At 44.3% G+C, this 72,089-nt stretch overlaps 2 protein-coding genes and 1 pseudogene across 3 annotated transcripts; 1 reads left to right on the top strand and 2 right to left on the bottom strand.

Moving 5' to 3' along the window:
• Window positions 1–23,339: 23,339 nt before the first annotated feature.
• On the bottom strand, window positions 23,340–41,639 carry LOC123399472 (annotated as a pseudogene).
• A 7,374-nt stretch (window positions 41,640–49,013) lies between these two features.
• Window positions 49,014–51,931, top strand: LOC123439712 (probable folate-biopterin transporter 7). The gene is made up of 2 exons (XM_045116402.1): window positions 49,014–49,558; window positions 50,512–51,931. Exons 1-2 carry the CDS (start codon window positions 49,282–49,284, stop codon window positions 51,549–51,551), a joined length of 1,317 nt encoding a protein of 438 aa, XP_044972337.1. The 5' UTR covers window positions 49,014–49,281; the 3' UTR covers window positions 51,552–51,931.
• Window positions 51,932–52,262: 331 nt separating this feature from the next.
• LOC123439722 (carbon catabolite repressor protein 4 homolog 4-like) lies at window positions 52,263–59,015 on the bottom strand. Of its 2 annotated transcripts, XM_045116411.1 has the most exons (10): window positions 58,768–58,957; window positions 58,611–58,690; window positions 58,438–58,487; window positions 58,257–58,306; window positions 55,184–55,253; window positions 54,813–54,934; window positions 54,462–54,571; window positions 53,972–54,122; window positions 53,675–53,822; window positions 52,263–52,810 (listed from the first exon to the last, which is right to left on the bottom strand). In XM_045116411.1, the coding sequence occupies exons 1-10, from the start codon at window positions 58,884–58,886 to the stop codon at window positions 52,520–52,522; spliced, it is 1,191 nt and encodes a 396-aa protein (XP_044972346.1). In that variant the 5' UTR covers window positions 58,887–58,957; the 3' UTR covers window positions 52,263–52,519. The 2 variants fall into 2 exon arrangements, with proteins under 2 accessions (XP_044972346.1, XP_044972353.1); XM_045116418.1 differs by lacking the exon at window positions 53,972–54,122 and having other exon boundaries at window positions 54,449–54,571; window positions 58,768–59,015.
• Window positions 59,016–72,089: the final 13,074 nt, after the last annotated feature.

Genomic DNA, 72,089 nt, shown 5'->3' with positions numbered 1-72,089 from the left:
ATCTTTTATGCCTTGAAGACAGAAGTCATGGGTTAGATAATGATGATGACCGTTTTGAGGCAGTTTAATCGGAGGTCTTTCATGGACATGAATCTATGAATGTTATTTAACTAGAGGTCCTTTCAAGGCCCTAGGAGTCGAGAACTGTACAATTGTCTTTTATATGTCAGATCCTACCGCGAGAGCATGTAAAGTGAGCTTGTATGTCCAAAGTAATAAAGATTACAAGTTTATCTATGTGATATTTTATGTGCTTTGTTTTAATTTGTATACACTCGTATACTGGCATGCCCGCACCTAAAATGCCAACGCAGATAGATTTAATATTTATCATGCGAAAACACACTCTTCTCATCCATTTGATAAAGTTTGAAATTATGATGAGATGCATATGCAAGCAATATGTGAATAGATTCAAGGCGAGCAATGAGAGTAAAGGTTTCATCATAGTCGATACCCTCAACTTGGGAGTAGCCTTGTGCTACCAATCTTGTCTTGTTGTGGATGACAACACCGTTTGCATCTTGCTTGTTCTTAAAGATCCATTTGGTCCCAATGACATTGCAGTTCTCCTTTGGTCTTGGAACCAAACGCCACACTTTGTTGCGCTTGAAGTTGTTGAGTTCATCATGCATGGCTTCAAGCCACTCCATGTCCTCGAGCGCTTCTTGTACCTTTATGGTTTCAATTCAAGAAACAAACGCATGATGTGCACATAAGTTTGTTAATTGATGAAGAGTGATTACCCCCCTCTTCAAGATACCATAGACATTTTCCAAGGCATGTTGTTTCTTTTGAAGCTTGGCAGCAATCTTGGTGGCTCGTCTTATTAGAATCTCCTCCATGGAAAGTTGGGGAGGAGCATTTTTGTGACCTTGACCGCCATCATGAGCTTGCTCTCGATCTTGAGCTTGGCCTTGATCTTGAGATTGGTATTGATCTTGAGCTTTCCCGGAGGTGTGAGTTTGATCTAGGACATCACTTGGTGAACCACCATCATGAGGTTGATCTTGCCCTTGATCTTGACTAGAAGGTTGAGGGCCTTCACTTTGTTCTTCGGGAGCATGTGGGTCTCGCGTCGGTGATGGTTCCACTTGCGTGGAACATTGTCCTTCTCCTTCAGCCACAAGGGGTTCCTCAATGGGTAGGAAGTCTCCCACACCCATTTTTCTTATGGATTGGGGAGGACTTTCATCACCTACATTACAAAGACCACTTTGCTCGAGTTGGAGCCATTATTTTCATCAAACTCCACGTTACACGTCTCCTCAATGAGTCCACTCAACTTGTTGAGGAGACGGTAAGCATGCTAGTTTATAGCATAACCAACAAATATGCCCTCTTGAGCTCTAGGTTCAAATTTAGACAAACGAGCACCTTTCTTGGCAATGAAACACTTACAACCAAACGCCCTGAAGTACTTGAGGTTGGGCTTGTTACCGACAAGAATTTCATAAGGAGTCTTGTTCAATCCTTTGCGAAGGTAGAGCCTATTAGATGTGTGACATGCAGTGTTGATGGCTTCATCCCAAAAGTTGTACGGATATTTCAATTCCGCCATCATTGTCCATGTCGCGTCCATCAATGTCTGGTTCTTCCTCTCTGCAACACCATTTTGTTGTGGCGTATATGGTGCAGAGTATTGGTGCTTGATCCTCTCATCACTGAGAAACTCATCCAAGGTGCAGTTCTTGAACTCGGTGCCATTGTCACTTCTAATCATCAATATCTTTTCCTCTTGTTGACGTTGAGCTTCATTAGCAAAGTGGATGACGGTTTGTTGGGTCTCACTCTTCCTCTTGAAGAAGTATACCCAAGTATATCTTAAGTAATCATCCACAATCACCGAACAATATTTTCTTCCCCCAAGACTATCGAAAGTTGGAGGACCAAAGAGATCCATGTGAAGGAGCTCCAAGGTCCTCTTAGAGTAGATAGTAGTTGTGGGTTGGTGAGTCATCTCATGTAGCTTTCCTTCAATGCACGCACTGAAAGCACGATCTTTGCCAAAACTTACATTTTTAGTCCAAGAACGTGATCCCCTTTGAGGAGACTTTGCAAAGATCCCATATTGACATGGCTAGTCGGCAATGCCAAAGCCATCCCACATCAACTTTATCCATTAGGCAAGTCGTGGTCTTAGTGGGTCGCTCCGAGAAGTTAACCACATAAAGACTGTTCTCGACATGCCCAACAAAAGCTACTTTAAGAGTCTTGCTCCACAAAAGGGCCACGGTGTCAACACCAAAGGAAGTACAAAAGCCCATGAGTGCAAGTTGATGAACGGAAAGTAAATTGTATGCAAGGGTCTCAACAAGCATGACATTCTCAATGGAAAGTTTCGACGAGATTACCACCTTGCCAAGACCCAATACCTTTGAAATCACATCATCACCAAAGGAGACTTGAGTGGCCATAGATGGGTCGGGATTAATGTCCACCACCAAGTCCTTGCTTCTAGTCATATGATTAGTTGCTCCACTATCAAGCAACCATGACACTCCTCCGGAAGCATACTCCTACACGATATCAATGCTTGAATTTAGGTACCCATTATTCAATGGGTCCTTTCAAGTTAGTAAAACGGATCTTAGGTACCCGAATAGACCATTCAATGTACTCATAAGAAGAACGATAAAAAATTAGCAAAGACATTTCCATCAATAGCATGACTTAAAACATAAGAGGGGTTAAATTCGCCGGCATTGTTGGATGAGATGGTTTTATCTTCTTGGCATTGCCACCCTTAAGCTTGTCCTTCTTCTTGTCATGAGTACCCTCCATGGCTTTAACAAAGGTTTCCTTGATCGGAGGAGATTGCTTGGTCTTGGCCTTCTTGTTCTTCTTGGACTTGGGTGCAAACCCAACTCCTTCCTTTGCAACCACTTCCTTTTGATTTCTCAAAAGTTTGTTAAGGTTCTTTTTGCCTTGGATGCATGTCACAAGGCCTTTCTCAAGTTGCTCTTTTAACTTGGCATTCTCCTCCACAAGATGCACATGCTCACAACAATGGTTAGTAACATGGGCATTATCAGTTAATACAAAAGGAGGACATGTGGCTATTTCCTTAGTAAATTTTACTTGCAGTTGAACATGAAACTCTTTTAGATAAGCATGAACACTCTTCAAGGCCTTGTGAGCCTTGTCAAGTGTGGAAAACTCTTAACTGAGTATATAATGGTCAACCCCAAGTGCAACCTTTTCGGATTGGAGCATACGAGTAAGAACAAGAACATGGTCGTGATCTTTTTGTAATTGAGCAAGGTCATTGTTGTGTGACTCCTCAAGAGTCAAACGAAGACCTCGCTCTTCCTCAAGAGAAATGGAAGATCTGCAATCTCATTGGCACAGCCACGACTATGTGCCTCCAATTGAGAGATGGTTTCCTCATGAATATCAATATGATCACTAGCCTCAACTAGTTGTTCCAAGAGAGCAACAAAATGCTTCTTGGTCTCACCCTTGATTTTTCTCATGAATTTATCAAAGGGATGTTCCTCAACTTTTACCTCCTCGTTTTCATATCCACTATCCATAGAAGATGGGGTAGTGGAAATGGTAGTTTTAATGTTGGAGGTTACCTTGTTGGATGCCTTGGCCATAGGGCACTTGACAATGTGTTTCTCGTTGGGGTTGTCTAAGAGGGACACCTTGTTTGGAGAACATGATGCAATGGCCACCGTGGCCATTGCCATTACTTCACCACTTGCATCATCATCATCATACTCATCGGAGAGGTACTCTTCTTGAGCCACTAACACCTTTTGGGGCATCTTCTTGGAGAAGTTGTTCTTGTTGGGGAAGGACTTGTCCTTGTCTTTGCGAATGAGATTAAAACCATTGTCTTCCCTCTTATCATACGGACAATTTCCCACAAGGTGACTCACATTACCGTAATTGTAGCACGTACGCAAACGTTGCTTGCCCTTGGACCCACTTGAGTTGTTCTTGGAGAAGTTGGGCCTTGAGTTTCTCTTGTTGCCCCAAAATTGCCTTGAAGCAAGATCCATGTGCTCGTGGTAAGCATATTTGGTGTCTTCTAGACAACCTTACTCTTCTTCTTCCGAAATACCCTTGGCCTTAAAATCTAGATTGAGAGAGCCTTTTCTTGACCGTTGGACACGAGGAAGAGTGTTGTCGGCGGTCTTGTTCAATATGTTCATGGCAATGAACTCATCCAACACATTGCTTGAGGACAAAGAGTGGAAGTCCAGTCTTCGACGGATGACGGAGGACATTGATGACCCACAAGTATAGGGGGTCAATCTAGTCCTTTCTATAAGTAAGAGTGTCGAACCCAATGAGGAGCAGAAGAAAATGACAAGCGGTTTTTAGAAAGGTATTCTCTAGAAGTGCTCTAAGTAACAATAGTAGATAATTTTGTAGAAATATAATTCATAACAAGTAACAAGTGGCAATAGTAACAAAGGTGTAGAAAGATATCTCAATCCTTTTATAGCAAAGGACAGGCCTGAAAGTACTCTTATATTAAGCAAGCGCTCCCGAGGACACATGGAAATTTCTGTCTAGTCATGTTCATCATGTTGAGTTGTTTTGTGTTCGCTACTTTGATAATTTGATATGTGGGTGGACCGATGCTAAGGTGTTGTTCTTACTTGAACTAACAACCTACTTATGATTACCACCTCTCACAAGCATCCTCAACTACGAAAGAAGAATTAAGATAAATCTAACCATAGCATGAAACATGTGGATCCAAATCAGCCCCTTATGAAGCAACACATAAACTGGGGTTTAAGCTTCTATCACTCTAGCAAACCATAGTCTACTTATTACTCCAAAATGACTTCCTTAGGCACATAGCATGGTGAAGTGCCATGTAGTCGACGTTCACATGACACTACTAAGGGACGTAACAACATACATATCATCAAAATATCGAATAAATACCAACTTGGGAAGATTACTTATAATAAGACTCCTCCCATGTCCTCAGAAACAATAGTAACTACTCACACTTCATCAACATGTTCAAGATCATAGGTGTAATAATAATGATTAAGGATCTGAACATAATACCTTCCACCAAGTAATATAACAAGCACCAACTACAAGAGGTAATCAACACAACTAGTGACTCGCAAGTACCAATCTGAGGTTTTGTGACAAAGATTCAATACAAGAGATGAACTAGGGATGGAGATGAGATGGTGTTGGTGAACATGTTGATGAAGATTGGTCCTCCCAAAAAGGAGGAAGTGTTGGTGATGATGTTGGCTTCGATCTCCCCCTCCCGGGAAGGAATTCCCCAAGCAGAATCTGACTATCGAAGGGCAAAAGGACCTCTGCTCAGGTTTCCGCCTTGAGATGGCGGCGATTCGTCCCGAAATATTCATTATGATTGTTTTATGGTAAATTACACCATATAGGAAAAGAGGTGCTTCGAGAGACCTGCAGGGGCCCCACAAGCTATCACGGCGTGCCCTGGGGGTGCCCTGTTGGCTTGTGGCCAGCAGGTGGCCCCCCTCTGGCATATTTTTGGCCCAAAAATTCTTCAATATTCCATAAGAAATCTCCGTGAAGTTTTAGGTCATTTGGAGTCTAGTGTTTTTTCTGCCTTTTTCTTGGTTTTCAGATCCAGAATACTAGTTTTGAGATATTTCCCTCTTCGTGATGTACCTTGCATATTCAGAGAGAAAGAGCATAAGAATCGCATGATAGTGGGGAATAATGGACAAGAATAACATGAATATCAATAAGAAATCATGATGCAAAATGGACGTATCAGACATGGCCTTGTTGAATGGCATGATGGCCTTGAGAAACTTCCGCTTAATCCTATTTTCATCCACATCCTCGCTTCCATGATCTTGAAGAGAAACGACAAGAGTTGTGCTCTCTGGTAAAGCTCACGAGGGTCCTTATCATCAAGCACTGCAAATTCATTCGCCTCATCAAGAATCACTTCAAAGTTGGACCATTGAATACTTGATCTACCTTTGTACATGAAAATAATGTGCCCCCAACAATCCTTAGCACGGGCAAAAGAACGGAAGTGAGCAAGATCTTCAATGGGGACAACTGCTTGAAGGATGAACAAGGTGGAGTGGTTGAGTTGATTGTCGACCTCTTCTCTTGGAGAGACGTTGTTTGGATCATGTGGGTAGTACCCTTCCTTAATGATTCTCCAAAGTTGCGTTGAGTTGTGATTCAAATGAGCCTTGATACGAAAAAAGAAATTAGCAAAGTCATTCTTAACTAGTTTAGGAGGAGTACCAAGGTTAATAATATGCGGTGGGTGAAACGGTCCTCCATAGACTACGGGAGGAGGAACCGAGGCATAGATATCTGTCATGCTTGTTCCTTGAGGCAACTTGTTCTTATCATGACTAGACCCCTCCTTATAGGAGTTGGTATTCGAGCCCGAGGTAGTGGGGTTAACCACTCCCAATGGATCGGTAGAGAGTTTGAGCCCATCAAGGAAATCTTGAAACATGGATTTTACCTCGACCACCACAGAGGATTTAAGCGAGGAAATTGCCTCATTTAAATCCTCTCGGGAGACAATGTTCACACCCTCGGCCTCGAGTAAGTCCGCAACCTGCTCACAACTTTATTCTTGTAGACTTGTGTTGGGCCTCCAAGTGCAGAGTTTTGTAGGACAGTAGCAATTTTCCCTCAAGTGGATGACCTCAGTTTATCAACCCGTGGGAGGCATAGAATGAAGATGGTCTCTCTCATACAACCCTATAACCAAATAATAAAAATTCTCTTGTGTCCCCAAGATACCCAATAGGATGGTAAATTGTATAGGTGCACTAGTTCGGCGAAGAGATGGTGATACAAGTGTAATATGGATGGCAGAACTATATTTTTATAATCTGAATAAATAAAAACAAAAAGGTACCAATTCATAAAATGTAGCACAAATGGTATTGCAAAGCTTGAAAATGAGTCCTAGGGTTCGTACTTTCGCTAGTGCAATCTCTCAACAATGCTAATATAATTGGATCACATAAAAATCCCTCAATGTGCGATAAAGTATCACTCCAAAGTTCCTATCTAGAGGAGAACATAAGAAGAAATTGTTTGTAGGGTACTGTTAGAGCATATTTCTATGTATGTGGTTTTGGTAATTGATGAAAATCCCTATGGACTAATGGTTGCCTTAAGTTATATTCGAAGGATTTGTCCATAGGCACTTCTTGAAGTCCATCTGTTGGTTTCAAGGAGTTTATATGATGAACAAGGTGCTATTCAAGGTATTATCCAAAGAATGGTCATAAAGGCACAAGGTTGATCAAGACTAAGACAAAGAGTAAATCAATATGATCAACACACAAAGCATACAAGATGTACCAAGAGGGATCAAGTGATCCCATGGTATGGTAAGCATTGTCCATAACACTTTTTTGTACTAACTCATGGTCTTCGTGAGAGTTCTATGTGGGGTTAGGTGTGTTTCCATGGGTTTGCATAAAGAGGAATATCTCATTCAACCTATGAAGGATAACATCAAATGGTGATCGTCATCAACATTGCAGTGTGCAAGTTAAACTGGAGCATCACGAAGAAATCATGCTTGAAGCTTGTCGTCATTGTGGTAGCAATGGACTTGCGAAGATGTGCTGAAGAGTGGCTCACGCTAGTCAGTATGGGGGAGAAATGAACTAATCTTCATCAAACCAACGCAATCAAGAAAGGTGGTCCATCTTGAGGAATCCAAGATCGTCATCACCTAGCTCAAGAGGACTAGGTGCAAGGTATAGGTTTGCCCTTGATAGGTTTTTCTATTTTAGGATAGATTGTCGTACTATTAAGGGGGGCTCTCAAGTGAGTAGCCTGATGGTATCGTTCATTGAGAGCTCAAACCATTTGCATCCTTGCATCACATTTGTTGGTTCTTGTTTGGTGTTTCTCCTTGTGAGTATTAGATCTTACGGTCATCTTCATGACAAGCTCGAGTTCATCGAAAACAGACTCCATATGCATCTTCTATGATGTTTTCGATGTTGGAAGTTTTTGCTGGTTCTTCATTCATAGAAGTCTCACATCTCTATATAATTGGCATTTTCATAACTGCATGTTCTTAAGATTTGGATAGCTCTTGTCGTCCTGAATCCAACAAGCTTGAGTTTGCTCAATTCGGAGCTCATTTGTGAAAGTTATGGCAGCTGTGGGAAGGTTCACTCTTCCAAGCAGTAGTACCACTCCTAGGAGCGGTACTACCTCTTATCACTGGTAGTACCGCTCGTGTCGGTGGTAGTACCGCCCATGTCGACGGTAGTACCGCTCAAAGCGTAGTGCTCTACTGGTGCCGCTAGCATGTACCGTTGGTCGGAAGTGCAAACACTTTTGTGGGCGGACTTTGCGGTAGTAGTGGGCAGTAGTACTGCCGCTTGTTACTACTGCCCCGAGCGATACTAGCAGCTCTGGCTCGGTCTCCCTTTGCCTGAGCGGTAATACCACTTATCATCGGTAGTACCGCTCCCAAGAGCGGTAGTACCGCTCTGGCTCGTGTTGAGGGGGTGGATAACGAGTAGATTCCTTCCCCCTATAAAAGGGGGTATTCTTCCCAAATGGCTATCTATCCGTTGAGCTCGTGTTCTTCCCCCATTGTTGACCTTCTTAGATCTTGCTAGCTCTCAATCCCTCCAATGATTCTTTCTAGTTATTGAGGGAAAAGAGAGAGGAGATCTAGATCCACATATCCACCAATAGGTTTAGGGTAAATGTGAGGGGAACCCCTTGGATCTTGATCTTGGAGTTCTTTGTGAGCTCCTTGTTCTTCCTCTCTTATTCCTCCATAGCTTTTGTTGTTGTGGAGGGATTTGAGTGTGAGGTACTTGACCACTTCATGTGCTCTTGCCATTGCATTAGTTGCATCGGTTTGAGTTCTCCACGGTGATACGTGGAAGTGAGAAGTTGAGAATCCTATTACCCTTGGGTGCTTGGTACACCTAGAGATTGTTCTTCGTGGATGCTTTGGCGTCCTAGAAGCTTGGTGGTGCCTTGGAGCTCAATCATTGTGGTGTAAAGCTCCGGGCAAGTGTCGGGGTATCCAATTAAGTTGTGGGGATTACCCCGAGCATTTGAGGTCATCACGGAGCCACAATCCATTGTGGTGAAGCTTCGTGGTGTTGTTGGGAGCCTCCAATTAAGTTGTGGAGATTGCTCCAACCTTGTTTGTACGGGTTCGGTGACCGCCCTCAAGGGTCCCTTAGTGGAATCACAACATCTTGCATTGTTCGAGGGCATGAGGAGATTACGGCGGCCTTAGTGGCATCTTAGGGAGCATTGTACCTCCACACCGCTCCAAACGAAGATTAGCATCTGCAAGGGTGTGAACTTCGGGATACATCGTCATCTCCACGTGCCTCGGTTATTTCTTACCCGAGCCCTTTACTCATGCACTTTACTTTGTGATAGCCATATTGTTTCTTGTTATATATATATTTCTATCACTTAGTTGTTTTTCTTGCTTAGCATAAGTTGTTGGTCCACATAGGCGAGCCTAGTTGTTTTAGATTTTTTGCTTGACAAATTAAAAGTTAGTTTTGTTCCACATTTTTTCAAGCCTAAACCATAATTATTTTAAAGTGCCTATTCACCGCCCCTCTAGGCGACATCCACGTCCTTTTAGGTACGGAACCACCTCAAAGTTATTCTTTCTGGACAATCTTTCTAAGAGTTCGTACTGAAATAACAAGTTATCCTTTCTGATCGATCTATCCAAGAGTTCGTACTAAAATCACACCATAAAAATTAAAATTCATAATACTCAATCCAACACAAAGAACCTCAAAGAGTGCCCCAAGATTTCTACACGAGAAACAAAGACAAGAACGTGCATCAACCCCTATGCATAGATTTCCCCAATGTCACCTTGGGAATTCGCGAGTTGAGTGCCAAAACATATATCAAGTGAATCAATATGATACTCCATTGTCACCACGTGTATTCAAAGCAAGATAAAAATCAAGTGCTCTCAAATCCATAAAAGTATTCAATCCGATAAAACGAAATCTCAAAGGGGAAACTCAATTCATCACAACAAGGTAGAGAGGGAGAAACACCATATGATCCAACTATATTAACAAAGCCCACGATACATCAAGATCATGCCATCTCAAGAACACGAGGGGGAGAGAGATTAAACACATAGCTAGTGATATAAATCCTCAGCCCCGAGGGTGGACTACTCCCTCCTCATCATGGTGGCTATAGGGGTGATGAACATGGCCTCCACTGATGATGTCCCCCTCTGACAGGGTGCCGGAACGGGCTCCCGTTTGGTTTTTTGTGGCTATAGAGGCTTGGAGTGGTGGACCTTCTGATCTAGGGTTATTTCTGGAGGTTTCTTGTAACGACTAAGATGCGGCCCTTTCCTATTTAGGGGGCGATGCCCCAAAAAGGAAAGAGGCGCATCTATGCATTTCGCAAGCGAGATGATCATAGCGAATACATAAATTAAGATTGACAAATAGGGCATACATTTGCCATCTCACATAGTATAATATCAGAGTTACATCCACACATTATTCAGACAAGATAGTCCCGCTACGGGCTACATAAAAACAAGGAAAAGACTATGATATCCCGCATGCTCGCCCACGATCACGACCACGGCCTCAGTCTTCCGGATAGTTCACGTACAGACGGTCATTCTCCTCATCGTACTGCCACGCCAGCTGCGTGCCATCTGTATCTCCTACGTCGGGCGTACTTGTACCTGTTGGGGTGGTTGTAGTAAACTGTGAGCCACGGGGACCCAGCAATCGATGACCTTGGTACCGAAACTAGTCAAGTTATTAGGTGAGGAAGGTTCAGTGTTTAGGTTGCAGCATCCTAAGCATTTATGGTGGCTAACTTACGAAGATCAGAGTTATAGATATGGTGGTCTACGCAAGCGGTCGAAGACTAGGTGATCACTAAGTGATCCTGAACATCTACTTACGTCAAACATAACCCCACCGCGTTCTCAATCGAAGAGAGGTCTTCGAAGGAGACAGTCACGGTTACGCACACTGTTGGCAGTTTTATTAGAGTTAATTCAAGTTATCTATAACCGGATGCTAACAAATTATCCATGTTTCCACATAACCGCGGGCACGGCTTTCCGAAAGATTAAACCCTCCAGGGGTGCTCCAACTAGTCCATCACAAACGGTCACGGGCCGCAAAGTAATCCTCTATCACGAATCTCGTGATCTCGTCGGATTCCTTAGAGGAAAACCTCAACTTTGAGGAGACCCAAAGTTTCACCGGGATTCCTATACGCAAGATATATTGCTAAGGTAAGACAAATCTAGCAGGACCTCCCGACGTGTCGACGAACCCGATAGGAGCCGCATATCTCGTTCTCACGACACGGTCGCATGAGCGCAGCGTACAGTGGCCTGATAGAAATCTCTCGACTTGCCCCGGGTTGGCCCCGCACACGACTCTAGTTTGGACCAACACTCATGAGGAGCACTGGCCCGGGTTGGTGATTAATTCCTCGGGGTAGCTATTCCCTATGCAAATTATTATTAGGTGATTAGCAAATTAAAACCAATGTTGGGTCCTGCCAGACAAGCCTTAACACTACACGATTTATCAAGGGGTCCCCATAAAAACCCCGAACGTGTTAGGAGCGATCAGTTATGGAATCAAACACCGGTAGCCGAAACTAAGGCGGCAATAACGGAACAAATCACCCGGCAAAAGGCTAGGCCTTCCATCATTTACCAAGTATATAGGTGCATTAATTAGATAGAAGTTTAATCATAATGATATCAAAACACTCATGTTATCACATGAGACAGCTGGCACCTGCAACTAGCAAATCTATCATTAGAAGTTGAACAAGCCTACTTAGCCAAACTATTGGAATTATGCCCTAGAGGCAATGATAAATAAGTTATTATTATAATTCCTATATCAAGATAATCGTTTATTATCCATGCTATAATTTTATTGAATGAAGTCTTAGATACATGTGTGGATACATAGATAAAACACTGTCCCTAGCAAGCCTCTAGTTGGCTAGCCAGTTGATCAAGGATAGTCAAGGTCTTCTGACTATGTACAAGGTGTTGTTGCTTGATAACTGGATCACATCATTGGGTGAATCATGTGATGGACTAGACCCAAACTAATGAACGTAGCATGTTGATCGTGTCATTTTGTTGCTACTGTTTTCTGCGTGTCAAGTATTTATTCCTATGACCATGAGATCACATAACTCACTGGCACCGGAGGAATGCCTTGTGTGTATCAAACGTCACAACGTAACTGGGTTACTATAAAGATGCACTACAGGTATCTCCGAAGGTGTCCCTTGAGTTAGTATAGATCAAGACTGGGATTTGTCACTCCGTGTGACGGAGAGGTATCTCGGGGCCCACTCGATAATACGACATCACACCCAAGCCTTGCAAGCAATGTGACTTAGCGTAAGTCACGGGATCTTGTATTACGGAACGAGTAAAGAGACTTGCCGGTAAATGACATTGAAATAGGTATGCGGATACTGACGATCGAATCTCGGGCAAGTAACATACCGAAGGACAAAGGGAATGACATACGGGATTATATGAATCCTTGGCACTGAGGTTCAATCGATAAAATCTTCGTAGAATATGTAGGATCCAATATGGGCATCTAGGTCCCGCTATTGGATATTGACCGCGGAGTCCCTCGGGTCATGTCTACCTAGTTCTCGAACCCGCAGGGTCTGCACACTTAAGGTTCGACGTTGTTTTATGCGTATTTGAGTTATATGGTTGGTTACCGAATGTTGTTCGGAGTCCCGGATGAGATCACGGACCTCACGAGGGTTTCCAGAATGGTCCGGAAATGAAGATTGATATATAGGATGACCTCATTTGATTACCGAAAGGTTTTCGGCATTACCGGGAATGTACCGGGAGTGACGAATGGGTTCTGGATGTTCACCGGGGGGCAGCCCACCCGGGGGAAGCCCATAGGCCTTAGGGGTGCTGCATCAGCCCTTAGTGGGCTGGTTGGACAGCCCAAGAGGCCCTATGCGCAGGAGATAGGAAAAAATCAAAGAGAAAAAAGGGGAAGTGGGAAGGAAGGGAAGGACTCCACCTTCCAATCCTAGTTGGACTAGGATTGGAGGAGGATTCCTCCTCCCCCCCTTCGGCCGACCCCTGGGGGCTCTCTTGAGCCTCAAGGCAAGGCCCTCCCCCTCCCTCCTATATATACTGAGGTATTAGGGATGATTTGAGACAACTTTTCCACGGCAACCCGACCACATACCTCCACGGTTTTTCATCTAGATCGTATTTCTGCGGAGCTCGGGCGGAGCCCTGCTGAGATAGATCGCCACCAACCTCCGGAGCACCGTCACGCTGCCGGAGGACTCATCTACCTCTCCGTCTCTCTTGCTGGATCAAGAAGGCCTAGATCATCGTCGAGCTATACGTGTGATGAACGCGGAGGTACCGTCCGTTCGACACTAGATCGGAGCGGATCGTGCGACGGATCGCGGGACGGTTCGTGGGACGGTTCGCGAGGCGGATCGAGGGACGTGAGGACGTTCCACTACATCAACCGTGTTTCTTAACGCTTCCTGATGTGCGATCTACAAGGGTACGTAGATCCAAATCCTCTCTCGTAGATCGACATCACCATGATAGGTCTTCGTGCGCGTAGGAAAATTTTTGTTTCCCATGCGACGTTCCCCAAGAGTGGTATCATGAGCTAGGTTCATGCGTAGATGTCATCTCGAGTAGAACACAAAAGTTTTTGTGGGCGGTGATGTGTGATTTGCTGCCCTCCTTAGTCTTTTCTTGATTCCGCGGTATTGTTGGATCGAAGCGGCTCGGACCGACACTACTCGTACACTTACGAGAGATTGGTTTCATCGCTACGAGCAACCTCGTTGCTCAAAGGTGACTGGCGGGTGTCGGTTTCTCCAACTTTAGTTGAATCGGATTTCACCGAGGAGGTCCTTGGAGAGAGGTTAAATAGCAATTCATACATCTCTGTTGTGGTGTCTGCGTAAGTAAGATGCGATCCTACTAGATACCCATGGTCACCACGTAAAACATGCTGCAACAATTAGAGGACGTCTAACTTGTTTTTGCAGGGTATGCTTGTGATGTGATATGGCCGACGATGTGATGTGATATATTGGATGTATGAGATGATCATGTTGTAATAGTTAATATTGACTTGCACGTCGATGGTACGGCAACAGGCAGGATCCATAGGGTTGTCTTTAAACTAATGTTTGTGCTTGCAGATGCGTTTACTATATTGCTAGGACGTAGCTTTAGTAGTAATAGCATGAGTAGCACGACAACCCCGATGGCGACACGTTGATTGAGATCATGGTGTGGTGCCGGTGACAAGAAGATCGTGCAGGTGCTTTGTTGATGGAGATCAAGAAGCACATGATGATGGCCATATCATGTCACTTATGAATTGCATGTGATGTTAATCCTTTTATGCACCTTGTTTTGCTTAGAACGACGGTAGCATTATGAGGTGATCTCTCACTAAAATTTCAAGACAAAATTGTGTTCTCCCCGACTGTGCACCGTTGCTACAGTTCGTCGTTTCGAGACACTACGTGGTGATCGGGTGTGATAGACTCAACGCTCACATACAACGGGTGCAAAACAGTTGCACACGCGAAACACTCGGGTTAAGCTTGACGAGCCTAGCATGTGCAGACATGGCCTCGGAACACATGAGACTGAAAGGTCGATCATGAATCATATAGTTGATATGATTAGCATAGGGATGCTTACCACTGAAACTATCCTCAACTCACGTGATGATCGGACTTGAGCTAGTGGAATTGGATCATGAACCACTCAAATGACTAGAGAGATGTACTTCTTGTGTGGGAGTTTAGCAAGTAATTTGATTAGTTAAACTCTAATTACCTTGAACATAGTCTAAGTCCACTTTGAAAATATTTGTGTTGTAGATCAATGGCTCACGCGACAGTCACCTTGAATTTTAATACGTTCCTAGAGAAAGCTAAGTTGAAAGATGATGGAAGCAACTTTGTAGACTGGGCTCGTAATCTTAAGTTGCTCCTCCAAGTTGGGAAGAAGGATTATGTCCTTAATGCTGCGCTAGGAGATGAACCACCCGCCGCGGCTGACCAAGATGCTAAGAACGCTTGGTTAGCATGCAAGGAGGACTACTCAGTAGTTCAATGTGCAGTCTTGTATGGCTTAGAGCCGGGATTTCAACGTTGCTTTGAGCATCATGGAGCATATGAGATGTTCCAGGAGTTGAAGTTTACCTTTCAGAAGAATGCCCTGATCGAGAGGTATAAGACCTCCGATAAATTATATGCTTGCAAGATGGAGGAGAATTCGTGTGTCAGTGAACATGTGCTCAAAATGTCTGGGGTACTCAAACCATCTAGCTGAGCTGGGGATTGAACTCCCGCAAGAGGCTATCACTGACAGAATTCTTCAATCACTGCCACCAAGCTATAAGGGCTTTGTGTTGAACTATAACATGCAAGGGATGAACAAGTCACCCGGCGAGTTATTCGCGATGCTGAAAGTCGCAGAGTCAGAACTCCGTAAAGAGCATCAAGTGTTGATGGTGAATAAGACCACTAGTTTCAAGAGAAACGGCAAAGGAAAGAAGGGTAATTCAAAGAAGAGCGGCAAGCCTGTTGCCAATCCGACGAAGAAATCCAAAGCTGGACCTAAGCTTGAAACGGAGTGCTATTATTGCAAGGGTATGGGTCACTGGAAGCGCAACTGCCCCAAGTATCTGGCTGATAAGAAGGCGGCCAAAGAAAAATCAGGTATATTCGATATACATGTTATTGATGTGTACTTAACCAGCTCTCGTAGTAGTACCTGGGTATTCGATACCGGTTCTGTTGCTCATATTTGCAACTCTAAACAGGAACTGCGGAATAAGCGAAGGCTCGCGAAGGATGAAGTGACGATGCGCGTGGGAAATGGTTCCAAGGTTGATGCAATCGTCGTCGTCACAGTTTCACTTCAGTTACCGTCAGGATTAGTTATGAACTTAAATAAATGTTATTTAGTGCCTGCATTAAGCATGAACATTATATCTGAATCTTGTTTATTACGAGACGGTTACTCGTTTAAGTCAGAGAATAATGGTTGTTCTATCTCTATGAGTAATATCTTTTATGGTCATGCACCCAACGTGAGAGGATTGTTCATATTGAATCTTGATAGTGATAATACACATATACATAACATTGAGACCAAAAGAGTTAGAGTTAACAATGATAGCGCCATGTTTTTATGGCACTGCCGCTTAGGTCATATTGGTGTAAAGCGCATGAAGAAACTCCATACCGATGGACTTTTGGAGTCACTTGACTTTGATTCACTTGACACGTGCGAACCATGCCTCATGGGCAAGATGACTAAAACTCCGTTCTCTGGAACAATGGAGCGTGCAAGTGACTTGTTGGAAATCATACATACCGATGTGTGTGGTCCGATGAGTGTGGAGGCACGCGGCGGATATCGTTATTTTCTCACCTTCACTGACGATTTGAGTACATATGGTTATGTCTACTTGATGAAGCACAAGTCTGAAACATTTGAAAAGTTCAAGCAATTTCAGAGTTAAGTCGAAAATCATCATAACAAGAAGATCAAGTTCCTACGGTCTGATCGTGGGGGTGAATATCTGAGTTTCGAGTTTGGTGCTCACTTAAGACAATGTGGAATTGTTTCATAGTTGACACCACCTGGAACACCACAGCGTAATGGTGTATCCGAATGTCGTAATCGTAATTTATTAGAGATGGTGCGATCGATGATGTCTCTTACCGGTTTGCCGTTTTCGTTTTGGGGTTATGCATAAGAAACAGCTTCATTCACTTCAAATAACGCACCATCAAAATCCGTTGAGACGACACCATACGAACTGTGGTATGGCAAAAGACCAAAGTTGTCGTTTCTTAAAGTTTCGGGATGTGATGCTTATGTCAAAAAGCTTCAGCCTGAAAAGCTGGAACCCAAAGCGGAAAAGTGCGTCTTCATAGGTTACCCAAAAGGGACAGTTGGGTATACCTTCTATCTCAAATCCGAGGGCAAAGTGTTTGTTGCTAAGAACGGAGCTTTTCTCAAGAAGGAGTTTCTCGAGAGAGAATTGAGTGGGAGGAAGATAGAACTTGATGAGGTTGTTGAACCTCTCATCCCTCTGGATGGTGGCGCAGGGCAAGGGGAAACCCCTGTCGTTGCGACGCCAGTTGAGGAGGAAGTTAATGATGATGATCATGAAACTCCGGATCAAGTTTCTGTCGGACCTCGCAGGTCGACGAGATCGCGTACTACTCCAGAGTGGTACGGTAATCCCGTCTTATCAATTATGTTGTTGGAAAAAAATGAGCTTGCGAATTATGAAGAAGCAATGATGGGCCCGGATTCCAACAAATGGCTGGAGGGCATGAAGTCCGAGATAGGATCTATGTATGAAAACAAAGTGTGGACTTTGGAAGTACTACCTGAAGGCCGCAAGGCTATTCAGAACAAATGGATCTTTAAGAAGAAGACGGGCGCTGACGGTAATGTGACCCTTTATAAAGCTTGACTTGTGGCAAAGGTTTTTCAGAAGTTCAAGGAATTAACTACGATGAGACATTCTCACCCGTAGCGATGCTTAAGTCCGTCAGAATCATGTTAGCAATAGCTGCATTTTTCGATTATGAAATCTGGCAGATGGATGTCAAAATGGCGTTACTTAACGGTTTCCTTAAGGAAGAGTTGTATATGATGCAACCCGAAGGTTTTGTCGATCCTAAAAATGTTGACAAAGTGTGCAAGCTCCAGCGATCCATTTATGGACTGGTGCAAGCATCTCGGAGTTGGAATAAACGCTTTGATGAGGTGATCCAAGCATTTGGGTTTATACAAGTGGTTGGAGAATCTTGTATTTACAAGAAAGTGAGTGGGAGCTCTGTGGCGTTCCTAATACTATATGCGGATGACATATTACTCATTGGAAATGGCGTGGAGTTTTTGGAGAGCATAAAGGATTACTTGAATAAAAGTTTCTCTATGAAGGACCTAGGAGAAGCTGCTTACATTCTAGGCATAAAGATCTATAGGGATAGATCAAAACGCCTGATAGGACTTTCGCAAAGCACGTACCTTGATAAAGTTTTGAAGAGGTTCAAAATGGAACGGTCCAAGAAGGGGTTCTTGCCAGTTTTACAAGGTACGAGATTGAGTAAGACTCAGTGCCCAGCAACTGATAAAGATAGAGAGCATATGAGCACCATCCCCTATGCTTCAGCCATAGGTTCTATCATGTATGCAATGTTGTGCACTATATCGGACGTTAGCCTGGCCATAAGTATGGCAGGCAGGTTCCAGAGTAATCCAGGAGTGGATCACTGGACCGCGGTCAAGAATATCCTGAAGTACCTGAAAAGGACTAAGGAGATGTTTCTCGTATATGGAGGTGACGAAGAGCTCGCCGTAAAAGGTTACGTCGATGCAAGCTTTGACACAGATCCGGACGACTCTAAGTCGCAAACCGGATACGTATTTATTCTTAATGGGGGTGCGGTAAGCTGGTGCAGTTCCAAGCAAAGCATCGTAGCTGATTCTACATGTGAAGCGAAGTACATGGCTGCCTAAGAGGCAGCTAAGGAGGGTGTCTGGATGAAGCAGTTCATGACGGATCTTGGAGTGGTTCCGAGCACACTAAATACAATGACCCTGTTTTGTGACAACACGGGTGTCATTGCCTTAGCAAAGGAACCGCGGTTTCACAAGAAGACCAGACACATCAAACAACGCTTCAACCTCATCTGCAACTATGTCGAGGAGGAGGACGTGAATATCTGCAAAGTGCACACGGATCTGAATGTGGCAGACCCGCTGACTAAACCTCTTCCATGGGCAAAGCATGATCAACACCAGAACTGTATGGGTATTATATTTATCACAATGTAATTCGCATGGCAATGTGAGGACTAGATTATTGACTCTACTGCAAGTGGGAGACTGTTGGAATTATGCCCTAGAGGCAATGATAAATAAGTTATTATTATAATTCCTGTATCAAGATAATCGTTTATTATCCATGCCATAATTGTATTGAATGAAGTCTTAGATACATGCGTGGATACATAGACAAAACACTGTCCCTAGCAAGCCTCTAGTTGGCTAGCCAGTTGATCAAGGATAGTCAAGGTCTTCCGACTATGTACAAGGTGGTGTTGCTTGATAACTGGATCACATCATTGGGTGAATCATGTGATGGACTAGACCCAAACTAATGAACGTAGCATGTTGATCGTGTCATTTTGTTGCTACTGTTTTCTGCGTGTCAAGTATTTATTCCTATGACCATGAGATCATATAACTCACTGGCACCGAAGGAATGCCTTGTGTGTATCAAACGTCACAACGTAATTGGGTGACTATAAAGATGCTCTACTGGTATCTCCGAAGGTCTCCGTTGAGTTAGTATGGATCAAGACTGGGATTTGTCACTCCGTGTGACGGAGAGGTATCTTGGGGCCCACTCGGTAATACGACATCACACACAAGCCTTGCAAGCAATGTGACTTAGTGTAAGTCACCGGATCTTGTATTACGGAACGAGTAAAGAGACTTGCCGGTAAACGAGATTGAAATAGGTATGCGGATACTGACGATCAAATCTCAGGCAAGTAACATACCGAAGGACAGAGTGAATGACATACGAGATTATATGAATCCTTGGCACTAAGGTTCAATCGATAAAATATTCGTAGAATATGTAGGATCCAATATGGGCATCCAGGTCCCGCTATTGGATATTGACCGAGGAGTCCCTCGGGTCATGTCTACATAGTTCTCGAACCCGCAGGGTCTGCACACTTAAGGTTCGACGTTGTTTTATGCGTATTTGAGTTATATGGTTGATTACCAAATGTTGTTCGGAGTCCTGGATGAGATCACGGATGTCACGAGGGTTTCCGAAATGGTCCGGAAACGAAGATTGATATATAGGATGACCTCATTTGATTACCGAAAAGTTTTCGGCATTACCGGGAATGTACCGGGAGTGACGAATGGGTTCCGGATGTTCACCGGGGGGGCCAGCCCACCCCGCGGAAGCCCATAGGCCTTAGGGGTGCCGCACCAGCCCTTAGTGGGCTGGTGGGACAGCCAAGAGGCCCTATGCGCAGGAGATAGGAAAAATCAAAGAGAAAAAAGGGGGAACTGGGAAGGAAGGGAAGGACTCCACCTTCCAATCCTAGTTGGACTAGGATTGGAGGAGGATTCCTCCTCCCCCCCTTCGGCCGACCCCTTGGGGCTCTCTTGAGCCCCAAGGCAAGGCCCTCCCCCTCCCTCCTATATATACTGAGGTATTAGGGCTGATTTGAGACAACTTTGCCACGGCAGCCCGACCACATACCTCCACGGTTTTTCCTCTAGATCTTATTTCTGCGACGCTCGGGCGAAGCCCTGCTGAGATAGATCACCACCAACCTCCGGAGCACCGTCATGCTGCTGGAGAACTCATCTACCTCTCCGTCTCTCTTGCTGGATCAAGAAGGCTGAGATCATCGTCGAGCTATACGTGTGCTGAACGTGGAGGTGTCGTTCGTTCGGCACTAGATCGGAGTGGATCGTGGGACGGATCGCGGTACGGTTCGTGGGACGTTCGCGGGGCGGATCGAGGGACGTGAGGATGTTCCACTACATCAACCGTGTTTCTTAACGCTTCCTGCTGTGCGATCTACAAGGGTACGTAGATCCAAATCCTCTCTCGTAGATCGACATCACCATGATAGGTCTTCGTGCACGTAGGAAATTTTTTGTTTCCCATGCGACGTTCCCCAACAAAAACAACATTAGCTAGGAGGGGAAGGTGTTTGGGTTTCATGGCATTAACAGGAGGCAGTTTATCAAGTGGTAGGCAGCAAGCATATATCGAAGGAAACGTGAATCTAAGCAAAACAAGGCTAGATACGGTATCAAGGTCACGGTCATCTTGCCTGTGATGTCTTCAGCTTGGAACTACTCTTGATTGTCCTGCACGTACTCTCCAGAATCCACGTACTCGCTCTCCAATCCCGGTGCTCCCCAAGATAAAAATAACATCCAATGAATACCAACGCAAGATGATGCAACATACAACATGATGCATGAGATGAGAATGAAGCATGCATCACAATTCTAGTCACTTGCTTATGCATGAGAAGAGAAGACAAACTTCTGGACAGAACTTTACTCTAAGCTATCTTGACATGCATGAGGATGACATGAACAGGTGCATCACGAGAAAACGATGCAAAAAACATATAAAGAACGTAGAGAACGGAGCTATGGATCAACCGGAAACTACGAAACAAGATATGGAGTCCTACGGTTCAAATCAACCACAAGCAAACTCCAATGGCACTCTTCTGGTGTTCCCAGGTTGCCACATGATCACACAAACAACTATAAGTGGGGTGGTGCTTGGAATCACACCACACCATCAACTATGCACTCACAAGTTTCAAAACAACAAAACTATGCAATCTGTTTTTAACAGCATCATGGTAGTTTGTCTACAACATTCAAAGTACCTACAGCCACCCAAATGAGCCAAACAAGATATGTGGCAAAAGCCATTCAAATGCTCTACAAGCCTGAGCAAGAAGATAATACAAAGGAGTCACACATGAGAAGATCTACATGCACTAACTTGGACAAAAATAACAGATTTCTGGGACTTAGTGAAATTCTCAGATTTTCACCAGTTGCTTATGCTCTGAAGCATTTTGGCAACCTCCAAAATGATATCTACAGGAAGTGAAAGTGCATGAAATTTAACAAAGAGCTAGACAAACCCGAAATCTCACAAACCTTAGTCTGTTGCATGGGATGATTCCCAACACATGAGCTTTGGCAACCAAATCAACAGGGGAAGAAAATATCAACAGATTCCCAGACTTAGTGAAAATCACAAGGTTTTCACAAATCTGAAATCTTCAGCCAAGTGTCAACTTTGACAGCTCACATTAGATGCATACAAACTCCCATGAGCAAAACAAAACTACCATGTTATAGAGGGTATAACCCACTACTGCCACATCAAGGAATCATCCTCATAGGCTCAACACACCACTTAATATAAGGACCTAAACATGGCATCAAGACAAAAATATGCATTTCCAGGAAGTGCTCCAAAGTGAAATCTGATTCCACCAATGGATTCCTGGGAAGTTTCTACCCCAAAACCATATATAATACTTGGGTACTTGCATATAACATGTGGGCACAAAGTTAAATCGAAAAACTACATAGAAATCAACATAAGCATATAAAAGCATCATCACATGTGAAGAACACATACATGGCATTTCGACACCTACCTATGCACACACACAAGGTTCCACACCACCTACACCATCATAAGGGCAAGCATGAGGGGTTTCCTCATGCTCAAGTACATAGTGCACCCATGCTCACACACGCACAAACACTACCACTACTCACACATACACATGCATAACCTCACTCCTACACATACTCACACAAGCACACCTACTCTCAATACAAGCACATACACACACATATAGATCCATGAGGTTGTGCAACTTGCACAAGTATGTGGGGGGGAGGTAACCCACACACACATACACACATGCACAAACTAGTGCATGTGCCCTCACACACACACACACACACACACACCTACAAGTGCACTCACACAATCACATACACATACACATATATTGGTGCACACTTGCACACATATGTGGGGGTAACCCCCACACATACACACATGCATACACTAGTGCGCATGCTTCAACTACACACACACCATGCAAGAGTTGCCCACACACATACATTCACATGCTTGCACTCACATACACACACTACTCACTACACACACTTATACATGCACAAACTAGTTAAAGGGGCATTGGCTTGCTGCCCAAGCAATGAACATAGCAAACACCTCTTAAAACAGCAAAAGAAAAAAGAAAAATAAAAGGGGGGTGCTTGGGATCGAACCCAAGACCTGCTAATGCACAACCAACACTCCACACCACTAGGCTAGCACACCTTCTTCGACGCAGAAGGGAATCACAGCTAGCTAAGCTGCTCCTGTCGAGCTACTGCCCACAAATCAAAAAACAATAAAAAAGGGGGCGCTCTGGGACTCGAACCCACGACCACCACTACGCCAAAACACCCTACTACCACTCTGCTAGTCATACGGTGCTTAACAGAGAGGGGGGCGTAACCTTCTTAGGTATTCCCTTCTGCTATTCCTACCAACGACGGCGGCCGGAATAGGGGAAGGTTGCCGACGACGCTACAGACCAAATTGAGCAGCGGGCTCTTGCTGGGAGGAAGAGGGGATCACCAGGGACTCACTCCCACACCAACCTCAGCAGGAGGAGGCCCGCTACGGCGGTGCACCAGTGCGCAGCAACACGGCGGCGACGGTGACAGACACGGCGAAGCTACGACCCTGGTACTCTACGCGCGAGGGGGAGGGGAAGGATATGACGAGCTGCTCACCCTGGAGTGCTCGGGGACGACCTGCTACGACGCAGAGGAAGAAGAGGAAGCAGAGGCGCGGCTCGACGGCGCTCTGCTCCGGCCCGATGGAGTCGCCGTGGAGGGAACTCCAGAGAGGGGGATCCACCCCTCTAGCGACGGGAACGGGACGGCGGGAGGAACCCCATGCTCGCGGACGCCTCGGACGCCGCGGGGAGAGGTTGCTGGCAACGAGAGGGGCGCGGATCGACGGCGGCGACACTCTGAATCTCACTGACACTGGAACTTACCTGACGGGGGAGAGAGGGAGAGAAGGGAAGAGAGGTGGCGGCGGCTAGGAGGAACCCTAGAGGTCCAGACATCGAGGTGGGGTTTAAATAGGCGGATGGGACGACCTCGACGTTCGTGAGACGACGACGCGCTCGATCTCTCTCTCTCTGAACCTGACGGAAAGCGGAGGGAGGAAGGAGACGGTGTCAGAAAGAATAGGGACGGGGGAAGTTGTGCTGCCGCGCGAGGGAAAGGCACTGGGCGAGCGACAGGAGGAAGGAAGCCCATCCTTCACGCCAGATAAAGAGAACCCACAGGGTTTTTCCGCTTAAAACAAATGCCAGCAAGAATTAAACTCCTAGGAAATCTAGGTTGCAAAAAAATAAAAAAAATGTCCCTGGTCATAAGGGAATTATGACCCAATTAAATAAAATAGCAAGATGATTTTTGGAGCAAAGAAATATTTACAAAACAGAATTATTGTAATCTGTTTTGTGAATAAAAAACCCACTTAAGCAAAGTTTTAAAACACCCTAGTCATAGCACCACACCATAAGAAAATAATCTAAATGACCTACATTTAGAATCAGGTTTAGAGCAAGTAAATCTTCAGCTCAAAAGAATAAAGAAGAAGGGGTTTTGTTGAAACCTAGTTTTTGGAGGAATAAGCAAAGTTGAAACCCAAGCTTTGCACACCACTTCACACACCACGTGCACTCATCACACCACACATATGGAACAACACAACAACAACACAAGGATGGCATGAATGCTATGGATGGCATGAATGCAAAGGGGAAGACATGAAATAAGCCACATGAAATGACAACTCCATATACATGACATCATGGGTCCAAACATGGAAGGTTTCCAAATATGGCAATGTTACATCTGGGGCAATACATTTCTATATTTATAGGAATTTTTGGCGTTGGAATCACGCCAAGATGGGCCAAGAGGTGCCCACTACCCACTAGGACGCGCCTAGGTGTCTAGTGGTCCCCATGGTTCTCCCCTCGTGTGCTTACTTGACTCTCTCGATGTCTTCTGGGCAGAAAAAAATCTCCAAAAAGTTTCGTGACATTTGGACTCCGTTTGATATTGATTCTCTGCAAAGTAAAAAACAAGCAAAAAACAACAACTGGCACTGGGCACTATGTCAATAGGTTAGTCCCCAAAAATAATATAAAGTTGCTATAAAATGATTGTAAAACATCCAAGAATGATAATATAACAAGATGGAACAATACAAAAATTATAGATAAGTTTGAGACGTATCAGCATCCCCAAGCTTAATTCTTGCTCATCCTCGAGTAGGTAAATGATAAAAACAGATTTTTATGTGGAATGTTGCCTAACATGTTCATCATATTCTTTTCTTTATAGCATGGACATATGGACTTTGTAGATGATTCAAAGCAATAGTCTATAATTTGACATGAAAACTTCAATACTCAAGCATATCAACACGCAACCAAGTCTTTCAAAATATTAACGCTAAAGAATGATATCCCTAGCCCATCATGCTCAATCATTGATCCATTCATGCAACACACCCTAATATTAGCTACATCCAATGCTCAAGTATGATAAAGATGTTCCGTAGTTGGTGCTTTATAAGATAAGATGGAGACTCAAATAAAAATAAAAATTTCATAAAAGTTAATAGATAGGCCCTTCGCATAAGAAAGCGGAGATTTGTAGAGGTGCCGGAGCTCAAAGCTCAAATTGAGAGATAAAATTATTTTGGGTGGCATGCTTTTCCTGTCAACGAAAACGACTAAGAGTTCCCAATATCTTACATGCTAAACAAATCATAGGCGGTTTCCAAACTGAGAATAAAGTTTATTCCTTTTTCCAGCATTCTTTCACACTCCACGGCTAGTCGCATCCACGGGTACCGTCCATACCAACACTCTCCAAGGAATTTATTATTTGACAACATAAAATAATTTTTCTTTGCAATTCAGGACTGGGCATCCCTATTACCGCCATACTCTCGTGCAATGAGAAGTGAATAAACACTCATCTTGAGAATAACCTATTTAATATGGAAGATACCGGTCAACCTGAAATACTGTACGGGAACACAAAACAGAAGTTTATTTTAAATATTAGAGTTGGCACATACAAATTTACTTATAATGACACTGAAATACTACATATAGGTAAGTATGGTGGACTCATTTGGCACAACTTTGGGTTTAGTATTTGGATGCACAAGCAGCATTCCCGCTTAGTACAAGTGAAGGGTAGCAAATAGATTGAGAAGCGCCCAACCAAGGAACGAAAACCATCATAATGAACATTAAACATAACTAACACCAAATAATGCAACACAAGTAGGATTTAATTTCATAGCATAATTATTGACTTCATGTGCATGCATAGGGAATCACAAACCTTAACACCAATATTCTTACTAAAGCATAATTACTCATCAATACAACTCACATATCACTACCTTCATGTTGCAAAACTATTGCAAAGAATGAAGTTTAACATCCAATGATCTTCATGAAAGTTTTTATTATATCTCCTCTAGATATCTATCACGTTGGGACCAATTTCATTTAAAGCAAATTGCCATTGCTAATAACAAGCTCTCAAACAAATATAAGTGAAGAACGAGAGCACAAGTTTCTTTAAAAAATTCAACTCTAAAAATAATAATATAAGTGAAGCAAGAGAGGATTTCTTCAAAGTTTTTACTAACTCTCAAAATAATCTTAAGTGAATCATGAGAGCATATTTCTTCAAAATAACAGCACCATCATGCTCGAAAAGATATAAGTGAATTATTAGAGCAATTCAATCAAACTACTCTCAAAAGATATAAGTGAAGATCAATGAGTAGTCAAACAATTAAGTAACTATGTGAGGACTCTCTCTCAATAAAGATTTTCAAATCTGATATTTTATTTCAAACATCAAATAAAACAAAAGAAACTCCAAGAATAGCACATGTCATGTGGACAAATAAAAAATTAGGCTCAACATAGGCTAACCGATAGTTGTTGGTATGCGTAGCATCTCCAAGCTTAGATGCTTGACACTTCCTGAAATATTAACTTGGGGCGCCTTGAGAATCCACAAGCTTCAGCTTTTGTATCTCGTTCAACCCTCTCATATCCCGGATTCATCTAAGTCTCAAAAACTTCATCCATGCAATACTTGAAAAAGAACTCGTGAGATAGGTTAGTACACATAAGTATAAATTAACTCTTTATGTACTGCCAAGACAAGTTGCATAATAATTTTCAAACATTAGTTATTGTATACTATAATTTCCACAATTTATATCCACTAAGGTGTCAAGGACCTGCTGCGCGAGCACGCCTGGAAGCCCAGATAGCTCGCACGGTTTGTCAGGATTTCTTTCAGTCGCCAAGGAGGATACATCACGAAGCCCTATATCATTGTGCACCTTAAGCACCTGGAAGCCAATACAATGGGCCACTTGGATCCCCTCCTCCCGGTCAGCTCATCCTTGACACTAATTTAGTCTTGTTGATGATAGTACGAGTAGCACAATGATTCTGTATTGTTGATGTCCAAAATTCATTCCTCTTGCTATGCAAATTCAATTCATGTGCTGCCCAAATTTCATCGTTTACTTCTCCAAAAATTCAGTGTATTTGGTTTCCAAATTTCAGTGTTTTGTTGTCCAAAAATTTAGTGTATGTGTTGTCCAAATTCCAGTGTTTTGTTGTCCAAAAATTCAGTGTCGGTGTTATGCAAATTTCCGTGTATAGGGTCTCTAAGTTTTACTTATATGTCGTTCAAAATTCAGTGTACTTCTCATGCTATCTTACTGGCATCTATCAAATGCTTTGGTGCCTTTCATCAAGTGATTTCAGTGCACCAAGGTTAGCTTTAACCCTTTGTACTCTTTTGTTTTCCTAGGCACCCACGAGTTGGCCTTGTTGCAAGGATAAATCTGCTGATCTTGTAAACAATGGAACAAAAGGTACCGACTATTTACTATCTGTACTGAAGTACTATATATGATTCGGGAAAAATAATCGGGTCTTTCATTTAGTTTAGTCCACCTTTTTTTCCTTTGTAGTTCCACCACCAAAAGGTAGGCTCTTTTTTAATTTTGGCACAGGGCTTCATATATTGTCGGTCGGGCCCTGATTGACCAGACATGTCAATAGAAAACTACACTAGTGATGTTGGAGCATGAGAAGCACGAAACCACCTACCAGATTATATAGCAGATAAATCCTGGGAGGACTATATATCAAGAAGAGCTTGATATATGTATTGCCAACAAATGTATGTCAAACTTGTATATTTGCAACCCCGCAAAACAAAACTTGCATATTTGCAAGAAAAGCTTGATGCATCTATCGCAATTTCTACTAGAGCTAAAATTATGGCACGTCAAACTTGCAATATTCATTCTGAATTTTTTTCATTTTTTAGCAGTATTTTTACTTTTTCATGGGATGGCCTAGTTTATGAGAATGGAAATTTGGAGACCGAGCTCCATGATGGCCGAAATTTTTGAAAAATTAAAATTCAAATTTCTCGATTTTAAAAAAAAAATAGGCAAGTAAGAAGGATGTTATGTGTATGTGTGTAACATTTTAGCATGATATATCTTGAAATACGATCTGCACAAAAAGACAAATTCATGGCCTCGAACGATGAATAGTATCATGTGTTAAAAAGCCTTAGATTTCTATTATTTGTACAACCCTCATTTCAACGTATTTTTTTCTGAAAATTTACACACATGTGTGTTACGCCTTCACTTATCTTTGTATTTTTTCAGATTTTTTTAAAATGTAAAAAATATGATTTTTTATGAAATTTTAATTTCAAATTTAAAGGCCTTTATGGAGTCCGAGCTCCAAAAGCAATTTCTGGTAGTTTACCCCTTATATAATACAGTAAAAAGCAACTTAGTAAAAAGTGGCCCGCAGGATGACCTAAGGTTTATCAATTGGACAGAAGTAATTTTCCCTCAAGTGAATGACCAAAGATTTATCAATCTGTGGGAGGCGTAGGATGAAGATGGTCTCTCTCAAACAACCCTGCAACCAAATAATAAAAAGTCTCTTGTGTCCCCAACACACCCAATACGATGATAAATTGTGTAGGTGCACTAGTTCGGCAAAGAGATGGTGATACAAGTGTAATATGGATGGTAGAAATATATTTTTATAATATGAATAAATAAAAATAGGAAGGTAGCAATTCATAAAATGTAGCACAAATGGCATTGCAATGCTTGAAAATGAGGCCTAGGGTCCGTAGTTTCGCTAGTGCAATCTCTCAACAACACTAATATAATTAGTTCACATAACAACCCCTCAACATGTGATAAAGAATCACTCTGAAGTTCCTATCTAGCGGAGAACATAAGAAGAAATTGTTTGTAGGGTACGAAACCACCTCAAAGTTATTCTTTTCGGTCAATCTTTCCAAGAGTTCGTACTAAAATAACAAGTTATCCTTTTCGCTCAATCTATCCAAGAGTTCGTACTAAAATCACATCATCAAAACTAAGATTCAAAATACTCAGTCCAACACAAAGAACCTCAAAGAGTGCCCCAAGATTTCTACCGGAGAAACAAAGACAAGAACGTGCATCAACCCCTATGCATAGATTTCCCCAATGTCACCTCAGGAATCCGCGAGTTGAGTGCCAAAACATATATCAAGCGAATCAATATGATACTCACCACGAGTATTCATAGCAAGACATAAATCAAGTGCTCACAAATCCATAAAAGTATTCAATCCGATAAAACAAAATCTCAAACGGGAAACTCAATTAATCACAACAAGATAGAGAGGGAGAAAAACCATATGATCCAACTATATTAACAAAGACCGCGATACATCAAGATCGTGCCATCTCAAGAACACAAGAGAGAGAGAGATATTAAACACATAGCTAGTGGTACAAATCCTTAGCCCCGACGATGGACTACTCCCTCCTCATCATGGTGGCCATTGGGATGATGAAGATGGCCTTCGGTGATGATCTCCCCCTCCGGCAGGGTGCCAGAACGGGCTCCCGTTTGGTTTTTTGTGGCTACAAAGGCTTGCGGTGGCGGAACTTCTGATCTAGGGTTATTTCTGAAGGTTTCTATATTTATAGGAATTTTTGGCGTTGTAATCACGCTAAGGTGGCCACAAGGTGCCCACTACCTACTAGGGCGCGCCACGGGGTAGGCGCGCCTAGGTGCCTAGTGGGCCCCACGGTCCTCCCCTCGTGTGCTTCCTTGACTCTCTCGATGTCTTCTCTGCAGAAAACAAATCTCCAAAAATTTTCATGACAGTTGGACTGTTGGAATTATGCCCTAGAGGCAATAATAAATATAGTTATTATTATAATTCCTGTATCAAGATAATCGTTTATTATCCATGCTATAATTGTATTGAATGAAGACTTATATACATGTGTGGATACATAGACAAAACACTATCCCTAGCAAGCCTCTAGTTGGCTAGCCAGTTGATCAAAGATAGTCAGGGTCTTCTGATTATGTACAAGGTGTTGTTGCTTGATAACTAGATCACGTCATTAGAAGAATCACGTGATGGACTAGACCCAAACTAATAAACGTAGCATGTTGATCGTGTCATTTTGTTGCTACTGTTTTCTGCGTGTCAAGTATTTGTTCCTATGACCATGAGATCATATAACTCACTGACACCGAAGGAATGCTTTTTGTGTATCAAACGTCGCAACGTAACTGGGTGACTATAAAGATGCTCTACAGGTATCTCTGAAGGTGTTCGTTGAGTTAGTATGGATCGAGACTGGGATTTGTCACTCCGTATGACGGAGAGGTATCTCGGGGCCCACTCGGTAATACAACATCACACACAAGCCTTGCAAGCAATGTGACTTAGTGTAAGTTGCGGGATCTTGTATTACGGAACGAGTAAAGAGACTTGTCGGTAAACGAGATTGAAATAGGTATGCGGATAGTGACGATCGAATCTCGGGCAAGTAACATACCGAAGGACAAAGGGAATGACATACGGGATTATATGAATCCTTGGCACTGAGGTTCAAACGATAAGATCTTCGTAGAATATGTGCGATCCAATATGGGCATCCAGGTCCCGCTATTGGGTATTGACCGAGGAGTCACTCGGGTCATGTCTACATAGTTCTCGAACCCGCAGGGTCTGCACACTTAAGGTTCGACGTTGTTTTATGCGTATTTGAGTTATATGGTTGGTTATCGATTGTTGTTCGGAGTCCCGGATGAGATCACGGACGTCGCGAGGGTTTCCGGAATGGTCCGGAAAAAAAGATTGATATATAGGATGACCTCATTTGATTACCGAAAGGTTTTCGGAGTTATCGGGAATGTACGGGGAATGACGAATGGGTTCCGGGTGTTCACCGGGGGGGCAACCCACCCCGGGGAAGCCCATAGGCCTTGGGGGTGGCGCACCAGCCCTTGGTGGGCTGGTGGGACAGCCCAAGAGGGCCCTATGCGCCAAGGATAGAAAATCAAAGAGAAAAAAAAGTGGGAAAGGAGAGAAGGACTCCACTTTCCAATCCTGGTTGGACTAGGATTGGAGGAGGACTCATCCTCCCTTGGTGGCGCAGCCCTTGGGGCTCCTTGAGCCTCAAGGCAAGCCTCCCCTCCCTCCTCCTATATATATGGAGCAATTAGGGCTGATTTGAGACAACTTTTTCAAGGCAGCCCGACCACATATCTCCACGGTTTTACCTCTAGATCGCGTTTCTGCGGAGCTCGGGCGGAGCCCTGCCGAGATAAGATCATCACCAACCTCCGGAGCATCGTCACGCTGCCGGAGAACTCATCTACCTCTCCGTCTCTCTTGCTGGATAAAGAAGGCCGAGATCATCGTCGAGCTGTACGTGTGCTGAACGCGGAGGTGTCGTCCTGTGACAGCCCGAGACCGACGTTCCAGAAGATTCTCCCTTCTTTTCCGCTTTCGTCGTGTGTTTAGTTTTACTCGTTGCATCCTCATGTAGTTGCATCATAGCATCATGCATGGCATCATGTCATCGGTGTTTTGTCGGTGTTGCTTGTTGCTCCGTGTTGTTAGGCGTTAGTGCTTCGTGAGTGACGTTGATTTGTTGGAGTGTTGAGAGAGGGAGCGTGAGAGCCACCGCTAAACCCCGTTGCACCGCAGACCTTCTCCCCTCCTCTCCCCTCCTAAGTTGTTTTGTGGTTTTGCTAAAGATTTCTAACTTTACCCCTCTTCCAAAATATTCGTCTTCTTTTTAAAAGTCCTTTTATTAAATGTAGGGGTAACCCTTAGGTTATTTTAACTCTCCGTTTGTTTATTTTAAAACCCTCCCATTTTATTTTTATTTTAAAAGGCTTTTATTTATTCTTGGAATAAAGAGGTTTTAAGTAATTCTTTTGAAAAGGGGTTATTTTTATCTTCTTGTTAAAAGAGTTTTAATTTAATTCTTTTAAAAGGGTTTTATTTTTATTCTTTAAAAAAAAGGTTTCATTTTTATTTCTTTTAAAAAAATGCCCAAACTATTAATAGTTGGGGTTTGTTTTAAAGGGGTAAAAGGCACTTATTTTAGTTTATTTTATTTTGTTGAAAAAAAAACCTTTCTTATTTACAGATTTCTATTTTAAAGGTTTTAAATATAAAAAAACCATCACGGGGAGGGAGCCAGCCCAGGCCGGCCCCAACCCTAGCATTCCCCAGCTCGTTCCCCTCGTCCCCTTCTTCCTCCCGAGCGCTCCAGCGCCCCCTCATGCCGCCGCCTTGTCCTCCCGTCGCCAGCTCGCGCCTCGCCGCCCAGCGCCGCCTGCTCCAACCCCCCCCCCCCCCCGCTCGCCTCCCTGCGACGCAGCGCCGACGTTCCTCCCCGCCGCCTGCGCCCGCCGCGCCGCCAGCAGCCCCTCTGCGCGCCACCTCCTCCGCCCCTGCGCGTCGCCGTCGACCTTAGCTGCAGGCGCCCCGCGGCTCCCCTCTGCGCGCCGCCGCCGTGCAGCCCGTCCCGCGCGCCGCCCTGCCGCCGCCTCTCCTCTCCCTCGTCGCGAGCCGCCCCAGCGCCCCTGCGCCCTGGCCTCCCCTGCCCGAGTCCCGCGCCAGCAGCCGAGCTCCTCGCCCCGCCGGCCGCCTCGCCCCTCGACTCCTCCTCTTCCCCGAGACCGAGCTGCCGCCCTCGCCCTGCAGCGTCGTCGTCTCCGCGCGCCAGTAGCGCCCCGCGCCTCCCCGTCGCCTCCATGCTCACCTCCGGCCGCCCCGCTGCCTGCGCTCTCTGCCGCTGCCTGGCCGAGCCGCTGTGCTCTTGCTGCTTGCTGCTTGCTGTTGCAGTTTATAGATGCCCATGTGCCATAGTAGTTGTTGCTGCCCATGCCGCGCCGAGGTGTGCCTGTCCCTGTCGCCTGCTCGCGTCGCCGTGTTGCTGTTGTGTGCTGCAGCCGTGCCGCTAGCTGGTGCTGCCGTCGCCGCTGCTGTTGCCGCGTTGCCGTTGCCGCTGTCATGTTGCTGTTGCTGTGCGTTTTGGTGCTGCCGTGCTGGGTGCTGTTGCCTGCTTGCGGTGTCGTCCCTACCTGTTGTTGCTGCGCCGTTTTGCTGCCCTGTTGCTGTCCCGTGCTGCTGCTTGCGGTGCCGATAGCTGCCTGTTGATGTCGCCTTTTGCTGTTGATGTTCGTGCTACTTGCACCGTAGTCCTTGTGTGCTTGCTCGCGTTTAGTTTATGTTGCTGTAGTTAGGCTTCTGCCTTGCCGTTGCTTGCTGTAGCTGCTTGCTAATGTTGTGGCTTGCTGCTAGCTAGTTGTGCCATAGCTTGCTGTCGTCGCTGTCGTAGCTGTTGTAGTCGTGTCGCCGCTGTCGCTGGTTGTCGTCGCTGCGTGCACCATCCCCGCCGCCGTGGAATCAACAAGATCGCCGAGTACCTCGACGTCTCGACGACCCCGGACATCTTCGGATTCATGAACGACTCCCGACGCCGAGAGTACGACTACCGTCGACGAGACCGTGTACCACTACTTCAACTACCGGCGCGTGTACGACTACTTCCATGACGACCACGAAGATCTTGTACCCCCCCTTCACCGATCGAAGGTATACCGAGGGGACATGTCGTGTACCGTGTGCTAGTGATGTACGAATGTATGAGTTGTTTGAGTTGAATGCATGTATGCACCGTATGAATGCACCGTTTATTTGCCGTGCATGACGTCTTCCTTTTCGTCGAGCCCTCGACACATGGGAACCCGAGATACGGGATCACCCCATCTTTATTTACCGTTCCCGCACGCGTTCGTATACGTTGTCACCGGTTTCTCCTCGAGTTATCGGGACCGGAACGTTGCCGTGGCATCGTTCCCGATTTGCTGCCATGGTTTCCTCTCGCTCGCCGTGGCGACACCTGTTTATTTCTTTTCTTGCCCGTGATGTTTGAACTCGCATGCATAATGCATTCATGGCATAACATATTGTGTTGCATGTCTCATGTGCCGTAGCTCTGATCTATGTTTCGCGTGGTAACCGACTAGGACTTGTAGGATCATCGCTTCACCCTTGCCATGATAACCACAATGTAATATTGCCGTGATAATTAACGGGAGTGAATTAAATATTTAAACGTGGAGTTTCGTCGATATGCAACCCGTTGCATATCGAGCTTCATCTAATGTGTAGTGTTTGTGTGAGGTGTTTTGTCGTGCCATCCCGTGCATCGATGACCTGTTCAGGCATCATATTAGGGTTTGCATCATGTCTTGCTTTGTGGTGGTGAATATCTGTGTTGATGCTTGTTCCCGGTTTCCTCCGTCTCGATAGAGTTCCGCAAGCGTGTCGAAATGTGAGGACCCGTTCGACTACGTTGGTTCGCTGACTTCACCGAGTTGTTCTTCTTCCAAGCGGGATCTCAGGCAAGATGATCATTTCCCCAGATACCATTACTATCATTGCCATGCTAGTTTCCCGTTTCTGTCGATTATGTCTCGTTGCCTACCACCTGTTAAATACCAGCCTCTCAACAATGCCATGTTAACCTTCAACCTGTTCGACCTAGCAAACCACTGATTGGCTATGTTACCGTTTGCTTAACCCTGTTGATAGTGTTGCTAGTTGCAGGTGCAGTTGCTTCCATGCGAAAGCATGGGTTCCTTGTTATATCATCATATTAAATGCTATTTAATTTAATGCACCTATATACTTGGTAAAAGGTGGAAGGCTCGGCCTTTCTAGCCTTAGTGTTTTGTTCCACCTTTACCCCCCTTAGTTTCGGCTACTGGTGTTATGTTCCATAAATGAGCGCTCCTAACACGATCGGGGTTGTTATGGGGACCCCCTTGATAATTCGTTTTAGATTAAAGCTGGTCTGGCAAGGCCCAACTTTGGTACTACATTTGCCTAAAAACCTAATAATAATGCATAGGGACCCGCCGGCACCCGCAGACTATTTTAATCAACCCCCGGGCCAGTGCTCCCCATGAGTGTTGGCCCCACCCGAGGGATGTCCGGCGCCCCTCTGGTCACCCGGAGGTTTAGCGATCCCGACGTCTAGCTCATCCGTCGTGTCCTGAGAACGAGGTACGCGACTCCTATCGGGATTGTCGACACGTCGGGCGGCCTTGCTGGATTAGTTTTACCTTTGATGAGATATCTTGTGCATCGGGATTCCGGTGATGCTTTGGGTAATCTCAGAGTTGAGGTTTTCCACTAGGGAATCTGACGAGATCGCGAGCTTCGTGATTGAGGATTTCTATGCGGCTTGTGGTAATTTGTGATGGACTAGTTGGAGCACCCCTACAGGGTTAAATCTTTTCGGAAAGCCGTGCCCGCGATTATGTGGCAACGTGGAAACTTTGTTTAACACTGGTTCTAGATAACTTGAAGTTAATTTAATTAAAATATGCCAACTGTGTGCGTAACCGTGACTGCCTCTTTCGTGAGTTCCTTCTCCGATCGAGGACACGGTGGGGTTATGTCTGACGTAGGTAGGTGTTCAGGATCATTCATTTGATCATCAGTAGTTCACGTCCGCTATACGTGGATCTTCTCTCTCTTATTTCTGGTACTCGTAAGTTAGCCACCAAATATATGCTTAGTCGCTGCTGCAAACTCACCACTTAACCATACCTCACCCATTAAGCTTTGCTAGTCTTGATACCTTTGGAAATGAGATTGCTGAGTCCCCTGTGGCTCACAGATTACTACAACACCAGTTGCAGGTACAGGTTAAGATTTCTTGACGCGAGCGCGTTGATTGTGTTGGGTAACGTGGCATAAATTCAAAATTTTCCTACGTTTATTCAGATCTTCCTATGGAGAGACCAGCAACGAGAGAGGGGTAAGAGCATCTTCGTACCTTTGAAGATCGCTAAGCGGAAGCGTTGCTAGAACGCGGTTGATGGAGTCGTACTCGCAGCGATTCCGATCTAGTGCCGAACAACGGCACCTCCGCGTTCAACACACGTGCAGCCCGGTGACGTCTCCCGCACCTTGATCCAGCAAGGAGGAGGGAGAGGTTGGGGAAGAAGACCAGAAACACGACGGCGTGGTGTTGGTGGAGAGACGAGGTCTCCCGGCAGGGCTTCGCCAAGCGCCGGCAGAGAGGAGGAGGAAGAAGTGCAGGGCTGCGCCGAGGGAGAGGGAAAATTGTGTCCTCCAAAGGCCAAAAGTGCCCACTATATATAGGGGAAGGGGAGAGGTGGTGCCACCCCTAGGGTTCCCACCCTAGGGGGTGCGGCAGCCCTCCCAGATGGGGGGTGTGGCGGCCAGATGGGGAGGAGGGGGTGGCGCACCCCTCTGGTGGGCCTAAGGCCCACCTAAGTTAGGGTCCCCCCCCCCTCTTTTTCTTTCCCCTGCGCCATGGGCTGAGTGGGGAGGCGCACCAGCCCAACTAGGGGCTGGTTCCCACCCCCACTTAGCCCATCTTACCTCTTGGGGTCGCAGCCCCCCTTCGATGGTCCCGGTGGTCCCGGTACGTTACCGGTGATGCCCGAAACACTTCCGGTGTCCGAAACCATCCGTCCTATATATCAATCTTTATCTCCGGACCATTCGGAGCTCCTCGTGACGTCCGGGATCTCATCCGGGACTCCGAACAACTTTCGGTAATCTCGTATAACAATTCCCTATAACCCTAGCGTCATCGAACCTTAAGTGTGTAGACCCTACGGGTTCGGGAGACAGGCAGACATGACCGAGACACCTCTCTAGCCAATAACCATCAGCGGGGTCTGGATACCCATGGCGGCTCCCACTAGCTCCACGATGATCTCATCGGATGAACCACGACGTCAAGGATTCAATCAATCCCGTATACGATTCCCTTTGTCTGTCGGTATAGAACTTGCCCGAGATTCGATCGTCGGTATACCTATACCTTGTTCAATCTCGTCACCGGTAAGTCTCTTTACTCGTTCCGTAGCACGTCATCGTGTGACTAACTCCTTAGTCACATTGAGCTCATGATGATGTTCTACCGAGTGGGCCCAGAGATACCTCTCCGTCACACGGAGTGACAAATCCCGATCTCGATTCGTGCCAACCCAACAGACACTTTCGGAGGTACCCGTAGTGCACCTTTATAGTCACCCAGTTACGTTGTGACGTTTGATACACCCAAAGCACTCCTACGGTATCCGGGAGTTGCACAATCTCACGGTCGAAGGAAAAGATACTTGACATTAGAAAAGCATTAGCATACGAACAACACGATCTAGTGCTAGGCTTAGGATTGGGTCTTGTCCACCACATCATTCTCCCAATGATGTGATCCCGTTATCAATGACATCTAATGTCCATGATCAGGAAACCATGATCATCTATTGACTAACGAGCTAGCTAACTAGAGGCTTGCTAGGGACACATTGTGATCTATTCATTCACACATGTATTACTGTTTCCTGTTAATACAATTATAGCATGAACGATAGACGATTATCATGAACAAGGAAATATGATAATAACCATTTTATTGTTGCCTCTAGGGCATATTTCCAACAGTCTCCCACTTGCACTAGAGACAATAATCTAGTTACATTGTGATGTATCGAACACCCATAGCATTATGGTGCTGATCATGTTTTGCTCGTGGAAGAGGTTTAGTCAACGGGTCTGCAATATTCAGATCCGTGTGTACTTTACAAATATCTATCACTCCAGTTTGGACATGGTCCTGGATGGAGTTGTAGCGGCGCTTGATGTGCTTCGTCTTCCGGTGAAACCTGGGCTCCTTGGCTATGGCAATGGCTCCAGTGTTATCACAGAAGAGTGTCATAGGACCCGACGCGCTTGGAACCACTCCAAGGTCGGTGATGAGCTCCTTCATCCAAATTCCTTCATGAGCCGCTTCTGAAGCAGCTATGTACTCCGCTTCACATGTAGATGCTGCCACGACTTCTTGCTTGCTGCTGCACCAGCTCACTGCCCCACCATTCAACACATATACGTATCCGGTTTGTGACTTAGAGTCATCCGGATCTGTGTCGAAGCTAGCGTCGACGTAACCCTTTACGACGAGCTCTTCGTCACCTCCATAAACGAGAAACATTTCCTTAGTCCTTTTCAGGTACTTAAGGATATTCTTGACCGCTGTCCAGTGTTCTGCACCGGGATTACTTTGGTACCTCCCTACCAAGCTTATCGCAAGGTTTATATCAGGTCTGGTACACAGCATGGCATACATTAGAGAGCCCACGGCTGAAGCGTAGGGGACAGAACTCATCTTCTCTCTATCTGCTGCCGTGGTCGGCGACTGAGTCTTACTCAATCTCATACCTTGCAAAACTGGCAAGAACCCTTTCTTTGAGTTTTCCATATTGAATTTCTTCAATATCTTGTCAAGGTATGTACTTTGCGAAAGACCTATGAGGCGTCTCGATCTATCTCTATAGATCTTGATGCCTAATATGTATGCAGCTTCTCCAAGGTCCTTCATTGAAAAACTCTTATTCAAATAGGCCTTTATGCTCTCCAACATCTCTATATCATTCCCCATCAATAATATGTCATCCACATATAGTACGAGGAAAGCTACAGAGCTCCCACTCACTTTCTTGTACAGACAGGCTTCTCCGTAAACCTGTATGAACCCAAACGCTTTAATCACCTCATTAAAGCGAATGTTCCAACTCCGAGATGCTTGCACCAGCCCATAGATGGAGCGCTGGAGCTTGCACACTTTGTTAGCACCCTTAGGGTCGACAAAACCTTCTAGTTGCATCATATACAACTCTTCCTTAAGATTCCCGTTAAGGAACGTTGTTTTGACGTCCATTTGCCAAATCTCATAATCATAAAAGGCGGCAATTGCTAACATGATTCGGACTGATTTCAGCTTCGCTACGGGAGAGAAAGTCTCTTCGTAGTCAACTCCTTGAATTTGTCGAAAACCCTTTGCGACAAGTCAAGCTTTGTAAACGGTTACATTACCGTTTGCATCAGTCTTCTTCTTGAAGATCCATTTATTTTCTATGGCTCGCCGTTCATCGGGCAAGTCCACCAAAGTCCATACTTTGTTCTCATACATGGATCCTATCTCAGATTTCATGGCCTCAAGCCATTTGTTGGAATCCGGGCCCGCCATCGCTTCTTCATAGTTCGAAGGTTCACCGTTGTCTAACAACATGATTTCCATCACAGGGTTGCCGTACCACTCTGGTGCGGAGTGTACCCTTGTGGACCTTCGCGGTTCAGTAGTAACTTGATCCGAAGCTTCATGATCATCATCATTAACTTCCTCTTCAGTCGGTGTAGGCACCACAGGAACAACTTCTTGCGCTGCGCTACTTTCCGGTTCGAGAGGGGGTGTAATTACCTCATCAAGTTCTACCTTCCTCCCACTTACTTCTTTCGAGAGAAACTCTTTCTCTAGAAAGGATCCGTTCTTGGCAACAAAGGTTTTACCTTCGGATCTAAGATAGAAGGTATACCCAATAGTTTCCTTAGGGTATCCTATGAATACGCATTTCTCCGCTTTGGGTTCGAGCTTTTCTGGTTGAAGTTTCTTCACATAAGCATCGCAGCCCCAAACTTTAAGAAACGACAACTTAGGTTTCTTGCCAAACCACAGTTCATACGGTGTCGTCTCAACGGATTTAGACGGTGCCCTATTTAAAGTGAATGCTGCAGTTTTTAATGTGTATCCCCAAAATGATAGCGGTAAGTCGGTGAGAGACATCATAGATCGTACCATATCTAATAAAGTGCGATTACGACGTTCAGACACTCCGTTGCGCTGCGGTGTGCCAGGCGGCGTTAGTTGTGAAACGATTCCACACTTCCTTAGGTGTGTGCCAAACTCGTGACTCAAATATTCTCCTCCACGATCAGATCGTAGACATTTAATTTTTCTATCACGTTGATTCTCAACCTCACTCTGAAATTCCTTGAACTTTTCAAACGTCTCAGATTTGTGCTTCATCAAGTAGATATACCCATACCTACTCAAATCATCGGTGAGAGTGAGAACATAACGATAACCACCGCGAGCCTCAACATTCATTGGACCACACACATCAGTATGTATTATTTCCAATAAGTCGGTGGCTCTCTCCATTATTCCTGAGAATGGAGTCTTAGTCATCTTGCCCATGAGGCACGGTTCGCATGTGTCAAATGATTCAAAGTCAAGAGACTCTAGCAGTCCATCAGTATGGAGCTTCTTCATGCGCTTAACGCTGATATGACCAAGGCGGCAGTGCCACAAGTATGTGGGACTATCATTATCAACTTTGCATCTTTTGGTACTTACACTATGAATATGTGTAACATCACGATCGAGATTCATCAAGAATAAACCATTCACCAGCGGAGCATGACCATAAAACATATCACTCATATAAATAGAACAACCATTATTCTCTGACTTAAATGAGTAGCCGTCTCGCATTAAGCAAGACCCTGATACAATGTTCATGCTTAAAGCTGGTACTAAATAACAATTATTAAGGTTTAAAACTAATCCCGACGGTAGATGTAGAGGTAGCGTGCCGACGGCGATCACATCGACCTTTGAACCATTCCCGACGCGCATCGTCACCTCGTCCTTGGCCAGTCTCCGCTTATTCCGCAGTTCCTGCTTTGAGTTGCAAATGTGAGCAACAACACCGGTATCAAATACCCAGGAGCTACTACGAGCGCTGGTAAGGTACACATCAATAACATGTATATCACATATACCTTTAACGTTGCCGGCCTTCTTGTCCGCTAAGTATTTGGGGCAGTTCCGCTTCCAGTGACCTTTTCCCTTGCAGTAGAAGCACTCAGTCTCAGGCTTGGGTCCGTTCTTTTTCTTCTTCCCGGCATCTGGCTTACCGGGCGCGGCAACAGCTTTGCCGTCTTTCTTGAAGTTCTTCTTACCCTTGCCTTTCTTGAAACTAGTGGTCTTGTTGACCATCAACACTTGATGCTCCTTCTTGATTTCTACTTCTGCAGACTTGAGCATCGAGTACAACTCGGGAATGGTTTTCTCCATCCCTTGCATGTTGTAGTTAAGCACAAAGCCTTTGTAGCTTGGTGGGAGAGACTGGAGGATTCTGTCAATGATAGGATCATCCGGAAGTTCGACTCCAAGTGAAGTCAGACGACCGTGTAACCCAGACATTTTGAGTATGTGCTCACTGACAGAACTGTTCTCCTCCATCTTACAGCTGAAGAACTTGTCGGAGACTTCATATCTCTCGACACGGGCATGAGCTTGAAAAACTAGCTTCAGCTCTTGGAACATCTCATATGCCCCGTGTTGCTCAAAACGTCTTTGGAGCCCCGTTTCTAAACTGTATAACATGCCACACCTGACCAGAGAGTAGTCATCACTCCGCGCTTGCCAGACGTTTAGAACGTCCTGTGCTGCTGCGGGAGCCGGAGGGTCACCTAGCGGCGCATTAAGGACATAAGCCCTTTTAGCTGCTTCAAGGATGAGCTTCAGGTTGCGAACCCAGTCCGCATAGTTGCTACCATCATCTTTCAGCTTGTTTTTCTCTAGGAATGCGTTGAAGTTGAGGTTGACGTTGGACATCTACAATATTTATAAAGAAAACTTTTAGACTAAGTTCATGACAATTAAGTTCATTTAATCAAATTAAGTATGAACTCCCACTTAAATCGACATCCCTCTAGTCATCTAAGTGATACATGATCCATGTTGACTAACCCGTGTCCGATCATCACGTGAGACGGACTAGTCACCATGGTGAGCAACTTCATGCTGATCGTATTCAACCATACGACTCATGTTCGACCTTTTGGTCTCTTGTATTCGAGGTCATGTCTGTACATGCTAAGCTCGTCGAGTCAACCTAAGTGTTTCGCGTGTGTAAATCTGGCTTACACCCGTTGTATGCGAACGTTAGAATCTATCACACCCGATTATCACGTGGTGCTTCGAGACAACGAACCTTCGCAACGGTGCACACTTAGGGGAATACGTTCTCGAAATTTTAGGAGGGATCATCTTATTATGCTACCGTCGTTTTAAGCAATAAGATGTAAAACATGATAAACATCACAATGCAATCATATAGTGACATGATATGGCCATTATCATCTTTGCTCATTCGATCTCCATCTTCAGGCATCGCATGATCATCATCGTCACCGGCGTGACACCATGATCTCCATCATCATGATCTCCATCATCGTGTCTCCTGTGAAGTCGTCACGCCAACTACTACTATCACTACTACTATGGCTAACCGTTAGCAATGAAGTAAAAGTGGCAAGCACATGGCGTTGCATCTCATACAATAAATTAAGACAACTCCTATGGCTCCTGCCGGTTGTCATACTCATCGACATGCAAGTCGTGAAACCTATTACAATAACATGATCATCTCATACATCATAAATGCAACATCACAACTTTGGCCATATCACATCACATGTCAAACCCTGCAAAAACAAGTCAGACGTCCTCTAATTGTTGTTGCAAGTTTTACGTGGCTGATTTGGGTTTCTAGCAAGAACGCCTTCTTACCTACGTGACAGCCACAACGATGATATGCCAAAGCTATTTACCCTTCATAAGGACCCTTTTCATCAAATCCAATCCGACTAGAGTAGGAGAGACAGACACCCGCTAGCCACCTTTATGCACGATGTGCATGTCTGTCGGTGGAACCAGTCTCACGTAAGCGTACGTGTAAGGTCGGTCCAGGCTGCTTCATCCCACAATACCGCCGGAAAAGAATAAGACTAGTAACGGCAAGCAAATTTGACAAACCATCGCCCACAACTTTTGTGTTCTACTCGTGCATAGAATCTACGCATAGAAAACCTGGCTCGGATGCCACTGTTGGGTAACGTAGCATAAATTCAAAATTTTCCTACGTTTATTCAGATCTTCCTATGGAGAGACCAGCAACGAGAGAGGGGTAAGAGCATCTTCGTACCTTTGAAGATCGCTAAGCGGAAGCGTTGCTAGAACGCGGTTGATGGAGTCGTACTCGCAGCGATTCCGATCTAGTGCCGAACAACGGCACCTCCGCGTTCAACACACGTGCAGCCCGGTGACGTCTCCCGCACTCGCGGCAGCCCTCCCATACGGGGGGTGTGGCGGCCAGATGGGGAGGAGGGGGTGGCGCACCCCTCTGGTGGGCCTAAGGCCCACCTAAGTTAGGGTTCCCCCCCTCTTTTTCTTTCCCCTGCGCCATGGGCTGAGTGGGGAGGCGCACCAGCCCAACTAGGGGCTGGTTCCCACCCCCACTTAGCCCATCTTACCTCTTGGGGTCGCAGCCCCCCTTCGGTGGTCCCCCGGGACCACTGGTCCCGGTGGTCCCGGTACGTTACCGGTGATGCCCGAAACACTTCCGGTGTCCGAAACCATCCGTCCTATATATCAATCTTTATCTCCGGACCATTCCGGAGCTCCTCGTGACGTCCGGGATCTCATCCGGGACTCCGAACAACTTTCAGTAATCTCGTATAACAATTCCCTATAACCCTAGCGTCATCGAACCTTAAGTGTGTAGACCCTACGGGTTCGGGAGACAGGCAGACATGACCGAGACACCTCTCTGGCCAATAACCATCAGCGGGGTCTGGATACCCATGGCGGCTCCCACTAGCTCCACGATGATCTCATCGGATGAACCACGACGTCAAGGATTCAATCAATCCCGTATACGATTCCCTTTGTCTGTCGGTATAGAACTTGCCCGAGATTCGATCGTCGGTATACCTATACCTTGTTCAATCTCGTCACCGGTAAGTCTCTTTACTCGTTCCGTAGCACGTCATCGTGTGACTAACTCCTTAGTCACATTGAGCTCATGATGATGTTCTACCGAGTGGGCCCAGAGATACCTCTCCGTCACACGGAGTGACAAATCCCGATCTTGATTCGTGCCAACCCAACAGACACTTTCGGAGGTACCCGTAGTGCACCTTTATAGTCACCCAGTTACGTTGTGACGTTTGATACACCCAAAGCACTCCTACGGTATCCGGGAGTTGCACAATCTCACGGTCGAAGGAAAAGATACTTGACATTAGAAAAGCATTAGCATACGAACAACACGATCTAGTGCTAGGCTTAGGATTGGGTCTTGTCCACCACATCATTCTCCCAATGATGTGATCCCGTTATCAATGACATCTAATGTCCATGATCAGGAAACCATGATCATCTATTGACTAACGAGCTAGCTAACTAGAGGCTTGCTAGGGACACATTGTGATCTATTCATTCACACATGTATTACTGTTTCCTGTTAATACAATTATAGCATGAACGATAGACGATTATCATGAACAAGGAAATATGATAATAACCATTTTATTGTTGCCTCTAGGGCATATTTCCAACAGATTGTTCATTTGGAGTTGCTTCTTCTTCTTCTTCTTCTTCAACGATCTAGGATGGGTTCCAGGCCGGCAGCCTGGGATAGCAAGGATGGACGTCGTTCTTCTTTTGTCGTTTGTTTTCGTCCGTAGTCGGACCCTGCTCTTACTCTTGATGGTTATGTTATGTACTGATGTGACTCTGATGTAGCTTGTGGCGAGTGTAAGCCAATTCTTTATATATCTCATCTTTTCAGTACATGTACTTGTGACGATATCCATTCTTGCGACACGACGAGATGCGTTTCTATCCCTGACGAGGCCTTCGTGCCAAATTGAGGATAGGGTCGCATCTTGGGTGTGACACGTCCGTTCGGCACTAGATCGTGGGACGGTTCACGGGGCGGATCGAGGGACGTGAGGACGTTCCACTACATCAACCGCGTTCATTAACGCTTCTGTTGTGCGATCTACAAGGGTACGTAGATCGGAAATCCCCTCTCGTAGATGAACATCACCATGATAGGTCTTCGTGTGCGTAGGAAAATTTTTGTTTCCCATGCGACGTTCCCCATCATGGACTCCATTTGATATTTATTTTCTGCAAAGTAAAAAAAAAGAAAAAAATAGCAACTCGTACCGGGCACTATGTCAATAGGTTAGTCCCAAAATATAATATAAAGTTTCTATAAAGTGATTGTAAAACATCCAATAATAATAATGTAAAAATATGGAATAATAAAAAATTATAGATACGTTTGGCACGTATCAACATCCCTAAGCTTAATTCCTCCTCGTCCTCGAGTAGGTAAATGATTAAAACATATTTTTTTATGTGGACTGTTGCCTAACATGTTCATCATATTATTTTCTTTATAGCATGGACATATGTACTTGTAGATGATTCAGAGCAACAGTCTATAATTTGACATAAAAACTTCAATACTCAAGCATATCAACAAGCAACCATGTTTTTCAAAATATTAATGCTAAAGAACGTTATCCCTAGCCCATCATGCTCAATCATTGACCCATTCATGCAACACGCCCAAATATTAGCTACTTCCAATGCTCAAGTATGATAACAATGTTCCGTAGTTGATGCTTTATAAGAGAAGATGGAGACTCAAATAAAAATAAAATTGCATAAAATTAAATATATAGCCCCTTCGCATAGGGAAGTAGAGATTTTTAGAGGTGCCAAAGCTCAAAGCTTAAATTGAGAGATAAAATTGTTCTCGGTGGCATACTTTTCGTGTCAACAAAAACGACTAAGAGTTTCCAATATCTTCCATGCTAAATAAATCATAGGCGGTTCCCAAACTGAAAATAAAGTTTATTCCTTTTTCCACTATTCTTTCACACTCCATGGCTAGTCGCATCCACGGGTACCGTCCATACCAACACTTTCCATGGAATTTATTATTTGACAACATAAAATAATTTTTCTTTGCTTTTCGGGACTGGGCATCCCTATTATCGCTATACTCTCATGCAATGAGAAGTGAATAAACACTTATCTTGAGAATAACCTATTTATTATGGAAGATATCGGCCACCCCTTGCCGCTTCATGAGCGGTATGGACACACAAAACAGAAGTTTATTTTGAATATTAGAGTTGACACATACAAATTTACTTAGAACGACACTAAAATACTGCATATAGGTAGGTATGGTGGACTCATTTGCACAACTTTGAGGTTAGGATTTGGATGCACAAGCAGCACTCCCGCTTAGTACAAGTGAAGGGTAGCAAATAGATTGAGAAGCGCCCAACCAAGGAACGAAAACCATCATAATGAACATTAAACATAACTAACACCGAATAATGCAACACAAGTAGGATGTAATTTCATAGCATAATTATTGACTTCATGTGCATGCATAGGAAATTACAAACCTTAACACCAATATTTTTACTAAAGCATAATTACTCATCAATACAACTCACATATAACTATCTTCACATCGCAAAACTATTGCAAAAAATGAAGTTTAACATCCAATGATCTTCATGAAAGTTTTTATTATATCTCCTATGGATATCTATCACGTTGGGACCAATTTCATTTAAAGCAAATTGCCATTGCTAATGACAATCTCTCAAACAAATATAAGTGAAGAACGAGAGCACAAGTTTCTTTAAAAATTTCAACTCGCAAAAAAATAATATAAGTGAAGCAAGAGAGGATTTCTTCAAAGTTTCTACTAACTCTCAAAATAATCTAAGTGAAGCATGAGAGCATATTTCTTCAAAATAATAGCACCGTCATGCTCAAAAAGATATAAGTGAAGTACTAGAGAAATTCAATCAAACTACTCTCAAAAGATATAAGTGAAGATCAATGAGTAGTCAACCGATTAAGTAGCTATGTGAGGACTCTCTCTCAATAACAATTTTCAAATCTGATATTTTATTTCAAACATCAAATAAAACAAAAGAAACTCCAAAAATAGCACATATCATGTGGACAAAAAAATTAGGCTCAACATAGGCTAACCGATAGTTGTTGGTATGCGTAGCATCCCCAAGCTTAGATGCTTGAGACTTCTTCAAATATTTACTTGGGGCGCCTTAGGAATCCCCAAGCTCGAGCTTTTGTATCTCGTTTAACCCTCTCATATCCCGGTTTTATCTAAGTCTCAAAAACTTCATTCATGCAATACTTGAAAAGAACTCGTGAGATAGGTTAGTGCACATAATCATAAATCAACTCTTTATGTACTGCCAAGACAAGTTACATAATAATTCTCAAACATTAGGTATTGTATACTATCATTTCCACAATTTATATCCACTAAGGTGTCAAGGACGTGTTGCGCGAGCCCGTCGGGAAGCCCAGATAGCTCGCGCTGTTCGTCGGGATTTCTTTTGGTCGCCGAGGAGGATACATCGCAAAGCCCTATATCTTTGTGCACCTTAAGCACCTAGAAAGCCAATACGATGTGCCACTTGGATCCCCTCCTCCCGGTCAGCTCATCCTTGACATTGACTTAGTCTTGTTGGTGATAGTACGAGTAGCACAATGATTCGGTATTGTCGATGTACAAAATTCATTTCTCTTGCTATGTAAATTCAGTTCATGTGTTGTCCAAAAATTCAGTGTATGTGCTGTCCAAATTCCAGTGTTTTGTTGTCCAAAAATCCAGTGTTGGTGTTATGCAAATTTCACTGTATAGGCTCTCTAAATTTTACTTATATGTCGTTCAAACTTCAGTGTACTTCCCATGATATTTTACTGCCATTTATCAAATGCTTTGGTGCCTTTCATCAAGTGATTTCAGTGCACCAAGGTTAGCTTCAACCCTGTGTGCTCTTTTGTTTTCCTAGGCACCCATGAGTTGGCCTTGTTGCAAGGATAAATGTGTTGATCTCATAATGAAGGGAACAAAAGGTACCGGGTATTTACTATCTCTACTGCAATACTACTATTTTTTGCAAATTACCGAAATAGTACTATATATAATTTGGGAAGATAATCGGGTCTCTTATTTAGTTTAGTCCACCTTTTTTCCCTTTATAGCTCCACCACCAAAAGATATGCCCCTTTTTAAATTTTGGCACAGGGCCCCGGATATTGCCGGTCCGGCCCTGATTAACTAGACATGTCAACAGAAAATGAAAACTACACTAGTGATGTTGGAGCATATTCAATAAACATGAGAAGCAGGAAACCACCTATCGGATTATATAGCACATAAATCCTAGGAGGACTATATTGCAAGAAGAGCTTGATATACATATTGCCAATAAATGCATGCCAAACTTGTATATTTGCAACCCCGCAAAAGAAAACTTGCATATTTGCAAGAAAAGCTTGATGCATCTATCGCAATGTCTACTACGGCTAAAATTATGGCATGTCAAACTTGCAATATTCAATCTGCTTTTTTTCATTTTTTAGCAATATTTTGACTTTTTCATGGGATGGCGTAGTTTACGAGAATGGACGTTTGGAGGCCGAGCTCCATGGTGATCGAAATTTTTGAAAAAAAAATAAAATTCGAACTTTTTGATTTAAAAAGAAACTAAAAAAATAGGCAAGTAAGGAAGGATGTTATGTATATGTGTGTAAAACTTAGGACTAAATATCTTAAAATACGACTTGAACAAAAAAGATAAATTCATGGCCTGAAACGATGAATAGTATCATGTGTTAAAAAGCCTTAGATTTGTCTTTTTTTACAACCCTCATTTTAACGTAATTTTTTCTGAAAATTTACACACATGTGTGTTACGCCTTCACTTATCTCTGTATTTTTTAGATTTTTTTGAAATACAAAAATATAAATTTTCATGAAATTTGAATTTCAAATTTAAAAGCCTTGGTGGAGGCCGAGCTTCAAAAGCAATTTCTACTAGAGTAGTTTACACCTTATATAATACAGTAAAAAGCAATTTAGTAAAAAGTGGCCCGGAGGCCGGCCGAAAAGGCACGCCGACATCAGGGAGCGCACTGACCCACCATGCACACACGGTCGATTGGTACTGGCCCACATGGCTCTGGGCCCCAGCGAGAGACGAGCCCGCCCGGAAGGAGGTACGGCCATACATACAGCGAGCCTCCACGCCCCCGTGTCATATCCGTGGCAACGTGTTGGTTCTTCTCGTGCCAACCATTCCATTCCACATTCCCCTGCATCACCACTGCTACTCTGTTCGGCCAAATAACACCTAACCCTCCCACGTGTCCTCCCGCCCCGGTGGGAGCACAACACAAGAACCACCACGAGCTCTCCCATTCCCTTCCCTCGGATCGGGAGCGGAGCAGGAACACAAGGCCCGGCGACGCGCGGATCAGACGAGACTCCGCACTGCCGGATTTCGGGGGAGGAGGAGGAGGAGGAGGGAGGGCCATGGAGAAGGAGCAGAAGGCGGAGGGCGAGAGGGCCGCCACGGCCGCCACGCAGCGGTGGGTGATCGGGGTGGGGTTCTGGGTGCAGGGCTTCCGGCTCTTCCCGTGGCTCGGCGTCAACTTCTTCCTCAAGGACGCCATGGGCGTCCCCTCCTCCTCGCTGCAGATCCTCCAGGCCTCCGCCACCCTGCCCATGGTCGCCAAGCCGCTCCTCGGCCTGCTCTCCGACGCCGTCCCCATCCGCGGCTGCCGACGCCTGCCATACGTCGCCATCGGCGGTACGCCCCCCCTCCCTTTATCCCCCCCACGTTATCGCATTGCCCTTCTCAGATCTGCCAACACCACTTTCCGTAATCTCCGACCGACGCCATGATCCTCATCGTGATTCCATTTCCATACCCTCCCTTCCCTTACTTTAACGGTTCATAACGTGGAACGCTCGAAAGCACGCTCGGTTCCATACCTCCCTTTACCGGTTAACCTGGAATTATAGGAACCACACTCGCGATGCAGAATGATAATTCTCTGAAATTTCCACCTTCCCTGCACTGCCCGTGTTGCACGCACAATTTCGCTCTTTCACTGTACTTGATCACTGATTAAACGAGTTGTAGGAATTCTAGTATGCCAGAGCAGTGTAGGATATTTTTACTCTTCTGCGCTGTCCTTGGAGAAAAAGTAAAATGATTACCACGCTAGAGCTTTCTGCGTTCTTTTCTTGCGTGCTGTTCACTTGTTTGCACATTGGTGTCATGTGGCGAATGACAGCGCCATAAAGAATATACTTGAACACAGTTGTCCTCTTGATTATTATGCGCGTGCCTTTTGTTTTCTTTCACTTTCACTTTCCCTTTCCGTTTTCTCTTCTGATTACCATCGTTCTCCATCTTTTCGTGAAGTAGTCTTTTAGAGCAGCAACCAGAGTGTCACGATGCATATTTTCTCAGTCGGATGTGGCCCTTGCCCTGCACTTTAAAGTGTCATAATTTGTGCAATACCACCACTTAAGATTGCCCATCTTCAGATTCCATGCTGAATATTTTGTTTTGATACAATTGACACAATCAGATGCCTAAGAAAAACTAATGTTATTTACTCAACGATAATCATGGTATGAAACCCAACAACTGATGCGTCTGAAAATGCTTGCGGTGTGCTGCAGTGTACCTTTTTTTTTCATATATAGCTGATTATATAGTTCTAACATACCTTCTTATTGCTGTGGTTGCAGCTCTCTTGCAGGCAGTTTCATGGTTAGGAATTGCCCTCTGGCCATCTCTTTCTCTTCCGGTTCTTACCATTTTTCTCCTCTTGAGCAACTTTGGCGCATCCATATGTGAGGTTGCCAATGATGCCATTGTAGCGGAGGCCGGGAAGCAAGCAACCTCTTCCTCAGGGGGGCAGCTTCAATCCTTTGCTTGTATGTTTGGCGCTTCTGCTGGCGCGTTAGGAAATCTCCTTGGTGGCATTGCTCTCAGCTACTTTTCCCCAAAACTCATGTTCCTATTTTTCGCAATCGTTCTCGTGCTCCAGTTCTTCACTACTGTGGCTATATCTGAGAGCTCCCTCAAACTCCCCAAGGCAACTACTAATACATCAGTGATTTCCAGCATCCGTAAACAAACCAAAGAGCTGTCATATGCGCTCTGTATGCCGGAAATATTTTGGTCAATCATATGGTTTTCAGTGTCCTATGCTGCCATACCATTTCTACTCGGGACCATGTTCTTCTACCAGACTGAAGTGTTGAGGCTGGACTCATCCATCATCGGTTTATCCAAGGTTTTTGGTCAAGTGGCTCTCTTGGCTTGGAGCATGGCATACAACAAGTGCTTCAAGACAACGTCTGCACGCAAGGTCTTATCAGCTCTACAGTTCATCACAGCGGTCGTAATGTTGTCAGACGTGTTATTTGTTCAGGGTGTATACAGGAAGGTGGGAGTACCAGACTCCATATACACAATTGTGTTCTCAGGGCTGCTAGAGGGCCTTATGTTTTTCAAGGTGCTACCCTTCAGTGTTCTTATCGCAAACCTTTGCCCCTCCGGGTGTGAGGGGTCGGTTATGGCCTTTGTCATGTCTGCACTTGCCCTATCTATTATCATCAGTGGATATCTTGGTGTTGCGCTTGCTGAATTCATGGGGGTATCAGGAGAAGATTTCTCAGCGCTCCCGGTTTGCCTGCTGATTGAGGCTGGATGCACAATGTTGCCGCTGTTTTGCTCGTCATGGATTAAAGAGAGGAAAGGGAAGGAGAAGAAAGAAGAGTAGAATCCATCTGTAGGATCCAAAGATGGTGTATTGGTGCCGTTGAGGCTTTCTCGAGTTCGCTGATTCTTGAGTATGGGGCTGCCTGAATTCCAGTTTCATAATGTGAAACAACCTAAGTGAGGATGATTAGGTCCTTCAGTTGTTCAGAGTGCTCTGTGGCTTTCCAGGGACTATCTTAAAAAGGGAAGAGCAGATATACATGTGTGCAATCATTCTTATATATATGATTCTTTTTTGGGTGTAACTAGCTACTTTCTTTAGCTTCTGTATAAGACTGTAACTAGTTTTCTTTTCTAAGTTATATGTAACTAGTTGATTGAAATCCTGAACATTGTGTATTAGTTTTATGGCCTTTGATCTGCTAGTTACATTTCTTTTCATTCTTTATGTGTGGAAAATTCTGTATGTCCATCTTTTATGTAACGCAAAGTGATTAATTTTGCAATCTAGATAGGACAGGTTCCTCCTATTTCCTCAGAGTTAGATCTCAGTGCGATGCAGTTAAAAAAAAATCTCAGTGCACCTTCTGAAGTTTGATGTGTTTCGTCTAAAAACAAAGGTTATTTGTAGGGTTTAAGAACAGTGAACACATAAATCTTTATGCTTTTAAATACATACCCGCCGAAGACTTGAATACAGGGCCAAAGAACTTGTACAGTTATCCTGTTCAGTGCTGTGGAAATTGCATCAATGACTTACAGCAGGAAAATCTTACACTGACAATGCATGTATTCATTTGGCCAAAGCCAAAAGTCACATATTTCTTGCTCAAAGTCGTTTCCATTCATACAACCAGTATTCCGTTATCAAATGTCAATTCCTTTTGAAGAAACACAACGGCCAAAAACTACATTATTGCTCGCACGGCAGCCTTATGGCTAACCCTAGACTGCAAGCAGACCATGGCCAAACATTTCGAAGGCCATTTGCTGCCACAGTCGGAAAAATGCAACCTAGGCACCAGCTAGCTAGCTGCTGAGCAGCTGAAAATCGGCGCCGATCGGCAAGTGATCACTAGGATGGTGGAAGTTGGGCAGGCCTCCTTCCACATCCGGGGAACCCCCTCGTGGGATTCGGAGTAGGGTAGTAGGTTTTATTGAATTGTCGCCCGACAGGAATATATAGTCCAATGTTCCGGTAAAGCCTGGGGTGCAGTTTGTGAACTCCGGCTCCCCTCCGTTCGCAGCATACAGGCTGCGCAATTTGATAGGGGCTTCATCCGTAGATTCGGAGCTAGCCGATACAAGGTAATTGTATACCTGGAAATGATAGTAACAAATTAACTGAGGTGACAAAGAGAAACAAATTGCGATGAGGTGGCACAAAAAACTGAATCTGGGTTATATTATCCCACACAAGAGACAAGGATACAATGCTTTGTTTTTCGAACGAACGATCATCATGGGCTCAAAAGCATAAATCAGCTACTGGACCGCACATTGCCAGTCCCTAGGAATATGTTTCATCATCATGAGAACAATATGCCACACGCATAACTGGAATACATGTTAGCAAATGGACAAAGTTCGCAATATCTTTCAGTAAAACCATGGACCTAAAACTAAAACAGTGGTGCCATTTGTTTGAAGACACTGGACAGGTTATTTATGTACAAGTCGTGTGGTCTGGGTTACATTGATGCATAATATAGTCTCAACATATGCTGTTAAAATGTTACGAAATACTCCCTCCTTTCCTCTATATAAGGTGTATTTGTTTCTTGATAAAATTCCAGAATGTAAGGTGCATTTCTTCTAATTCCCCATAATTCCCTTGTTAGTCCTCCTAAAAAACGAAAGTATCTCTTTTCTGATTGTCTGTATCTCTCCTTACACACACAAAAAAGGAAACTATCTCTTTGTCGGTTGCATGTATCTCATACTTCTCTGGACTAATTGATTTACTTTCCACTAGCCAACAAATTTTCCAAGGGTAATTTAGTCTTAACATGTCTATAACTATGTGCCTTTGTCACCGTGCCAAGAATAATACACCTTACATAAAGAAACGGATGGAGTATTTGACAACAATCTGTTTGTAACTAAACTCTGTAAGCTATAACAATAATCGTAACAATAGTGCCAAAAGCTTGAGAAAGCAATACCGCAAGTGCAAAGCCATACCTTATCACCAGGGGTGGAGTTAAAATCACCAGCAATGATCACAGAAGGCTTACAGGTAAACTTATTTGAGATAATTTTCTCAAACTCAAAGACTTTTGAAAGAAGATACTTTGCTTGAGCTAACTTCACATCAATCCATTCTGGATCCCTGTAATATCAAGATGACATGTATAAGAAACCCAAACATGTGTTGAAACTTAGCTCCCATCTAATACAGATAGATAAAACAAATAGGCAAAAATATGAGTCAACTACAAAAACATCTTTAAATCAGAGAGCATGGGCTATTTTGCTTGCCAATAAATATGTGTGTTCGCCACAATTAGAATATGTTCACAAGGATCGCTAAGCTTGAAAGCAGCGAGTAAACCAACACAGTCACGCTTCAATCTCACACGTGGATCATCTGGATCTCCACGTTTCTTATTATCTTCCTTTCCACTAGATTCTGTTAGAGAACATCATAAAATAAACTTAAGCACGTCATCAGAATAAAGAACGTATCCAGCAAAAGTACAGGAAGAAAAATGGAGCACTAGATAATGATGACAGATGATACAGCTTCCAAGAAATACAGTAACAGGCAATTAAAACCAAAAGGAAAATCAGCCCTTTACAGGCATGCTACTTATAAGCTGATGTTTTTAAATATTATTTTAAAGATTTAAATAAGTATATTCAATTAGTTAAGTGCCCAGTTCACAATTTCAAATATCCACATTCCATGAAAGGTTGCCCATTATGTGATCTGCCAAAGAATATCAGGTTTAGCACCTTTTCATATTACCTTCAGACGGTGAAGAATTATTTGAGGGAGCACTAATTACAGTATCGTCAAGAAGACATGTTTCCACCAAGTCATTGTAGTGTATTACTTCCTTCTGTAACAGTTCCACGCTGCAAAAATATGTCAGGAAAAATAATTGGATGATGTAAAAAGTAACTTTATAAGACACATTTTTTCTCGTGCAGAGCTTTGTCCATTATTAGCTGATTATTTACAAGGAATGTGTTCATAAACTGAATATAGATTAGAGCACATTAACAAAGATATTTGCAGGGGGAGAAGTTCAATAAGGAGCTGTCCTGAAATCAGTAACTAATGCACCATGTACATGAGCTAAGAGTACGTGTTTACCTTTTTGGTTTATAGAATATACCACATCCATCCCGTTTGTCCCCAGATCGCTGGACATAAATACTTGAATATCCAGAACTTTCCATGTTTTTCCTATAGAATGTCTCATATTCATCCAACTCCTGTCACAGGCAAGAACCAGTAAAGAAGTTTAAGGAGTGTTCTAAAGTGTACAATAAGAGCAACTCCATTGCATAATAGCTTCACGTAGTGTATTTAGAAGAATGTTCCATATCTGGTTATTTTATCTATGCATTTGCAAATAATATATAGGGACGTCCACCTAAAAAAATGATAAAAAGAACATCGTGTTGTGCACAGTTGTAACAAACAAAACTAGATATGTTCGAACATCAGAAAGGGGACCCAACCTGTATGCACATGAGGTCAGCATTAAAACTCTTGAGTTCTGTTAGAACAGCTTTGGAACGAGCTTTCCACCTATTTCCAAACATGAAAGTAAACATGAACTCCAAAACTGAATGATAGAATTAGGGCAAGAAATGAAAAACTGAAAGGAAAGAAAAAACTTTGTGCTTTAGTCCTGAAATAAAACAAGCGCACAAAATAGCAACGATGTGCTAGTTCAATTATGGAAGAATGGTCTATTGCTAAGAGTAAGCAAAATAAAGCAATGGTGGGTGTATACATGGTGGGCATGGTGCTCAAGTGCACTCCCAACTATGCAGGGGTCCTTATAAAATTTAAAAAGGTATCATTTGAGGCGTCACCACTTTGCGTGGAGGTACTTTAGGAAGCTTGCCACGGCAAATGTTATACTTCAATGTGGGAGAGGAGGAATCAGACAGGGAAAAGTTAATCGGTGGGAATGGATCGTCAATCTGTGTTTGGGGAGAGGGGATCTGGTAGCATAGCAACCTGCTATCACTGCCGACTTACCATCACAGATCTCACACCGCTTCAATCGGATATAGGCCTGTTGCGCTAGATCTGACTTCAGAATACCGCTACCACATATTGCCAGAGAGATGCTATAGTATCTCTGGTGGCTATAGCCGGTGGGGAGTGAAGTGGAACTTTGGCAAGGGATAGTTGGGGAGTGATGGCCAAAGAGCGATGGCATGCATCTCAAGATGGTAATTTACTCCTGCTGACTCTGGTCTAGGGCCTAGCCTTATCAGTTATCACACAACCATGAGAGTTTTAACATATGTAAATTTAGATGAAAATAATGCCTCCATATAAAATTTGACACAAATATTACAGACTAGTTTGTTACTCCCTCCGATCCAAATTAATTGACCCAGCTTTAGTACAACTTTAGTACAAAGTTGTACTAAAGCTGCGTCAATTAATTTGGACCAGAGGGAGTAGTATTTTTTTGAGGGAGTAGTAAATCTATGGGAAATCTGGAAAGCCCTAGCTGTCACTTTGAGTTTGAATAATAAAACTAAAATTATTTTGTGGCATTTTTAATCCTATAAGCTTTCTCTATTTACGTATTCTCTCAGTGTTAAATCATATTTCAGTTGTATTGTAAAATATCAAGTAAACACTAATGGTAGTTGGCATGCATATCTCTCATGTATCATCTTATAAATGCCATACAGGAGACTATGGAAGGACGGGCGGAAACTGAGAGCAAGGAGATAATAGAAAAATGTTGGCCCAGTGGGAACCAGGATACCACGGCCCGTCTGCCTGCGGCCCAGTCAGCGACGCCCGAAGCGTCAACTCCAGGGGCAGCCCGCTCATGAGCTTTGTAAGAGCAAGACACCTCGCGAGGGCGTGACCTCGCGAGGCACCTCTCTTCAAGAGGTGCTCTTCACGACGATCTTCAACAATAGCAGACAGCCTCGTGAGGTGGCCTCCCGCGAAGCCCTTCGCTTGGAGGGGCCGCGACGCGGGTCGTGCGGTGGCGTGCCCACCACGTGGGTGACGTGCGCACGCAGGCAAGGACAGCAGAGACCGTGCCAGCAGGCGCGAACAGGGAGGATTTCCTCTTTGGTGATAAAAGGGCAGCATGCGGCTGTCCTCCCCCAAAGCGAGTCCCAAGACTTGCTATTTTGGTGCAAGAAGACCACAGTGACGCTGCTTGCTAGGACGGATGTCATCAGCGAGCCCACCAACGCGACATGGGCGGCGCCTTTGTAGGAAAAAAACACCTTTTGTCAGGGATAAGACTGAGCACCTGTCCCCCTTCGAATTGCCGCCATGCGGCAATCCTTTCCCGCCAATATTTTTGGGCAAGAGGACCAAGGCAGCTATAAGAGGGACAGTGCTGCTACCTTAGAAAGGGATCAATCTCGGGACGGCCATTGACACCTTCCTCCACCTTGTAACACTCGGGTGCTCCCCAAGAGCAATCCCAGACAAGCAGGAGTAGGGTTTTTACACCTCTTGGTGGCCCGAACCTGGGTAGCTCCTCGTGTCACTGTCGTGCTCTGTGTGTGTATTTGTGTCCTCGCCAAGCACCGCTCGTCCGTAGCCTCGCCAAGGTCACCGTCGGGTCGTAAGATAGCAGGCAGGATCCCCAGTGTTCGGACCAAGGGTTCCTGGAGGGTTTCCCTTGGCTCAAAACCACTCTCCGACAAAAATTATTAAATTGCAAATACTGATAAGAGGAGCACAAGTTTGGTGGATCCAGAGCATGCGAGCCCTCTATGTTTCTTCATGGCACGTTGAGTGTTTAATCTTGCAAATTATCCAAACCAATTCATAACTGTTGTTTCTCCAACAGTGAGTTAATTCTATTTGAATATTCAAGATTGCATATGTTGTATTATGTTCGAATAAACATGTGTGTGTGCTACGAAAGTTGGCAGTCCTTCCGGGACACGAATTTCACGTGGATGCTAATTAGTAATCACTTTTTTGTGAGGTAGTTGGCGATCACTAATAGCAATTTTTTATCATTCTACATTACTTTCGCTCAAGCAACACGAGGTTACTTACGGGATTCCATGATTTCAATCAAAAACAAGTATATCAAAATCCAGCAGAATGGTATGAGTAGCCAATGGGATTTGTTATTATAATTCGTCTAAGTTACACACAGATCGTGAAATACTCGATTTTCGTTCGCTAGAAGAATCAACGCTCGGGATCATCAACTTAAAAACAAGGATTTCTCGATCGACTTGGAAATTGATACTTTGTGGCATTTATTATTTAAATTTCTAAGTACTCCCTTCGTTCCTAAATATAAGTCTTTGTAGAGATTTCATTAGAGGACTACATACGGAGCAAAATGGATGAATCTATACTCTAAAATATGTCTATATACATTCCGTATGTAGTCTAGTCTTTTAGTAGAACCTCCAAAAAGACTTGTATTTAGGAACAGAGGGAGTAGGACACAATTCTAATATGCATTATACTCATATTTCGTTAAATAGAAGGATTAAGCTCAAGATAGCCAACTTAGATATAAGTTTTCGGTTGACTTAGAAACAAGGGTGTTTTTAATAATTATGAGCTTACTTGAGAGAAGCGGATGGAGAATGAGGAAAAAACGCGCTCTTTACATAAACCTGCAAAAATGCAGAGCAAATCATAACGCGACGCCAGGTCCATTCCCTTTCTTTCGGCTCTTTAACCCATCACTGTCCATACGCCTGAATCGTAAGTAAAACAACAGGGCAAAAAGCAGCAACCGGCATACCTGGGCCAGTATATTATAGGAAACCAGCCGGAACTGGTGCCCGTCTGCCCCTGGAATCCAAACCAAAAAGATGTCAACACCAACCACATCGGGGCTGCTCGGATACATGAGCAGACGATTAATTACGAGTAATGATGACTCCGTTTTAACAGCGCGTGGCGGATAAATTTTACCGGCATCAGGTTCGGACCGCGCTGTGGGGAGAGGGGAGAACCTGGGCTCCGCCTGCGCGCTCATCCGCCGCTTGCAAATCCTGAACCGTCGTCAGAGCATGAGAAGAGGAGATGGGGAAGGGGGGAGAAGGGATGGGGATGGGGATGCGCTGCTTACGGGCGGAGGGGGAGGCGCCGGCCGCAGGGAGGAGGCGAGCTGCTGGATTTAGGGAGGAGGCGGCGGCCGAGGAAGAGAGGGAGGGAAGCCGCCCAGATTGCCTGGGGTTTTAGGAGCATCGGCGGCCGCTGCGTTTGCTTGGGCGCAACCAAATTGGAAAAGATGTGTATGTGGAAGGCGACCTCTGCTACTCCTGTTCGAGGTGTGGCTGTGTGCGGGTCGGACTCAGGCTTGTGAACTCTGCTGTTTTTTCGGTGTCGACGGTGGTCTTTCTTTTTCGACGGTGGTCTTATATGGATGCAACAATACATATTGATATGCATTTAATTTATACTCCCTCCGTCTCAAAATAAGTGTCTTAAGCTTAGTACAAATTTATACTAGAGCTAGTACAAAGTTGAGACAGTTATTTTGAGACAGAGGGAGTATTAGAAAAATAGCCCGTGCGTTGCAATGAAAAAAAAAGCACCATCTTCAATAACGATGACCACGTTATGTTCATATATCCCATCACATAATACCGAAAATTTATTCACAAATGCAAGAAAATATTCCTTTTTTAATTTTATCCACGAAGATTGTGCTGAAGCTGTAGTGCGAGAGCTGCAAGCACTGCTCCCAGCGCAGCATCAAGAGGTGCGTTCCTTTTCTCTTGAACTAAGCATTTATTTTTCTTTTGTGTGGCACTTCCAACATTTTGTCATGAACTATGATGCAGGCATTTTGGGGTCGGTGGAGGCAAGAATGGCAAGGGAACTACTTCTTTTCTGAATTGTTTTCATTTGTATGTTGTCGTTGTGGTCAAGAACTATCTCCTGCTATGAATTAAATCATATAGAAAATAGTAAAATACAGTAAATTTCATGGAAAATACGACCTAAAATATCATGCTTTCAGCTAACATTGTTCATGAATTCTCATATACTACAAAGAGAAATAAATTCTCATCAGCAAAGATAACTGATAACCCACAAGTATAGGGATCGCAACAGTTTTCGAGTGTAGAGTATTCAACCCAAATTTATTGATTCGACACAAGGGAAAGCCAAAGAATATTCTCAAGTATTAGCAGTTGAGTTGTCAATTCAACCACACCTGAAATATTTAGTATCTGCAGCAAAGTATCAGTAGCACGGTAGTGTGATAACAACAGTAGCAACGGTAACCAGTAGCAGCAAAGTAACAACAGTAGCAGCAGAGTAACAGTAGCAGCAGCGACACAGTAACAGTAGCAGCAACGACAGAAGTAGCGACAAAGTAACGTAGCAAAGACCAGTAGGAAAAACTCGTAGGCATTGGATCGGTGATGTATGATTATGCCGGATGTTATTCATCATACAACAGTTATAACACGGAGAGATATGTAACTAGCTTCAGTTCGTCAATGTAATGTAGGCATGTATTCCGTATGTAGTCATACGTGCTTAGGGAAAAGAACTTGCATGACATCTATTGTCCATCCCTCCCGTGGCAGCGGGGTCCTAATGGAAACTACATGATATTAAGGTTCTCCTTTTAATAGAGAATCGGACCAACGCATTAATGCTTGGTGAATACATGAACTCCTCATACTATGGTCATCTCCGGGAGTGGTTTCGGCTATTGTCACTCCGGGGTTGCCGGGTCATAACACAAATTAGGTGACTACAGCTTGCAAGATAGGATCAAGAACACACATATATTGACGAGAACATAATAGGTTCAGATCTGAAATCATGGCACTCGGGCCCTAATGACAAGCATTAAACATGACAAAGTAGTAGCAACATCAATCTCAGAACATAGTGGATACTAGGGATCAATCCCCGTCAAAACTAACTCGATTACATGATAGATCTCATCCAACCCATCACCGTCCAGCAAGCCTATGATGAGATTACTCACGAACGGTGAAGAGCATCATGGAATTGGCGGTGAAGGAAGGTTGGTGATGACGATGGCGACGATCTCCCCTCTCCGAAGCCCAGAACGGACTCCAAATCTGCCCTCTAGAGGAAGAACAGGACGTGGCGGCGCCTCCGTATCATAAAACGTCATGAACTCTTCTCCCTGATTTTTTTCTGGACGAAAAGGACTAAATAGAGCTGACATTGGAGGCGGTGGAGCTTTGTGGGCCCCACAAGCCTACCAGGCGCGGCCAGGGGGGTCGCGCCTGGTGGGCTTCTGGGCTCTCAGCTCCACCCCTCCGGTTGATTCTTGCGCTAGTATTTTTTATATATTCCACAAAAAATCCCCGTAAATTTCCAAGTCATTCTGAGAACTTTTATTTCTGTGCAAAAACAACACCAAGGCAATTCTGCTGAAAACAGGGTTAGTCCGGGTTAGTTCCATTCAAATCATGCAAATTAGAGTCCAAAACAAGGGCAAAAGAGTTTGAACAAGTAGATACGACGGAGACGTATCAACTCCCCCAAGCTTAAAACCTTGCTTGTCCTCAAGCAATTCAGTTGACAAACTGAAAGAGACAAAAGAAAAAACTTTTACGAACTCTATTTGATCTTGTTGTTGCAACTATGTCTAACTCATATCCAGAGTTTCAGCAAGATCGCAAGCAAACCACATAAGCAAATGACATCTAGGTCTCACGATAAACTCATATCAATGGCATAATCAACTAGCAATCAATAATAATAAGTCTCAAATGTCAACACTTCAATCAAAACAATCATGAAGCAGTACGAGCAGATGGTATCTCGCTAGCTCTTTCTGAGACCGCAAAACATAAATGCAGAGCACCTTCAAAGACCAAGGGCTGACTAAACATTGTAATTCATGGCAAAGAAGATCCAGTCACAGTCATACTCAACATCAGTCAAAAGCAAAGCATAAAAATGACAAAGGTGCTCTCTAATTGGTGCTTTTATAAAAAGAGGATGACTCAACAGAAACATAAATAGATAGGCCCTTCGCAGAGGGAAGCATTGATTTGCAAAGGTGCCAGAGCTCAAGCTTTGAAAACAGAGACAATAATTTTGGGTGGCATGCTTTCATTGTCAACGCAATGACTAGGAATTTTCACCATCTTCCACGCTACACATGCTATAGGCGGTTCCCAAACAGAAAAGTAAAGTTTTGACTCCCCCACCACCGATCAATCACACTCCACGACTAGCCGAATACTCGGGTGCCGTCCATACCAACATCAATCCAGGGGGAGTTTTGTTTGCAATTATCTTTTTGATTTGATCATGGAACTGGGCATTCCAATTACCGGCCCCTTTCTCATGAATGATGGTGAATAAACACATATCGAGGATAACACGCCTAGCATGGAAGATACTGATCGCCCCTTGTCACCACATGAGCGGTTCGGGCATGCAAAACAGATTATTTCTTGAAGGTTTAGAGAGTGGCACATGCAAATTTACTTGGAACGACAGGTAGATACCGTATATAGGTAGGTATGTTGAACTCATATGGAACAACTTTGGGTTTATGGCGGTGGATGCACAAGCAGTATTCCCGCTTAGTACAAGTGAAGGGTAGCAAAAGACTGAGAAGCGACCAACTAGAGAGCGACAACCGTCATCAAAATGCATTGAGATTAACCAACATTGAGTGCAAGCATGAGTAGGACAAAAATCACCATGAACATGAATATCATAGAGGCTATGTTGATTTTGTTTCAACTACATGCGTGAACATGTGCCAAGTCAAGCTACTTGAATCATTCAAAGGAGGATACCATCCTATTATACTACATCATAGTCATCTCAAGATTCATGTTGGCATCCAAGGCAAACCATTATAAGTTCCTAGCTAATTAATCATGGCATCAGAAACTATGATCTCTAAGTTGTCATTGCAAACATGTTTCTCTCACAACAAAGCTAAATCAGGAACGATGAGCTAGTCATATTTACAAAAACAAAATAGATCGAGTTCATACCAGCTTTTCCAGGCTCATTCACTTCATCATATATCGTCATTATTGCCTTTCACTTGCACGATCGAATGATGTGAACAATAATAAGAGTGCTCGTGCATTGGACTAAGCTTGAATCTGCAAGCAAACACAAAGGAGAAGACAAAGTAATATGGCTCTTTGACAGATAAACAGATAAGCATGCGAGAGGCACTAAACATTGTGACCACTGTCTTCTACCTTGACCCAAAGAAAAATAAAACTATTTACACGGGAAAGCTCCCAACAAGCAAAAGAAGAACGAGAAATCTATTTGGGTTTTCTCAAACTAGACAAGCACATGAGAAGAAAACGAGAAAAAGAAATAAACTAGCATGGATGGTATAGTGGCAAAGTGTGAACACCGACTAACAAAGTGAAAGTGTAAGCAAGAATATAAAGTCGGTGAGAAACACGTACTCCCCCAAGCTTAGGCTTTTGGCCTAAGTTGGTCTACTCCCATGGATGGTCCGGGCGATACCCAAAATCATAATGGGGGTTATACAGGGGTGCTGCAGCCACTGCCTGAATAGCTGCCTCACGGAGACGAGCAACCTTTGCCTCCCTCTCATACTCCTTTGCCTCTCCTCCGGTTATGTAATATCTCCGTTTTACCTGAAAGTCAAAGAAGGCAGGAGCGGGAAGGGTAATATGGAAAACACGTCGCCGGTTAAATATTAAACGGTATAGGAGGGATTCATCATCCCTCTCAAGAAACTGATAGCGTGTCAAAGCGGCGCGATCAAGGAAAGCTGTATGGAGCGGGGGATCTCCTTCGCGAATGGGTACTCCAAGAAAATTTGCTATGCGAGTGGCATAGATCCCACCAAAGAAATCCCCTTCATTAGCATTATTATTCAGCCTCCTTGCTATTATAGCTCCCATGTTGAAACTTCTATCACCCGTTACTGCACTCTTAAGGATACTAAGGTCGGGTGCGCAGAGGTGACAATGCTCAATCTTGTCGTTAATGCATCTACTATGAAGAGGGCAAAGTAATGCAAGGCAGGAAAATGAATGCTCCCCATGGTAGATTGTGTAATATCTCTAGTTTCTCCGACAGTTATACCAGAGAAAAAATCTCTAACCGAAGATTTAGGAGGATCACTGAGACTACCCCAAACAGGTATCTTGCAAATTCTATTGAAATCCTCTAAATCCATGGTATACAATTTGTCATAGAGATCAAACAGTACAGATGTATCATGGGCAGCTGAAAATTTGAATCTACAAACAAAAGAGGAAGTGAGAGTAACATACTGTTCACACTTATCGGAGATGAATTCTTCGAGTCCGACATTGTGAACAAGTGTATCAAACTCGTCTTTGAAACCTGCCTCAATCATGAATTCATCAGAAGGCCATTCACATGGTTGTACATGTCCGTTCCTCTGTTGGTAAGGATCGGGCTCCCGAATCGCGAGACGAGGACCCTTCTTGCTTGAGGAACCACCATGATAGTTTCTCCTGAACATCTTCTTTTTCTGAAATTTGCAGTGACTCAAAGGAAAAGTGAACAAGGCTCAACTAAACTCATAGCAACTACTACCACAAGTACCTAGAGGCCATATCACGCATCAAAACTACTTGGGACCAGCTAAAATTAGCATGCAAAGCTCAAGAACAGGGTCACCAAGGCAGCAAAAATACGCGAAGTATAAGGCACTAGAGCTAAAACTAATTGGACCAATGGAGGAGTCACATACCAAGGAGCAATTTCCCCAAAACAGCTTGGTGAATGGTGCTTTGCACAAGGAGATCGAAAATCCCAGCAAGAAGAGCAAGAACACGGGTTTGAGCTGTGAAATGATTTTTTCTGGAGGTATACACTACTGAAATTCAGAAATTTGCCGTCTGCCAAGGCGGACGGCAAAGGGGGCAACCACGGATGGCAAAGGCTTTGCCGTCTGCCCCCTCATGGCAAAGTAGACGGTAAAAAAAAATCCGGTGAAGAGGCTCTTTGCCGTCTGCTTTCACAAAGCGGACGGCAAAGAATCTTTGCCATGAGGGGGCAGACGGCAAAATAAGTGGGACGGCATATATTGCAACGTCCCCGTTAAGTGTTAACGGCAGGCCTCCTCTCTTTGCCGTCTGCCTCCCCCCCTTTGCCATGTGGGGGCAGACGGCAAAGAGGGGAGAGAGAGGGGGCAGATTCCCTCTTTGCCGTCTGCCTCCCCCCCTTTGCCATGTGGGGGCAGACGACAAAGAGGGGGAGAGAGGGGGCAGATTCCCCTCTTTGCCGTCTGCCTCTCCCCCTTTGCCATGTGGGGGCAGACGGCAAAGAGGGGAGAGAGAGGGGGCAGATTCCCTCTTTGCCGTCTGCCTCCCCCCCTTTGCCATGTGGGGGCAGACGGCAAAGAGGGGAGAGAGAGGGGGCAGATTCCCTCTTTGCCGTCTGCCTCCACCCCTTTGCCATGTGTTGGCAGACGGCAAAGAGGGGAACCAGCCCCTTTTTTATTTATTTTTTGTTATATCCAGCATTTTTAACAATAATCAGGATATATATATATATATTTGACATAAATAAATTTCTTTCCGTACTCATAACCATATTAAAATAACTCTCATCCATAGTGCATACATATTATGGAAGTTACATCCGTACCAAACCATATATTACACCAGTTTCATCCACGTGCATACAAAGTTTCATATATTCATATACTACAATAGTTTCACTACAACCCATGGTACAAGAAATAATCTTCAAGCATTCCATCAACCAAGCTTCCCGTGAAGTGAAGGTAATCTGCAAAATGACAAATAAGAAAGTTAGAAAAATAATACTAGATGAAGTAGTGTATATATAGGTTATTTCGGAGAGAAATTAGCTAAGTATAGACCATTTAGGAGCTAACTAAGCTAATTATGTCATTTAGGTGGAACCCTAGCTAACTATAGGAGAAGAGAAAGAGAAGAAGAAGTAAAAGAAGGAGGAGGAGGAGGAGAAGGAGAAGGAAGAGGAGAAGAAGAAGAAAAAGGAGGAGGAGGAGGAGGAGGAGAAGGAGAAGGAAGAGGAGAAGAAGAAGAAGGAGAAGAAGGAGAAGAAGAAGGAGAAGGAGCGGACCCGCTCCTTCTCCTTCTTCTTCTCCTTCTTCTCCTTCTTCTTCTCCTTCTTCTCCTTCTTCTTCTTATCCTTTTGTCCCCTTCTTCTTCTCCTCCTTCCTCTCCTCCTTCTTCTTCTCCTTTTTCCTCTTCCTTCCTTTCATTTTCCTCTTTTTCTCTTCTTGTCCCCTTCTTCGGGCTAAATTGGCTAAGAATGCCTTTTTGGAGCTAATTATGTCATTTCGAGGATAATTAGCTAAGTATAGGTCATTTTTTATTAAATAGGCCATTTTGGAGCTAACTAAGCTAATTATGTCATTTCGTAGGATAATTAGCCAATTTAGCCTTTCTTGGATAAGTCTAAGCTACGTAGAAGAAGAGATAGAGAAGAAGAAGTAAAATAAGGAGGAGGAGGAGGAGGAGGAGGAGAAGAAGAAGGAAGAGGAGAAGAAGAAGAAAAGAAGAAGGAGAAGGAGAAGAAGAAGGAGAAGGAGAAGGAGGAAGAAGGAGGAAGAAGAAGGGGAAGGAGGAGCTCCTTCTCCTTCTCCTCCTTCTTCTCCTTCTTCTTCTCCTCCTCCCTCTCCTCCTTCTTCTCCTCATTTTTCCTCTTCCTTCCTTTCATTTTTCCTCTTTTTCTCTTCTGGTCCCCTTCTTCGGGCTAAATTGGCTAAGAATGCCTTTTTGGACCTAATTATGTCATTTCGAGGATAATTAGCTAAGTATAGGTCTTTTTTTATTAAATAGGACATTTTGGAGCTAACTAAGCTAATTATGTCATTTCGTAGGACAATTGGCTAATTTAGCCTTTCTTGGATGAGTCTAAGCTACGTAGAAGAAGAGATAGAGAAGAAGAAGTAAAATAAGGAGGAGGAGGAGGAGGAGAAGAAGAAGGAAGAGGAGAAGAAGAAGAAAAGAAGAAGGAGAAGGAGAAGAAGAAGGAGAAGGAGAAGGAGGAAGAAGAAGGAGTAGGAGGAGCTCCTTCTCCTTCTCCTCCTTCTTCTCCTTCTTCTTCTCCTCCTCCCTCTCCTCCTTCTTCTCCTCATTTTTCCTCTTCCCTCCTTTCATTTTTCCTCTTTTTCTCTTCTTGTCCCCTTCCTCGGGCTAAATTGGCTAAGAATGCCTTTTTGGAGCTAATTATGTCATTTCGAGGATAATTAGCTAAGTATAGGTCATTTTTTATTAAATAGGCCATTTTGGAGCTAACTAAGCTAATTATGTCATTAGATGGAAGTCTAGCTATTTTGGAGCTAACTAAGCTAATTATGTCATTAGATGGAAGTCTAGCTATTTTTTATTAAAACACTAGAAATAACATACCTAAGTTAGGGTGAAGCACGGTGGCTCTGGCTTGTTTCACCTGGAGAAGGCTGCCCTGGAGAAGGCTCGACTGTAGAAGGGTCGTGCGATGCGTTTCGGGACATATTCTGCACCAAACATCGTTTGCAATGTGTAGTTAGCATGAGGACACTCTTAAGATCGCTCCACTGAAATGAAACTCACCGTCCCCGCCACGTTAATGACTGGCATCGGCGGAGGGACTTGGCCGTTGTTCTCGCACATAGACTGTACATTTGGTTTCGACAAGTCAAACTTTTTATTTATTAATGAAACGGACATTCAAATGCAAGATTTGAAATAACATGAAGAAGAAACTTACCACGAAGAGCTCGTATATGGCCCTGGTAGACGCTTCATTCCGTGCCCTCTCCGCCTCCACCAATGCAGTCGTCCTCTCCTCCAGCTCCCTAATTTCCTTATCCTTCTCCGCCATAGCCGCCTGCATTGCCGCTCTCTCTTTCTGAATAGCAGCCTGCAACACAACTCATTGTTAGCAATGTAATCATATTGGTTCCAACGCACAACATAATGCGGAAAGATAGTTGAGTCCATTAAACTAACCTCGATGGCGAGCTCGACTGGCCATGGACGACGTGTTATCTCCAGACAAGAGCTCGTTTGGCGTGCCTTTATCTGCCGGAGAGTGCTAGGACAACGTATAAGGCCGTCTCCAATGGCGATCGAGCCATGGGGCCTCTCGTTGCCAGCTATCATCACCAGCTCTGGATCAATAGGCCCCTCGCTCGGGTTAAAGTCCTCCCCTTTCCTCGCCTTCCCGTGATCTCTGTACTTCACGAGCTTGTCGTGGGAGGAGATGTTGGTGAAGTTTTCTGGATGCTCGAGGTCAGACTCACAGAATGCCTTGACCTTCTTGTACGAGGCAGTATGGGCCATCGCATACAGGTCGTACATCTGTGGCGCCTCCGTCTTATTGTGACGCGCCTAAAAGAGAGAGAGCAGAAAATTGTATTGGTAAAGGGCTCAAGATAGCATTAAGAATGAATTGCATGAGGCATGAAGCAAACCACATACCCAGTTCTCGCCAAATTGGATTAAGTTGACGCTCCCTTGATGGTGTGGCACGCCAACCATTTTGCCATGCCTCTCCTTGGCGTTGTTGTGGCTGGTCTCCCACGTTTCGGAGCACCACTGGTCCACCAAGGCCTCCCAACAATCCATCTTATCCACACACCATCTAGGGGGCACCTAAGTTAATAAAGAGAAATTTGAGTGCGTAAGAACCAAATCAAGGAAACTAACTACAAAGCCTTAATAATATGTAATTACCTTCATGTAATGCTCCTTCTCCATCTTAGCATCACGGCACTTCGCCTTATCAATCCTAATACGCCGCGTGACATAGTAGTCTCGAACAGCCTGCACCCGAGCCTCGTGCCGGAAGTTTTGAAGTAGGCGGCGACATTCGGTTTCGATAACCTTTGCCGCGTCGTCCTCGTATCCCTCCTCACACCTGTAGAAGGTCTGCAAACGAGACAACACCGATTAGTACAATAAATAGCTATGGTTAATTTATAATTGTGTGAAAGAGAAATTACCCAGAACTTTCGGATCACCATGTCCGCCCTCGTGGCACACAAAACACCGTCGATCTCCACCTCCGGCGGGGCCGGGGCACCCAAGTAGTGCTCCCAGGTCATCCCTACCTCTCGCTCCCGACCGGGCAACGTAACAAACCCTGGGAAGTTTTGACGGCAAAGAACACCGAGGACGCTGTTGGGCTTGCGGACACCCTTGGCAACAATCCAACCCCTACAGTATGACAAATTAAAGCCAAAACATTAGATATTTGAGAAAACGCGAAGGCAAAAGGTTAAATAAGAGTAAATTAACTTACTTGTCCCCATTTGGCCTAATCGAGCACCTCTGCTCGGGGGTCGCTGGCACGAGCGGGAGCCCCGAACTACCACGCTGGTAGACGGTATCCCCCTCACCCAGCTCCTCGTCGCTACCAGCATGGCCAGTTGGCTCTGGCCAGGGATCCCACTGGGTCTCTTGGGACGTACCCTCATCCCTGCTGTGCTCCGCAGTCGTGTGGAAGGAAGCCTCTGGGACACGAGTCTCGTGGGTCAAAGGCTCGTCGACCTGAGGCTCGTCGACCCGAGGCTCGTGAACCGGAGACCGTGTAGCCTCCACCTCAGACGAATCCACCCTAGAAGTCCTCCTGTGCTCAGGTGAATCAGCTTGGGGTGGTGGCGGAGACCGTGTAGCCCTACCTCTCCCGCGGCCACGTGTACCTTTAGTACAACATAAATACCAACATGAGTAATAAAATGTATATAAATACCAATATGCATACAACATGAGTACAACATAAATACCAACATGAATACAACGTGTACCTTTAGTGCCTCTCGGCTTCGCGGGTGGTCGACCTCCTCTCACGGGGGCCGCTCCTTGCATAGTAGAGAGCAACACTCTCCGAAGAGGCGAGGCAGGAATGGAAGTACCCATCCCATCACCCGCCGACGAAGAAGCAGCCGCGGCATGCTTTCGACCCTTTCCCACCATCTTTCAACACCTGTCATGACAAAGAGTAAATGAAATTAGTACAACATAAATACCAACATGACTAATAAAAATTCAATACCTAACATGAACTCAAAATTTATATATAGTATAATAGTTGAATACCTGACATGAACTAATAACAATCGTCCTCGTCTATATATGCTTCGGGGTCAATAAATGCATCATGATCATCACTATCATCAATAAATGCATCATCATCATCACTATCTAGAAGAACATGTGGAAGGCCACCATTATGTAATCGGTCAAGAAGTGACAGGTCATCCGCAGCAGTAACCTCTTCTTCTTCCAGCTCTTCCTCTTCGGGCTCAGGGGTTAAGACGGATTCACTGTCGCTGTCTACTTCAATGTTCTGGGGTGAAGTAGAGCGGTTCTTGAAACGTTTCTTGGACATACATGTTTCTTGGAAGAATTCTCCTTCATATGTGTCTGGGTTAATGTGAGGTTCGTAATCCTCTTCATTGAGGGTAGGTGGTCTAAAATGTGGTGGCACTTCATAAACGACATCCCAACCTTTGAGATTTGGATCAGTTTGGTAGGCCCACGGTAGATAGAAAACTTGTGTCGCCTGTTGAGCCGTAATATAGACATCGGGAACATCTAAGTGGGTGTTTTGGTTGATTTCGACTAGTCCTATATGTTCATGAGTCCTTCTAGTCTCCCTCGGCTCAAACCAATAACATTTGAAGACTACGACGGTCGGTGGGTTTTCACCATAGAATAGAAGTTCATAAATTGCTTCAACCCTTCCATAATACTCGGTGTCTCCTTCGCCGATAGCAGAGACAAAACAATTTGTAGTCTTTAGGTCGGGCATAGATAGCTCTTTGCCAAAGGTACGAAAGTGATACCCGTTGATGTTGTATTTGTCAAATGAACGGACCTTATAGTCAAAACCATTAGCGACTTGTCTCAACTCGGCGTCCATAGACTCTGCATCAGCCTACAAGTTTAATACGAAAGAATGGATGCATTAGCCGCAAATTAGACCAATAAGTCAAATGGGCCCTTAATGGTAATTAATTACCCTTTGTTTGAACCAAGAGATGAAACCAGGATAGTCGCCTCCATGCTTTGCGAGAAGCTCATACTCTTCGACGGAATCCTTTTCGATGACCGCTCCATCCGAGAATTCGGCGACGTATCGACTATATCAAATATCCGGGAATAAGAGTGGTTCAAAGCAATTAGAAGTTGCGGAACAATAAATTACCGAGAACTTACTCGATGTACAGCCGCACTTCTGTTAGGTTGGTGAAGATATACAATGAAATGGTCCGCCATTCTTCGACATCCAACGATTTCCCTTTCGAAGCACCGGATGGTGCGAGCTTACCTTTGAATAGGCTGAGGTTGGATCGAACTTTTTCTCGATCGCCATCATTGTACCGAGGCTTCGGGTTATGCAAATGATAATTTTTGGTTTCGTAGTGTGCTGTCACGAAGTTTGCCGCCTCCTCAGTAATGAATGCCTCGGCCATCGATGCTTCAATTCTACGTTTATTTTTACACTTAGCTCGAAGCGTCTTCTGCATCCTCTCAGTTGAGTAGCACCATCGATTTTGAACGGGCCCCCCCATTCTTGCCTCGGTCGGGAGATGCAAAATCAAATGTTGCATTGGATTAAAGAAGCCCGGTGGAAAGATCTTTTCTAATTTGCAGACCAACTCCGGCGCCAACTCTTCCATTTCATCTAGCACGCCAGGCGATAGTTCTTTCGCACAAAGAGAACGGAAGAAATAGCTCAGCTCTGCCAGTACTAGCCATTCATCCTCAGGGATAAAGCCACGCAACATCACCGGCATTACCCGCTCAATCCATATGTGCCAATCATGACTCTTGAGCCCAAATATTTTCAATTTCTCAAGACTCGCTCCCCTCTTTAGATTCGCAGCATACCCATCGGGGAACATCAACCGCATTTTCACCCACAATAGCATTTCCCTCATAGCTGGCCTTTCAAGATTGAACCATGCCTTTGGCTTCGCTATGCTTTTCTTTCCTTTCCGTTGTCGCAAGTTTTGCAACGGTCTATCCCATAGAGCCTCCAGGTCGATTCTAGCCTTAGGATTATCTTTTGACTTCCCCTCTATGCCGAACAATGTACCAAAAATGGCCTCCGCAATATTCTTTTCAGTGTGCATCACGTCAATGTTGTGTGGGCAAAGGAGGTCTTTGAAGTAAGGGAGATCCCATAAGCATGACTTGTGAGTCCAGGCGTGTTCCGTATTATACCCTTTGAAGTATCCTGGACGCAAAGGATCGGGCTCGAGAGCGTTTAACTGATCAAGGGTCTGTTGGCCTGTCAACGCAGCTGGTGCAGTGTTTTTGACAACTCTACCTTTGATGAAATTCTTCTTGTCTTTTCTGAACTTATGGTCAGGATCCAGGAATTGTCTATGCATGTCGAAGCAAGGATACTTGCGACCAGCCTGCAGCCAACGGAACTGAAGAGCTGCCTTGCATGTGGTGCACGGGAACCTTC

The sequence above is a fragment of the Hordeum vulgare genome, chromosome 1H (genome assembly GCF_904849725.1).
Source record: "Hordeum vulgare subsp. vulgare chromosome 1H, MorexV3_pseudomolecules_assembly, whole genome shotgun sequence".
Lineage (NCBI taxonomy): Eukaryota > Viridiplantae > Streptophyta > Magnoliopsida > Poales > Poaceae > Hordeum > Hordeum vulgare.
Note: the sequence above shows the minus strand (reverse complement) of the source record. Positions and strands in the feature narration are given on the sequence as shown.

Bases quoted from the DNA above. Each gene is read 5' to 3' on its own strand.
- LOC123439712 (XM_045116402.1), top strand. From the start codon at position 49,282: ATGGAGAAGGAGCAGAAGGCGGAGGGCGAGAGGGCCGCCACGGCCGCC. The intron at 49,559-50,511 runs GTACGCCCCCCC...CTGTGGTTGCAG, and splicing joins GCCATACGTCGCCATCGGCG to CTCTCTTGCAGGCAGTTTCA.
- LOC123439722 (XM_045116411.1), bottom strand. From the start codon at position 58,886: ATGCTCCTAAAACCCCAGGCAATCTGGGCGGCTTCCCTCCCTCTCTTC. The intron at 55,254-58,256 runs GTAAGCTCATAA...GTTTGGAAATAG, and splicing joins TCTCCATCCGCTTCTCTCAA to GTGGAAAGCTCGTTCCAAAG. The intron at 54,935-55,183 runs GTTGGGTCCCCT...TGCCTGTGACAG, and splicing joins CTGACCTCATGTGCATACAG to GAGTTGGATGAATATGAGAC.